The sequence below is a fragment of the Natator depressus genome, chromosome 2, assembly GCF_965152275.1.
Source record: "Natator depressus isolate rNatDep1 chromosome 2, rNatDep2.hap1, whole genome shotgun sequence".
In the NCBI taxonomy this organism is placed as follows: domain Eukaryota; kingdom Metazoa; phylum Chordata; order Testudines; family Cheloniidae; genus Natator; species Natator depressus.
This window is the reverse complement of record NC_134235.1, coordinates 176,583,206-176,655,294: the sequence shown is the minus strand read 5'-3', so window position 1 is coordinate 176,655,294 and position 72,089 is coordinate 176,583,206. Positions and strand designations below refer to the sequence as shown.

General features: G+C 41.1%; 1 protein-coding gene across 1 annotated transcript; it reads right to left on the bottom strand.

Annotated features, from left to right (window-relative positions):
• Positions 1–17,266: 17,266 nt before the first annotated feature.
• Positions 17,267–66,940, bottom strand: TBX20 (T-box transcription factor 20). Its single transcript, XM_074945356.1, has 8 exons — positions 66,402–66,940; positions 62,644–62,878; positions 59,941–60,105; positions 54,693–54,801; positions 48,616–48,774; positions 43,158–43,234; positions 29,031–29,143; positions 17,267–23,531 (listed from the first exon to the last, which is right to left on the bottom strand). Exons 1-8 carry the CDS (start codon positions 66,526–66,528, stop codon positions 23,191–23,193), a joined length of 1,326 nt encoding a protein of 441 aa, XP_074801457.1. The 5' UTR covers positions 66,529–66,940; the 3' UTR covers positions 17,267–23,190.
• Positions 66,941–72,089: the final 5,149 nt, after the last annotated feature.

Here is a 72,089-nt window from a genome sequence, read left to right as displayed (position 1 = left end):
ATTTTGACTGCATGCCGGAGGGCATATATGTGCCAAATTACATTTTTTGCTATGTCTCTAAAGCCAGAAAAATCCTGGGAATTTAAGGATGAAAAGTGTCTTTCTACCATTGTTAAGACCTTTATTGGCAAAAAGTTCCAGGACTACACATTCATAGCAATTCCACAGTTACTGAAGGAAAAGATGTGCATAGAACTGATAACTCAGTGTAGTAAACTAATGTATGTGGAAGTTAGGGCCCTGGGCATTCGTTTTATAGACTCTCAAAATTTCTTGCCTTCGAAGCTTAACAAGCTCCCACAGGCAATGGGATTTAAAGGTCATAAAGGGTATTTATTTACCACATTTTTTAACACTTTAGGAAAACAAAATTATGTGGGGCCTATGCGCGGGGTGGAGCACTATGGCGTTGACAGTATAATGCTTGGTGAGAAAGCAGAATTTCTAGACTGGTATTGGGATACCCATATAAGACGTTTGACTTGCAGAAAGAGCTCACGTATTATTGTCAGCAGGATGTCAAAATTTTGAGACAGGCCTGTATCCTGTACAGAGAAGAGATCCTGCAAATGACAGAGAATGAGAGATATTGTAGAGAATGGTCCTAATAAATTCATAGAGGTAAAATTGCATATAGCTCCTTTCCAGTACATAACACTGGCACATCTGCATGGCTATGTACAGGTTTATGTTTTTACAGTCTAACATCGTAGCTCTTCTCTCTCCAGACAATTATCACAGGCAGAAGAAGAGATGTTTGACCCTGGCTATTCAGTGACTATTGGATATGGCTCACAAAGAAAATATACAGATATGGCATGCATTACAGAAGGGTGCAGAATTACAGGTAGGACACTACTTTCTAGACTGTTCTGCTGTTGTTGACTGGGAACAAATGGCCTTTGAGTTTAACGGGTGTTTTTTCCATAGCTGTGTCACCTGTTATCATGAAAAAGCACAGAACCCTATGACAGGGACAACTTTCAGGTTTCTTTACTATAAGACACAACTCAAGACTGATTATCTGTAAAGACATGGGTATGTCTAGGAGCATGAGTGGGAGGTGATGATAGAAACAGCTAGGGAGCTTGCAGATTTCTTAAGCAAAGCCCAATTGCTCCAACCTCTGGTGCATAGGGACGCTCTTTTTGAGGGGAAGACTAATACTATCTGCCTGTATTACAAACCTAACCTTGGTGAAGAAATCCACTATTATGATTTTACCAGCCTTTTGTAAACAAAGCCAGAGAATACTCTACTGGACACCCCAATATCATTCCTGACAAATTTGGCCTCCTCACAAATTATTTTGGAATTGCAAAAGTTAAAGTGTACCCACCACGAGGCCTCTTTTCCCCATTGTTACCTGTCACAGTGGGCGGCAAACTTATGTTTCCACTATGCCAAACCTGTGCAGAAACTGAGCAGCAGAAGACATGCACTCATACTGATGAGAAGAGATCTGTCCTGGGGACTTAGTGCACAGTGGAATTGAATGTGGCATGTGGTGGTAAAAATCTATGAAATCTGGCATTTTGAAGAAAAATCTTAAATTTTTTCCTGAGTACATAAAATTACACCTCCATGAGAAACAAAAGGCTTCAGGGTATCCCAGCTGGTGCATGGATGAAGAAAAACAAACTAAAAATGTTAATGGATTTCTACCAGAAAGAAGGCGTGCGTTTATGCCAACGTGAGATCACGTTGAACTCTGCAAAGCGCCAAATTGCTAAATTCTCTGTGGGGTAACTCGGTGGTCTTACTTACCGCTAAAATTCGGCCAAAGAACAAACCTACCCAATACTAGCCTCATGCCAGCCCCTTACGAATGCTTTCAGTACCTATTTCCCCCCAATTATGCGGTTTCATCTTACAAGTTTATCGATGATGAAACAGCTTGTGTATCTTGGAAGTACTCAAAAGACCACTACATGGTAGATGACAATACCAACATCTTCATAGCCTGTTTACCCACCACTTATGCCTGCTTAGAACTACATAACATGCTAGACAGGTTGCCAGAGCAGTGCCTGTACCATAGAATCATAGGACTGAAAGGGACCTTGAGAGGTCTTCTAGTCTAGTCCCACTGCAGTCGAGGCAGGAATAAGTATTCCATCCTTGACAGATATTTGTCGAACCTACTCTTAACAATCTCCAGTGATGGAGATTCCACAACCTCCCTAGGAAATTTATTCCACTGCTTAATCCCCTTGACAGTTAAGAAGTTTTTCCAAATGTCCAACCTAAACCTCCCTTGCTGCAGTTTAAGCCAATTGCTTCTTGTCCTAGCCTCAGAGGTTAAGGAGAACCATTTACCTCTCTCCTCCTTGTAACAACTTTTTATGTACTTGAAAACTGTTATCATGTCCCCTCTCAGTCTTCTCTTTTCCAGATTAAACAAACCCAATTTTTTCAATCTTCCCTCAGAGGACATATTTTCTAGACCTTTAATCATTTTGGTTGCTCTTTTTGGACTTTCCTCAATTTGTCCACATCTTTCCTGAAATGTGGTGCCCAGAACTGGACACAATACTCCAGGCCTAATCAGTTCAGAGTAGAGCAGCAGCATTACTTCTTGTGTCTTGCTTACAACACTCCTGCTAATGCAGCCAAGAATGTTTTGCTTTTTTTGAAAGAGTGTTACACTGTTGACTCATATTTAGCTTGTGATCCAGTATGACCCACAGATCCTTTTCTGCAGTACTCCTTCCTCGGCAATCATTTCTCATTTTGTATGTATGCAACTGATTGTTCCTTCCTAAGTGGAGTGCTTTGCATTTGTTCTTATTGAATTTCATCCTATTTACTTCAGACCATTTCTCCAGTTTGTCCAGATCATTCTGAATTTTAATTCTATCCTCCAAAGCACTTGAAACCCCTCCCAGCTTGGTATCGTCCACAAACTTTATAAATCTACTCTCTATGCCATTATCTAACTCATTGATGAAGATATTGAACAGAACCGGACCCAGAACTGATCTCTGTGAGACCCCACTCAACATGCCCTTCCAACTTGACTGTGAACCACTGATAACTACTCTCTGGGAATAGTTTTCCAACCAGTTATGCACTCACCTTATAGTAGCTTCATCTAGGTTGTATTTCCTTAGTTTGTTTATGAGAAGGTCATGCAAGACAGTATCAAAAGCCTTACTAAAATCAAGCTAAACCACATCTACCACTTCCCCCTATCCACAAGGCTTGTTACCCCATCAAAGAAAGCTATTAGGTTGGTTTGACATGATTTGATCTTGAGAAATCCATGCCGACTTGTTATTTATCACCTTATTATCTCCTAGGTATCTGCAAATTGATTGTTTAATTATTTGCTCTATTATCTTTCTGGATACTGAAGTTAAACTGACTGGTCTGTAATACCCTGGGTTGTCCTTATTCCCCTTTTTATAGATTGGCACTATATTTTCCCTTTTCCAGTCCTCTGGAATCTCACTGTTTTCCAGGACTTTTCAAAGATAATCACTAATGGCTCAGCTATCTCCACAGTCAGCTCCTTGAGTATTCAAGGATGTATTTCATCAGGCCCTGGGGACTTCAAAACATCAAACTTGACTAATTTCAGAGTAACAGCCGTGTTAGTCTGTATTCGCAAAAAGAAAGGGAGTACTTGTGGCACCTTAGAGACTAACCAATTTATTTGAGCATAAGCTTTCGTGAGCTACAGCTCACTTCATTGGATGAAGCTGTAGCTCACGAAAGCTTATGCTCAAATAAATTGGTTAGTCTCTAAGGTGCCACAAGTACTCCTTTTCTTTTTGCAAACTTGACTAAGTAATTTTTAACTTGTTCTTTCCCTATTTTAGCCTCTGATCCTACCTCATTTTCACTGGCATTCATTAAGTTAGATATCCAATTGCTACTAAACTTTTTAGTGAAAACTGAAACAAAAAAGTCATTTAGCATTTCTGCCATTTCCACATTTTCTATTAGAGCTTCCCCCCCATCAGAGAGTAACAGCCCTACCCTGTCTTTGGTCTTCTTCTTGTTTCTAATGTATTTGTAGAATGTTTTCTTGTTACCTTTTACGTCTCTAGCTAGTTTAATCTCATTTTGTGCCTTGGCCTTTCTAATTCTGTTCCGCCATATTTGTGTTATTTGTTTATGTTCATCCTTTGTAATTTGACATAGTTTCCACTTTTTGTAGGATTCTTTTTTGAGTTTCAGATATTGAAGATCTCCTTGTTAAGCCAGCATGATCTCTTGCCATACTTCCTATCTTTCCTACGCAGTGGGATAGTTTGCTCTTGTGCCCTTAATAATGTCTCTTTGAAAAACTACCAACACTCTTGAACTGTTTTTCCCCTTAGACTTGCTTCCTAAGGTATCTTAGCTACTATCTCCCTGAGTTTGCTAAAACCTGCCTTCTTGAAATCCATTTTCTTTATTGTGCTGTTTTCCCTCCTACCATTCCTTCGAATCATGAACTCTATCCTGACACAGGTTAGGTGCTATATGTGAAAAGGCAGAGTGACTGGAACTCCCCCTTTGGAGGATTATTTAAGGGAACCTCACAAGCAAGATCCCACCATATCAACACATTAGAGTCTGTGTCAACCGGTTCAAAAACATACGGGTACAAGCTATCAGGAGGAAAGGCCTGCGTGAAAGTCAAAGGGATTACCCTGAACATAGCAAACTGTGAAAAAGATTAGCTGTGACACTTTGAAAGATCTAGTCCTGGATTATAATGTAGACCCCAGGAGAGAACTTAAAAAAAAAAAAAGTTAGGGGTGCAGCAGCCCTATATTGTAAGGAACAAAAATAAGTGACAAATAGCGACAAAGACCCTTAAGAAAACACAGAAAGTAGTTTACAACAAAAGGATCACCAGAGAAGGCTTTAAAATCCTACGGCTTTTGAAAATGGATATGTGGTGAAAACACCCCTTTTCCAGTAATTCTTGCAGGGCCTAGCACCTGTGGGAAAAGTTACTTTATAAAAAAAAATGTGTTGGATAATGCAGAGTGACCATTGCCTGCTAGGCCTAAGAATAGTGTGTTGTGTTGCAGTTGCTGGCAACCTTTGTATAAAGAATTGCTTTGTAAACACCCTTCTATCAGTTTTGTGGATGGGTAGCCTGATGCTTTTAACAATGATGGTTTGTTTCCTACCAATAAAGTAAATATGATTATTGCAGACGATTTGATGAACTCCGCTTGTGAAAGTGACGTAGAGGAGAATCAAGTATGTGCATCACAGGAACCTGAAAAGTATGTAAATAGTTCAGAACTTATTTTGTCTGGGGAAAAAGTCATACAGTTAACCTAAACACAAAGTACCTGGTTCTGTTCACAAACTCCAGGGATAAATTACAAATCGCTACGCTTGCTCTGCAAATGTACCCAAACAAGGCATAATTCTTCCTGGAAGCTTTTGAGGATGCCACCAAAAGATCTTATAGGTACATAGTGGTGGATTTATATGTTACTACACCAGAGGCTTATAGATTAAGAACTGGTCTTTTTCCTACAGACTGGCCGGCAGTTCTTTTCAAAGTATAAACAACAGCTGAATATAAAAAGAGATGAATTATCAGCAGCTCCTTTTTAATATCCAACCAAAAATATGTCTAGCTGTGTGAAGAGAAATCTGGTCCTTTTAAAATTACTTAGCAAATCACCCCCACAGCAAAGGAAGGCTATACTGTGTTTGGGCCTCTGACGATTTAGTAGCAGCCATCTCAGAAATAGCACTCAATACCTTAAAAGGAAACATACTTTTGACACAGAATCAAGTGTGTGTGCTGAAAAATATGAAAATTTATAAGAACTCTGTGTAATAAAAGGGTCTCACTTAAAAGAAAGAAGCATCTGATGAAGCAGACTAGGGGGTTTATTGGACCACTGTTAAAGTTTGCTATCCCTCTGATAAAAGGGCTTTTAACTAATCAATAATGAGGCATGCATTAAAAATGTACCTGGCATCCAGCAGGTTGGAGCAGTTAAGGGCTTCTCCTCCAACAGAGGAAAACAGCAGAATGACTGCAACTCACTGGACACTGAAATGAAGTCTACGCTTCAAAGGACTGATTTAGCTGAATATGAAAAGGCTAAACTTTACTCCGCCATGCTTCAGAGATAACTAATGCACGTGAGACAGGGTGATGTGAATAAAGGGAAGATAAGTCTGTTTCTACCGGAACATGAATAGAGCATGACTGCAAAACTCCCAGAAACACCAAAGAACTCTGCTTCTGTTGCTCAGGAGACGTCGGATACCATGACTAGGCGCTATGCAAAAATAAGTTAGTATTGCTAAATAAACTGGGCCAGGATAAAAATACCTCTTCATGGAAAGATAAAGGGGCTTTTGTGTACAAAGGCTTGGTGGTTAACGGTTCTAACATGCTCGACTTAGGGTTGTCAGTGTCACCCAGACACACACTGTTCCCATTAGATGTGCACCTAATGTATGGGACGTGTTTCTGAACGCCACGGTGGAGCTGAACATACCATCTTCGTTATGGGCAACACAGCCAACAGAAATATTTTGGAACCCCTAAAGGCCTTGATTGCCGACACCAGGGCTGATCAAGAAACAACACTACCATCCCACTTTTTGCCTCTGAAAATAGCAAAGATTTGCTAAAAGACCAAATGGCTCAATGCTTAATGTTATTCATGCTTTAAAAAAGTAATTCTAAAAATGGTAATGCTTTGCTTTAAATAAAACACTTTTATACTTTTCAAAAAACATTAACTATCTATGTGTACTGTCTCTGAATTGGTCATTGTAAAAATTTCAAACAAAAAACTCTCACCAAACATCTATTGTCTTTAGAGCCCTCACTTGGGGGGCTTTATTTCTCACTTGTGGGGCTTTATTGAAAAACACGGTTATGAAAGTCATTGCAAGATATATATATCTGGGCTTGTTGAAACACATTTTGAGCGTGCCTAGACACACTAGGGATTTTACATTGTTTATTTTTGTTACAAAATTCATCATCATCTGGTCAGTTTGCATTGTCATTGTGACCCGTGGCAGCCCTCACTTGAAATGCCAAGGTCAGGGCAGGCTGCAAAAGGGAGAACAGATATTCCCAAGACTGGTGGGTAACACTGAAGCTAGACTCCCCAACCAGTCACCAACTGTGCTTCTGATTCCCCACGCTGATTATCAAGAAGCAAGAAAAGAAATCACACAGCCCACTTATTGCATTCCAGTTCTTTGGCTCCCATTTAGCACCCAGTACAGTTAGAAGTTACTTTAAAACTCTGCTCATATATACAAAATGTTCATCTCACCCCAAACAGTCAGCCACATCACCAGGTCAGTTAGGGTTGGATCTTACCCAAAATACCATGCTGCCAGCCAATCCTTTACAGTCTAAAACTAAAGGTTTATTATAAAGAAAAAAGAACAAGAAGAGAGACGTTAAATGGTAAAACAGTCACATACATACAAAGACTTCAAAGTCCATATATCAGGTTCCTAGCAGTACTGGTGAGTTTGCTGGCTTGAAAGTCCCTCTGGAATACATCCACAGCTTGGATGGGTCATTCAGTCATTTGTTCAGAGCTTCAGGTTTGAAGCAAAGTTCCTCCAGAAGCAGGACTGAAGACAAAATGGAGAAGATACAGCTGCCTTTTATAGTCTTTTGCCATGCAGCCTGTGCTTCCTTTATTTCAAACAAAAAGCTGCCCAGCACATGGTTTGGAGGCCTTAAGAATTCTGTCCATAGGCATGTCCCTGCATGCCTTGCTGAGTCGTAAGGTGTATCTGCCTTCTCTCAATGGGTCAGTTGTGTAGCTGATGGTCCTTAATGGGCCATCAAGTAGGCTAGGAAGAGCTGACACCCAAACTGTCTGGGGGTGTCCCCCAGAAGCATAGCCCAAGTTTGAAATACTGACATACACACATAGCTATAACTCATAATAGTAAGGTGATACAAACACATGAATGAAATTATCATATCTGGCAAATTATAACATTTTTGCAGATACCTTACATGGCATATTTGGCATAACTCATTGCAATTTTATAATATTAATATTCATAATATCCTCAAGTATCCCCCAGATTCCAAAACAGCATCACAGTCATTACAATACAATTTTAAAATCTGGTCAAAAGATAAATCTTTGCTACAGTGATGTAAGAAAAACATGCAGTGATAGCCACAGGTGACAGAACAGGGGTCTTGTAATTGTCTAGTGCAGGGGTGGGCAAACTTTTTTCCATACATTCAGAGAATCTGAGGAGTTAACATCAGCGGGTCTGGTATGTATAGTTCTGTGAAAATTCTGTTTGTACTTCAGGTAACGTGTCGATGTAGCGACAGGTGTTGTGGGATGTAAAATATCTCCACGTCCTAGATTTTAAAGTTCTTTTAAATTGCTCCACAACTCCTGCTTTGACTTCATTAGTAGTAACAAAATGGTGACAGCATGCTGTTTTAACAATCTGCTTAAAGGTTTGTTTAAAAATTCTTTTCCCCCCAATTGGTTTGTAATTTTTGAGGCATGTGACGTTCACTGAAAAGAGCTTTAGGGGCATTAGATACTTCACTGCCTGTCTTGGTATTTTAAGCCTAAGGCCCAGTCATATTTAGAAACAATATCTATCACTGTTTAGATATAGTTAAAACCACTGTCGTGCTTGGAGAACTGGTGCATATCCACCAAATCTGCCTGCCTTTCTGCATCCATATCTGAAACAAGTCTTGTTTCTTTTAAAAAGTATCCAAACTGGTTTGTGTCAAGTGTAAGCATCCTGGTCGGAAAGCCAGGCTGTTAGCAGTCTTCTATTCAAAGTATTACTATGCTTTTTGGCTTCTTGAAAAAGAAGGTTTGCTCCTCCGAAGCTCCCAACTTCCCAGGGTGTAATATATTTTCTTTAACAGAGCCGTCTGTGTAGATGTGCTTGTAGTTGTAATGTCTTTTACTAACACAAGTATGGGGGGGCCACATTCACACTGACAAATTTAAACAACTTTTATTAATCACCTCATTTAACACACCCTTTTACAGCCGTCTGTGGAAAACTGATGCTGTGACCCAGGGGTGCTGGAACAATTTGTATAGTGGGGATGTTGAGAATCATTGAACCAAATTGTAAACCCTGTATATGATGGAAACCACTTCAAGACAGGGGATGCAGCAGCACCCCCATCACCCCTAGTTCCAGCAGCTATGCTGTAACCCCTACCATTTGGTGGTCCAAGCTGATTCATTCTGCCAGTTTGTTCTTATCTGGAATTGTCCTCTTGAGATCTGTGTCTCAGGCATGAGCAAAAACAGCTGATTCATGATAGATTTACCCCCCACAGGGCTACCAATGTGTAAGTTCTCAAAGGCCTCTAGAAAGGCATCATCAAGCTGTTGAGAGATTTTCAGAAAAGAAACAGCTCATCAGCTCAAAGTCAACTAATAGAGCTAAAAGAATCAGCATGGATACTTGATTTTCTTTCATAACTAGAAGGAGGAGATTAACTAACAAATCCAGCGCAGTCTCCATTCTACAAATGGATTTTCCAACATAAAGAAGCCTAGAGGCCTCAGGTACTGCCAGAGTTGCATTGAAATGATCTTCTCTATAACCTTCCTCTAAAAGGAATGTTAGAGACTGGGTAATAATATTATCAATGTCAAGAGAAAGCTTAGCGAGCCAGTATCTAATAACTGCTTCATTGAGAGATGAAAAGCAGCACTAGCAAACTCCTCCATCCTGTTACAGACTCATTGTACCCTCACTGCATTGACATAGACCAGCTTGCATATTATAGCCTACAGTTCTCCAAGGACCTCTAGAGCCTCATTGAGCAACACTGACTATCACTTCTTGATTCACTTCAGTAGGGGTAGATCAGGAAAATAGACAGTAAAAGCCACTGAGAAATTAATTTCCTATTTTTAGATAGAATGTTGTCATTGTTTATTATTATTAATAAAATTATTGAACTAATGCTGTAGAATCTAATATTTCAATACATATCTGATGTGGTCTTTTATTGATATTTCAGCATTCCATTTTTGTATTGCTCAGCATTCTTAACATATAGTATTAAAATGTGTTCACTGTATACACATTAGTTTAGAAACTCAGTATGCCACTATCCAGAGCATTTATCTCCTCCATAACTGTATGCTTCCAGTCGAGCTATTTATATGCTGACCTACGTACCCAATGTAAATTAGAGTGATCCTATTCTCATTGTTTCTGACTCATCTCTGTTCAGAAGTATACTCTCTCTCATTGAAGATGGTGATCAGTGATCAATATTTTATTTAATTCTTGGCTTCTCTACTGAGACTGAAAACAAAGGTACCAACTGCAATAGTGTATTGTATGGACATCTACTTACTAAGGACTTGATCCTACAAGATACTAAGCACTTAAGCATGTGCTTAATTTTAAACAGGTAAGCAGCACCACTGACTTCAGTGTGGCTACTCATGCTTAAAGTTGACCATGTTCTTCATTGGCTCAGGGACAGAGTGCTTAGTAATAGCACTGACCCTGATTTAGCAAATCACTGAAGCAGACACTTAAGTCTATCTATATTCTGGAAAGCCCTCAAGCACATGATTAAAGTTAAGTATGTGCTCACAGGCTTTACTGAAAGTGGGGCCTAAGAATCGGAGGCCACTGAATATCTGATAGCTGTTAATTAGATGTTTTATTACTAATGATCCATGTAGGATTAAAAAATGCAACAGATGTGAAAGATGCTGCATGCCGTTACCAGCTCTCTAAGATATCTTGTCTTCTGAAAAGCAACCAACAGTGTATTTGAATTACTTCATGCAACTGGTGTAGTGGATTTCATGCTGTTCTTCTCATTTAAATTTATGGACAAAAATCTTTGTTAATGTAGAGTTCAGGTTGCCTGGTAATACCTCATGTCCTTCCAGAATGCTGAGTTCAGCTACACTCAAGCCTCTGAAAACTAGAAATGGAAGAGTTTAGGTACACACCATCCCACACTGCAACCTTAACTCTGTCCTTTTATGTGATGCCCCACCATTCCAACATGACACATATCAGCATTCTGTCTTTAAAGCTGCTCCAGAACACTCTGGGAACAGAGCTGAGCTCTGTAGAACTAACACCTTCTCTTTCATAAGGTAAAACCGGTGTAAGTAGGTGTTGCAAACAGCAGCTACCTACCTACACCTGGCCTACACTCAAACACTGACTCTACACAAACCACCCCAGACTTGCTAAATGTTATCTTCACCTTTGCCCTGAGGATTCCTGCTGAGACATTGTTTTCACTGACCCCTTACTAAGCCCTGGAGACTACTGCCCTGGATGCCATGAAAGTCCTGACAATCCCCATGGTAAGAAGACCCCTGGGCACAGCTATGGACAAAACCAATATAACTCAGGGCTAAAATGAGTCAGACTGGATCCCTCATGGCACATGCGCATGCACCCACCCCTCCTCATATCACAGTAATAGTTCTGCCATCCTGCTCCAACTAATCCTGCCACCATTCAATACAGTTACACCTAACAGAGAACGCAGCTAGAGTACATGCAGATAAGTGCTGGGATCCAAATCTGTGGAGCACAACACAAACGATGCCATGTTCTCTTAGCTGCTGTTCATGTACTTATGCCACCACTCTTATTGAACCATTCCCAGGACTATTGTCAGCTCCAGGGGGCAGAGGTAAGGCTGTGTTGTGCGGGTGACCCTTAACTTTATATTGCCTGGTTTTCAAAAGTTTACATTTGTGTTACTATAACTCTTCATTTCCTGGTTTTTAGAGAGGAGCGTAGCTGAATTCAATGTTCTAGAAGGACATGAGGCATGATTAGGTAATCTGAACTCTAAGGATTTTTTGTCCATAAATATGGACTTTTGAACAGTGATACATATTGAAATGTTAAGAAAGGAACTGTGCTACTCAAGCCAAATTCAAAAAATGATACGTTATACATATGTATTAGGCAGTAATAAAGTAACTATAGACCCTTCCTAAGGATCTGTGCTACTTGAGTCAAAGTTCTCCCCCGCCAAAAAAAATTTAAAGCCCCTTTCCCACAGGCTTGTAGCACCATGCCTTGTAGTGACTCTGAGCTATTTGCTCATGGAAGGAATTCAATTCACAGACAATGAAGAGGGCTGAGATTCAGTGACTACAGCATGTTACCCTTACCTACTCTATGACTGACATTAAATATGCTTCTACATGATTTTCCCCATCCCAACCAACCATAATGGACTCTCTGGTGCATCAGTTTAGCTCATTTTTAATCTAATGCCTGGGGGAAAGCCAACAGATGCAGTGGAGCACATGGTTCAGATGGAGATGCTCCTTAGGCATGAATTTATTAAAGGGGGAATGCTACACCTGAATAAAGAGGATGGGGGAAAAGTTGGTAAAATGCAGGTAGGAGCTAATGAGAAACAGTTAAACCAAACAGAGTCCTATTTAAATATAACCCATGAAGGCAAGCAACTGAATATTGACAAAATGGACAAGTAACAAGTGCTTACGTTACAAATGCCAAAAGCTTAACTACTAGATGGGTGAACTAGAATGCCTGCCATTAAATGAGGATATTGGTATAATATGCATCATGGAAACTTGGTACAATGAGGATAATCAATGGGACATGGTAATACTAGGGTTTAAAATATATAGGAATGACAAAGTAGGTTGTGCTGGTGGAGAAGTGGCATTATATGTTGAAGAAAGCACAGAGTCAAATAAGGTAAAAATCTTACATGAAACACACTACCATTGAATCTTTATGAAATTCCATGCTTGACTAAAAAGAGTATAGCATCAGGAATATACTATCAACCTCCTGACCAGGATGGTGACGGTGATGGGTAAATGTCACATTGACTGGGTAAATGTCATCTCAGAGTGAAATTTCTAGACACCATAAATGACTGCTTCTTGGAGCACCTTGTCCTGGAACCCAAAAGGGGAAAGGCAATTCTTAGTCTATCTCTAAGTGGCGCACAGGACCTGGTCCAAGAGGTGAATATAGCTGAACTGCTCGGTAATAACAGCCATAATATATCTAAATTTAACATCCTTGTAGAGGGGATGATGCCCAAACCCCACCATGGTAACATTTAACTTTAAAAAGGGGAACTACATGAGAATGAACATGCTTGTTATGAGCATGGGGTCTATTTCAAAACACCGTGATAGAGGCTCAGACTAAACGTATACCCCAAATCAGAAGAGACAGTGAGAGGACCAAAAGAATGCCACCATGGCTAAACAGTAGAGTATCAGAGACCATTAGAGGCAAAAAAAGATATGCTTTAAAATTTGGAAGTTAAATCCTAGTGAGGCTAATAGAAAGGTGCACAAACTCAGGAAGGTTAAGTATAAGGCAGGCCAAAAAATAATTTTAGAAGCAACTTGTTAAAGATAAAAGAAATCTTACTGTTAGCGTTTGTAAGTATACCAAAAGCAGGAAACCTGCCAAGCAGGAAACTGGGCCAATAGATAAAGGAGCACTCAAGACAGAGAAGGCCATTGCAAAGAAGCTAAATGAATTCTTTGCATTGGTCTTCAATGCAGAAGATGTGGGGGAGATACCCGCGTCAGAGCTAGTCTTTTTGGGTGACAGATCTGAAGTACTGTCCCACATTGATGTGTCAACAGAAGAGGTTTTAGAACAAAGTGAGAATTAAACAGTAATAAGTCACCAGAACCAGATGGTATTCATCCAAGAGTTCTGAAGGAACTTCAATATGAACTTGCAGAACTACTAACAGTAATATGTAACCTATTTCTGAAACAAGCCTCTGCACCAACCTGTAATGCTGATTTTTAAAAACAGCCCCAGAGACAATCTTGGCAATTGCAGGCAGGTGAGCCTAACTTCAGTACTGAGAGCATTAGCTGAAACTATAGTAAAGAATAGAATTATCTGACACATAGATTAACATGATTTGTTGTGGAAGAGGCAACACAGCTTTTGCCAGGGGAAGTCGTGCCTCACCAGTCTATTAGAATTCTTTGAGGAAGTGAACAAGCATGTGGATAAGGGTGATCCAGTTGAGCTAGTATACTTGGATTTTCAGAAATCCGTTGACAAGATCCCTCAAAGGCTCTGAAATTTTGCGATAAAAGTGAAGGTTCTTTTGTGGATTAAGAACGGGTTAAAAAATAGGAAACAAAGGGTAGGAATAAGTGGTCTGGTTTTCACAGTGGAGAGCAGTAAACCTCAAGCTCCCCCAAGGATCTGTACTGGGACCTGTGCTGTTCAACACATTCATAAATAATCTGGATAAGGGGAGTGAACAGTGAAGTGGCAAAGTTTGCAGATATCTTCCTTTTTGTACAGCATCGCAGTTAACTAGTTACACTGATACAGTCACCACTGTCACAAAGTTGCAAAAAATCTTTTATGAAGTATGTCATGTCAGGTATCAATGGAAAAGTTAGATTGTTAAGTATGATAATCCTGTTTATATGCATATACCATTTTTGTATCTCAAGTTATGAATATTTGCTATGTATTTGTATCTAAACCATGTGTTGTATTCCTGCGTGACACCCCCCCACCCCCAGACAGATCTGCATCAACCCTAGCCAGCCTGCTTGATGGCCCATTAAGGACAATCAACTATTCTAGGGAGCCTCCTGAAAACTGCTCAAGAAGCATGTACTCAATGAATGTCTCATAACTCAACAAGACATGTGATAAGACTTTCCATGCTCATGTGACCCTGGATCCCATATTGGCCAGTAACTTTCCATTGCACTTGGGCTGAGCTATAAATTGCAACTGTGACAACACTGTTTTGTCTTCATTCTTGCTTTTTTCATCTCTGGACTCTGATTTTCTAAGGAAGCTTTGAACAAAGGACTGAATGACCCCCAATCTGCTTGGGTGATTTATTACAAGCTAGCAGATTTAACATCACTGCTATTATCCTGACTGCAAACTCTGAAATCAATTGTAATGTGTAGGACTCTTAACCATTTAATAACTCTTTTCTTTTTAAATTAATAAACCTTTTGTTTTTAGTTACTAAAGGAATTGGCAACAGCGTGATATTTGGTAAGATCTAAAGTGTACATATTGACTGGGGGAGTGGCTGATCCTCTGGGATTAGAAGAACCTTATGCATGATGAATCTGGTTTTCAGTAACTTCTCATCATAAAGACCAGATGTCTGGGTGGTGATAGGGGATGGATTGCTTAAGGAGATTGTATTTTTAGCTTCTTGTTAATCAGTGTAATGATACAGGAGCTCACTTTTGTTACTGGCTTGGTGAACTCACCAATTCTGGGGTGTACCTGCCCTGATTTTTATCAGCTTGTCCTGAATTTGGCACTCTCAACTGTGACCCACACCAGGCATGATCCACAATAACTATCTTGAATGTTTTTGTAACTCTAAAGCCGACTGAAACGAGTTACAGGGGCATCTCACCAAATTGGGAGACTGGGCAACAAAATGGCAGGTGAAAAATCAACTTTGATAGTGCAAAGTGATGCAAATTGGAAAAAATAATCCCAGCTACACCTAGCTGTTACCACTCAAAGATTTGGAGTCACTGTGGATAGTTCTCCGAAAACTTCAGTTCAATGCACAGCAGCAGTCAAAAAGGCAAACGGAAGGTTAGGAACTATTAGGAAAGGGATAGAAAATATCACATTATATAAATCCATGGTGTGTCCACACCTTGAATGCTGCATGCAGTTCTTGTTGCCCCATCTCAAAAAGGATATAGTAGAACTGGAAAAGTTTTAGAGAAGGGCAACAAAGATGATCAAGGATATGGAACGGCTTCCATATGAGGAGAGACTAAAAAGATTAGGATTGTTCTGTTTAAAACAGATGACTAAGGGGGATATGATAAAGGTCTATAAAATCATGAATGGTGTGAAGAAAAAAGTGTTACTTACCCTTTCCCACAATACAAAAACAAGGGGTCACCCAATTAAATTAATAGGCAGCAGTTTTAATACAAGAGAAATATTTTTTCATATAACACACAATTAAACTGTAGAACTCATTTTTGTTTTTGCCTTCCTCTGCAGCGTGTGGCACGGGTCACTTGCTGGAGGATTCTCTGCAACTTGAAGTCTTTAAACCACGATTTGAGGACTTCAATAGCTCTGACATAATTTAGGAGTTTGTTACAGGAGTTGGTGGGTGAGATTCCGTGGCCTGCATTGTGCAGGAGGTCAGACTAGACAATCATAATAGGCCCTTCTGACCTTAAAGTCTATGATGTGATGTTATGATGGCCAAAAGTGAAACCAAGTTCAAAAATGCACTTGGTAAGTTCATGGAAGATAGCCATTGATGTACCTATTAGCAAAGATGATCAGGGTTGCAACCCTATGCTTGGGGCAACCTTAAACCTCTGATTGACAGATGGTGAAGACCTCTAACTGCCCTGTTCTGTACATGCTTCCTGAAGCTCTGGTATTAGCCACTGTTAGAGACAGGATACTAGGCTAGATAGACTACTGGTCTGACCCAACAAGGGAGTTCTTTGCAAACCTGGAATAGTCAGCTTGATCCTCAATAACTTTTCCAGTACTGCTTTCCCCAGGGGCCAGCGGGTGCTGTGCACTAGCTGAGAAATCCCACGTGGCTGATATCAGTTTGGGGAGGATCAGAACCGTAGCCTGAGCCACACGTGTGTGCACAAAGACATTAGAAGGATTAGAGGATTGTTACAAGGCTTTCAAAGGGGTTTTTAATCGAGGGAACCCCTTGCTCAAACAACCCCAAATATCAGCTACTAACCCTATCCTGGGCCCTTATGAGGCACAGCAATTTTTCAGACAGTCTAAGCAAGCGGGTGGATTTCAGACACCATAGCAACATTTCTGTTGAACAGTAGTCAAGTCTCAACTACATTTAACTATAGCAGAGAGTTACCACTCTCCTATGATGACTGTGGCTTCAATCAGAAGTTAGGCATGGCGGCTGATGTGTGAATTTCGCATGCCATCACAGAAGTGCATCAGTGATTAACTGGAGACCACCAGAAGGAGGAAACTTTGTATAAATAAGGATTATAACAAAACACCCAATATTTTAATGAAAGAAAAATGGATATCCACACATTTGCACTTATGTACAATTTTGTGATATATATAATTTTAAGCTGTTTACAAACAACATTTAATGCTTCAAATATTACATAATATTGATATTATATTTCTAGCAGAAATAAATATATTGCACTTTAAAAGAAACTTTTCATTAGATGTTGCTTCATAGTTATGTTCATAACTTTTTTCCATAAAAAGATTTCCCCTCTATCACCCCCTCCCTGCCCCCCCTCCCCAGACACACACTTTCATTACATGGTGAATGTGCTCACTCAAGGCATTATAAACAAATTAAACACAGCAAACAGCAGGACTGTGGTACATTCTGTTAAAGGGGCTACACATCCAGTTTTTACCTTCCCTGTTTTTAAAAAGAAATCTTTCCTCATTTCTGAAGGTACAAGAAGAAAATAAGAGACTATTTAAAATGTGCCAGAGGTAAAATACAGCAAACTGTATTTCTTGTCCATATACTATGATAAGAAGTTACTTCAAAGAGTGTTCATTTAGATCACTACTCAATTTCCAAAGGGAAAATAATGTAATAAAAACTTGTATGTAGTGTTGTTGTAGCCATGTCTCTAATATCCTGGGACTGACAAGGTAGGTGAGAATATCTTTTATTGGACCAACTTCTGTTGGTGAGAAAGACAAGCTTTCGAGCTTACACAGAACTCTTCTTCAGATCTGGGAAACATATTCAGAAAGTCACAGCTAAATACAAGGTGGAGCAGATTGTTTAGCAAAAATAGTTAATAGGCCACTTCACCTTGAATGGTCCCATGAAATGTGTTAACTATTTTTGCTAAACCATCTGTTTCATCTTGTATTTAGCTGTGACACTCGGAATACGTTTCCCAGACTTGAAGAAGAGCTCTGTGTAAGCTCAAAAGATTGTCTCTCATTTTACAGACCAGAAACCATATTCAATGACAGCTTACCAGAGTCCAAAATGCCACCTCACTGCAGGAAAGAAGTTGTAAGTGGCAAAACCACATTTTCTGCTGCAGAAAGGGACAGTAAGGAGTGGTAGGAATCAGGCCTCACCAAACGAGCATACTTTCAATGAGTAAAATTCACCCTGTGCAGAGAACCAAGAGAATGGCTCTTGCCACAGAGCCTCTTCAAATAATGAGACATAAGTGATGCTTAGGCCTGAATGCTGGCTCTCTACACAGGGGTGAATTTCACCCAATTGGTGTAAGCTTTCAGTTTAGGACACTTCCCAAAAGATTTTAAAAACAAACAAACATTAGTACTTCTGATTTCCCACAATACACACGAAGATCTCATGGGATCTAAACAAGTCATCAAATCACCTTTTTGTTTTTTAAAAACAAGTTGATTTTTAAATGTCTAATATTTGCTGACTCTTGGGAGGTTGTTCCCACCCCACACCATGCTCCATTGCAGTACATGAAAAGTTAGTGCCCAAATTAATGGCCAGACTTTTAAAAGCGCTTGGCATCTATTGTTACTCACACCCTTAAGGCCTTGAGAGTTTTCTAGGAAATGTTGTAGACTTTTCAGCACTGGTGCAGTTTCACTGGTGCCACCAAAGATGTAAGAGCTAGTGCAGACTATGCACAGGTCATGATGCCAATGACAACCTGCAGTCTGTCTCCACTAGACCTCACCCATAGGTGGGACTGCACCTGTGCTGAGAAATGGCTACAACATTTCCCAGTGTAGAGAAGACATGTTTTCCTTGGACCTAGCAAGGGCCATTTTTATCTGAAATGAAAGCAATCTCTCCTTAGTTTTGTAACTTAACCCATTTGGTCTATACTGCTTAAGTCAATTCATATGTTCTGTATGTCCACTACAATCAATGGCTCTGAATTTGTACCCATGACTGTCCTGCAGAATAGGCAACAGACCAACTAGGGCACTTCTGAAAACTGAACAGCTAAATTGAAGATGTGTTTTATGTCTTACTTCTTTCAGCGTTCCAGAAATAAAAAGGAAATTGGATAAAGGCATCTAAGTCATTTGCCTTAGTCTGCGATTCCTTTGATTGGTACAAGATGTGAATATCTCTGCGTAACAGAGTAATTAAAAAAAACATCCAAATCTGTTCATAACACTGAGCCAGGCAATACAACAATGGACTGAAGATGATCTTCTCTTTTAAGAAAGGCTGGACATGCCCAAATTTGCTTTTCAAACAGAATGGTAAGATTACTCATTTTCTGCTTAGCCAAGAAAGCTCGGAAAAATGAGGAGTGTTTCATATCAGGCATAAAATGTGAAATACATAGAAATATAACAGTTTAAATTATATTTGGCATTGCTAAGCCATCTACCAGTGGCAGACATTTTTCCTCAAAGTGAAGTGATTGGGATTTTAGCAATTCAGGAGCCCCGGAAGAGATTACTGAGCCAGAAAAGCAGTACAGGGATTCTTTTTTTCAGCAATCATAAAAATTCAGTGTTTAAGCAGTTAAAATCTGAATTACATTTCTAAATTTATCTACTTATTAAAATCAGTATAAAGCAGCCTGAAAATTGGTTACTAGTCTCCTCTGACGAGTTTCTACACCGGCATTGTCACTAATGTCACTGTCCAGCTAGCTGGATGCCATTAGTGAGATTGGAAAAGCTTGGTGAAATCTTGTTCCCATTAAAGTCGTTACAGTTTTGCTATGATTTTAGTGGGGCAAGGATTTACAGAACAGTCAGAATTTACACTCGGATGCTGCCTTCTGCTGGAAGGCAAGGAGGGGAGCAAAGCACAATAATATAGGTCAGAAATTCCCCACAGCTATGCCAATACTGGGGTGGGTGCTCCGATTCAGTAACATTGCTCTCCTCTGCCACGAACTGAAACCCTTCCACAAGATCCATGAGATTGGAAACCCCTGGATTAATGCTGCTGGGAGCTCCATGGCCACACTACATTAGAACGGTTTGTTTTCTCAGCCTGCATTGGTGGGCAATCCAATAGGTGATCTGGTTCAAAAGGGATTATGCTGCTGTGGGGAGGAACTAGTCAGACAGCACAACAGAGGGGTTGACTACTCAGAGACCCTAAGGAGCGTGGAATCAGCCTATGGATCCTCAGTCACTAAGGTTCCCTTCCCGACTGATAGTATGGCAACCCCCGCCCACTGTGGGGAATAGTCCATGAGTTTGAGAGAACGTCCCACTCCCATGCATGTTCTCTACATGAGGAGAGGGCTAGTGCCATATTTTTCATATACATTTCACATTTTATTCCTAGTGAAGAAGCATTTGCCTTTCATTGGATATTTTAGCTTTCTTTTGATACTATACTTGTACCCTAGGAAGAAAGAGCTTTCTTTGAAATATTTTCATACTCTGTTAGCAGAAATTTTATATGGAGAATATTGACGCTAATAGGATGGACTCATGAAAATGGCTAAAGAGGTCAACGAATTTATTGCTTAAACTTTGCTTTATAGAGGAACAGCAGTCAACATGAGAAGATCGGTCTCAGATTATAAAGGTTCCATCAGCCTACCTGTTTCAAATTTACTTTGAGTCAGCTGAAACAGAGCCACTGTACTTGCTTGAGCATTTTCTATTATGCACACACACAAAAGAGCTTTAAAGCAACTGGGCTGAATTCTTCACACAGTAACACTGCATGCAACCCCAGATAAGTTATTGAAGTTGCACAGGATGTATACAAGTGTAAAAGCTGTGGGACAAATTGTGAAGTTAACTATGATAGGATAAGCACCTTGTTAAAAAAAAATGAATGACACATTTATGCTATGTAAGCCAAACAATTGAAAGGGGAGGGAAAACTGTCAATTGTCCCACCAAATCTGCACTGAAAATATTTTTTTTTAAATGTGGCATTATCTATATATTTGAGGGGTTAACTGTAACTTTTGCAGCATAAGTATCTGTTCACCAATATTCTCAGATTTCCCCAAAAGTAGGGTTCTACTTATCAAAACAGGGCAGGATTAGCCAAAATTGGGTCTTCAGTACGAATACCTTGCAGCTAAATCTGACAGCCAAGTGCAAACCCCAGGATGTAGGTACATCAGGCCAAATTCAACATCAATTTAGAGCCCATGCAAGCAGACAGAAGGCTTGGTCCAGTATATTGATTTGTGACATTCCGCAGAGTGCTTCAGAGTCCAGAAATCATGAATGGATCACCATGTTCACCCATTCAAAAACAAAACAAAACCTCGGTTGCCTCGAATAATTTTACAGCAGTCTTTGCAGCATTCCCTATGCAAACCTGGGTGAAGGCAAAATACTGCAATTACTGAGGTAATGGTACCTATTTGTTCAAGGGGAAAATTGGCAAGATTTTAAAGGCAACCAACTGTTTGATTTATCAGTACAGTTCTCATCTGTGAGACAAATATCCTCTTTTGTTTTACTCAGCTGCCACGGAACATAACATAAGAATTAGGCAAAGTGCGAGATGGTATTACAGCGTTTTGTGGCAGGACAGCAAAAGGCAAGTCAGTGGGCTACAGCCAAAAGACTCTCATATAATATGCCTTTCACTTCACCCAGATGTATGGCACATGGCATAAAAGGTTGCGGTCTCTATTACATATAGTGTTGTAACACACGTTGGTCAGGTATAGAACAGAATAATGCAATGAAGACTGGCCTTCCACTCTAAGCCTCACTTCTGATCAGCCCCTACAGCCCCTTGTAAGTTCTCTTTATAGAACTCATGACTAGGGTGTAAGAACTGGGGTCAATAAGCATATGGTATTTCTTACCTATATACAGAAACTATACATTAGCTGAGCTGATTGGACCCTGCTCTTTCATCTGAACGTTGTTTATTCTTCACAGATGTTGAAATTCACCCTGTACAGAGAGCCAGCACAAGGCATCTACACCTCTTAAGACTTCAGTGGTGCACAGGCTTCAAGTTGGCTCTCTGCACCGGACCAAATCTGACCCATTATGCTAATTACATTATTATATTACAGACAAAAAACAACTAGAAAGTCTCGATTGCAGCCAGAATGAGACCCATTGTTTACACAACCATGTTTAATTAGAAACCCAACTCAAGATAAATATGAGTAAAATATTGTGGGCCAAGTTACATGCTGATTTATACCCCAGGCCATTCCACTGATCAAACTGGGACATACATAAGCATAGAATTTGGCTCTGGTCTGCCTGGCAGGACAACATAGCTGGCAACATTACCCATCACCATGAAAATCAAAGGAGAAGCTAGTAAATTTTTATGTGCTGGTCAGGCACCAGGATCTACTGACGTTTGCAAGTTGGATGGGCAGACCTTTATAGTCGAAGAATTTGGCTCTGTTCCTTTACCTCATACGAGCGCACATCTGGAGAGAGGGGTCCTTTAGTATCAGTGGCAGATAAGTGATTCAGGGGGAAGATTTGAGATCTTTCATTTTCAGATTAAAAGTAACAGATCCTACAGAATAAATATTTCCTTCCATCACTCCTGACAGATGCTTAAATTGCCCCCTTCTGGGATATGTGAGCAGCTCATTTTTAGACAAAGCAAAGATTATAACATCTTTATATTAAAACAGTCTTTTTTCTGAACTGATAACTTTGTGAACTCAAAGAAAATAAAGAATTCAAGACTTGGGTTGTGATCATATTTTCTTGCTATTTCCCCATTGGAACTAATAAACTGTTATCAAAGATAAGCCAGTCTTTAAAAGAAGGATAATCTTCCCCCCCCCCTCTTCTCCCAGCAAACTAATGCTGAGATAGCCTAAACATGCTCAAAGCTATAGCAATAAATCTTTCCATATTGGCTCTCATTATTCAGAGGGAAGGATAGAGTCAAGTAAGAGTATTGCCTCTTTCAGGATTCTTTTAGCATGTGGGGAAAAAAAACTACTGTATACACAATTAATTTGTACATTGCTGCGTAAACGCACCTTCTTACTCCGCTAGGCATAATGCGCCTTTGGATCAACCTGCACTTGGCTAAAAGTCCTGTGAACTTTGTGATCCATTTGGCTGTAGCACACAGATCCTTTTGCAACTCCAAGCTTCACTCTCTCTTGCTGTGACTCCTCGATGGAGGAATCTGTATCCATAATGCATTATGTTAGCTGGTCTTATGAGTTCAGCTCTTTCTCCATAGGTCTTTTGGGAAGGTCCCCTGTATTTTCATACCAAATTTGCACATTTAAAAAATTGATTTCTCTTGTCTTATGTCAGTCATACAAATGGTGTCATCACTGCAGAGGAATGACGCAGTCCTTGAATAGCTGCATAAGGCCCCTGTTGAAAGTAATGGTGGTATCTGGGCATGTGGAATGATGGGAATGTTGGGCCACTACCTTGCATTGAGCTGGCTATGGCAGAAGGTGTAAGAGGCATTCCCAGGCGGCTGTATGGAGGCAGAGATCCTTGGATTGGATGAGGGATGGGTGTAGCTATGGATGCAGTGCTGGTACCAAGGGCAGTCAAGGACTGTGGGTGCTGAAATCCAGGAAAACTGGTTGAAGAAGAAACCCAGGAGCTGAGAGATAAGTTATCGGATGTTGTAAAAGCTGATCCTGCAAAGAAAATAAATGGCTGAAGCCTAAGGTAGCTAAAATAGCAAAATGATATAAAAGGAAAGGGAATCTTTTACAGCAAAGTTGATATGGAAGACATTTCACAGATTGACTGTGCACTTCATTGCCAGGGGATGTTGTGAAGGCCAAGACTATAATTGGGTTAAAAAAGAATTAGATAAGTTCATGGAGGATAGCAGGGGTGCTGGAACAATTTTTATAGTGGGAATGCTGAGAACCATTGAACCAAACTGTAAACCCTGCATATGATTGAAACCACTTCCAGCCAGAGGGTGTGGCAGCACCCCCAGCATCTGTAGCTCAGGATGGGTCCATCAATGGCTATTAGCTAAAATGGGTAGGGATGCAACCCTACGATCTGGGTGTCCCTCAGGCTCTGACTGCCAGATGTTCAGACTGGACAACAGGGGATGGATCACTTGATAATTGCCCTGTTCTGTTCATTCACTCTGAAGCACCTGGCATTGGCCACTGTCGGAAGACAAGATATTAGACTGGATGGACCAATGATCTGACTCAGTATGGCCATTCTTATGTTAAGAGGGGATGCCACGGGAAATTAAATCCTCTAGAAGAATTCCCTAATGCTTTAGGTTATTATTCCAGGGTTGCTTCTTTTTATACCTAGACCTTGGATGAAGTTTCATTTTAAGAAACGGGTTGAAGTTGTTTGGAGAGCAAAATCAGCATTGCTCATTTATTTTAGATAGCACCTCAAGGAATACACCGAGAATTTTATTCTGCAGTTTGTCAGTCTATAGATGGATATAAAAATGCTATCCACTGTTAATACTGGTGCCAAAAACTGAAACATCTGGCTCACAGAGGTAAAGTCTCATTTCAGTGCAACACGGTAAGATTTCAGCTGGTCACCAGGGCTGGTAAAATTTTCCAAAATTTGAGTTTGATAAAAATTTCATCAAAAATTGATTTTTAAAAGGATTTTTCCAGTGAAAGTTTGGCAAAATTGGCATTGGGGGTGGGGGTGGGGGGTCAGGGAAGAAAATAAAACATTTGCAAAAAGATCCTATTTTTTAATCAGTTTTCAGCGAGCTCTAGTGGTCAGATAGTAACCGTAAGTGGTAGGATTGACAGACTTGCCTGGTTACTGAAATCTCTCAAAATATATTGAAATATTGGATGCAGTTCTATTAAACATGTGCTCTAAGGAGGAATTTTCTAAGCTAATAAGGGTTTATTATTTGTTAACTTCCAAAAATTGCTGTTTTCTGAAACCTCAGACCCTAGAGCAATTCTTTGCTATGTCTTTCCTTTGAGGATTTCAGAATTAGAAAAAAAAGTAAGACTTGTTTAAATTACAAATTAAAAAATGTTTTAATTAGCCCACTTGATAGCAATCTTTTTGGCATGCCTGTGGATAATTTGCTTTGATAACTACACTAGAGCCACGTCTACACTACAGCAGCTGGGCTACAATGCCCTAGGTATGCCTCTAACAATGTCATGTAGATGAGGACAACAACTACAGAAGAGGTTTTTCACTTCTGAAAGTCAATCACTCTCAAAGTCTGATGCAAATGCTGCACTCAGTCACTGTTATTCAGACACATCCGATTGTCACCTTCTGGGTTTTTGAGCTGTGTAAATACTGCAAAAAATATTAATTGTTATTATTTCTTCATTCATGTCCTTTGTGTTTTCAATGGGATGGGGTTTGGACAGAAAAGCAATCAATGGTGAGATTCACATTGGCCAGAACTTCACCCTAACTCGATATTTTAGGAAATAAGCTCACTGGCAAGGTTTGGCAATGCACAATCTTAAGCCAATATTGCAGAATATTCATGGGGAAAGAATTTTAAATTTATAATAGGTAGCATTTGCGTCAAATCTGACTGGAAAAGATATTCTTAGCCAGTCACGAAAAAGAAATATGAAAACACCTATATGACAAAGAAAAACACTTTGAATGTCAAATACTGACCATTCATAACAAACAGCTCATGAGCAACATGTAGGCAAACAATTTTTTGCAGAAGAATTTCAAACAAATACATTTGGTGACACTCTGCACCCCATATTCACCACTGCCATATAATTATAATATATTTTGCACAAAGTATGCCTTGTGAGGCATCATTCTAAAAGTCTTGTTCTGTTAAACATTTAATACCTTGTTGGATGGTATGTGCTATCATTGTACATGAAGTTTGGCTGTGTATATGCTACTGAAACATGTTGAGAGTTAAGAATATCCACAAGCAGCCTTTCAGGTACAATAAAAGGGTCAAATAAGGTTGATGGCTTATTGAGGAAATGCACACAAGCATTACCCCAGGAACTGTGTACAACAGAAACCTCTCCAAGATAGCACTGCACAATGGGAACCGTTTGACCCAGGTAACAGTAAGAGAGCTTTCCAGCAAGTTGGAAGAAGATATAAGGGGGAAGTGACATGACTGAACCTCACTCCACACACAAGAGAACACCTGAGGAAAAAAAGACTGAACAGGGCGGGGGCAGGGAGTGCTGGTCCCAGGCTAAAGAGATTTCTAGCTTGTATATGGAAACTTGGTGGACTGCGTGTATCATCAGTCAGGGTGAGACATTGCTAATTCAAATCCTATCTAGTATATTAGGCTCAATGTATATTTGTTTATTTGCTAGGTAACCTGCTTTGATCTGTTTACTGTTACTTCTAATCCCTTAATATCTATTTTTCTGTAGTTAATAAACTTGTTTTACGTTTTATCTTAACCAGTGAGCTATTGGGTGAAGTGTTTGGGAATCCTAGCTCTGTAAACAAAGGCTGTTGCAGTTCTTCCCCACATCGAGGAGGGAGTGAATTAATGAATGAGTTTGCATCACACAGATCCCTGTTCAGTGCAAGACGGCATAATTCTGGGTTTATACTCCAGTAGGGGTGCAAGGCTGGAGAGCTGGGAAGTTGGCTGGGGGGTCTCCTGTTTCTCCATGAGTGGCTTAGGTAAAACACTCAGGTAAGTCAGTTAGGTGTGTGGCGCCCCCTGCACCGTTTTGGGTGATAACAGGGCCTGGAGAGACTGGCTGAATCACCAGTGTGAGAGAGGCCAGCCCAGCTGAATTGTTAGGGGGCACAGCAGTTCCAACAGCTCCCAGACTGCACACTGTGGGGGGTCACACCCTGTCACACATTTAAAAAAAAAAAAATCAGTCTGATCATGGACAAATCCTCAAAGCAGAAAAAACAGCAAAATTCATTGGATAAGTTATTCATGATAAATGCTTCCCCTGCATAACTAGACAGGAAAAGTGATTCAGTAAGAGTGAATTGCTCTCGAATAAAAGTTATGTCAAATCCATACCAGAGACGGACTTGAACCAAATCTGAACATCCCTGAACATGGGGGAAGTTTGGATCTAGACCCAAACTGCAAAGATGCTTCTCTCTACAATAGACCAAAACAAAAATCTTCTATAAACCCTGAATCTGAATATCTGAGTTGTGGGGAAGTGTGTGTCCAAATCTGGATTAGAATCTGAATTTTACACTTGGCCCTATCTCTAGTATCAACCCTGAGCTGTGTCATGTATGCGTTTGTGTGTACACATACAGTATATTTTTAATTGTAGAGGGTTATGTTTTGTGTAAGGATATAAATACCTCTTATTTGTTAATAACTTTAGTAACCAGACTTCATGTTATAGTGAACATTCAATAACACTCAGGTTATCTTGAACTTGGTATTTTGTGTTCCAGAAACAGTGCCAGGTTCTCTGGGATTCTCAGAAACACCAGCATAAGCTGCTGACCTTTGTGATCACATTTTAGATTTGATTATTGTACTTTGAGACTCCCTAAACAGAATGCTCAAACCAATAAGGGGTAGGGGGAGGACCCTTGCAAACCTTTGCCTGTTGCAAGAATTAAACCCCAAACAAACTTTTGGAGATCCTGAAATAGTTTGTCATTTCTCCTTTCTTCTCCCCCAATTTTTTCTTCATTTTTACATGCCTCTGTACTTCTAGGGGCTAGTGGGACCAGAACAAAGTGCCAAAATACTTTGAAAACGAATGCACTGAATGGGTTTTGAAGTAAATTATGAGTATTGCAAACTCTTCCCTTTCTATACATCATGGAAAAAATCGTGCCCCTTACAATGAGAGCACTTGATGGGGAAGCGGGTGCCTCTTCCCATCTGTACAGAAGCAGAGAAGGATTACAACCAGTGCTCCAGTGAGTCCCAAATATAATACCTGCTGGGGACATGGTCTGCTGATTCCAGGTATGGTCAGGACCCACAGACCTCTTGCCATACGCTGAAGCCAGCAGCACTTGTTCACCTGCCAAGTCTCATTCAACTCCCTTATTATGCATCCATTTTAAGACAGTTTTTAAAGAGGTTATCAAAAGATTTTGCTGAGAATTTCAGAGAGATATTTACATTTCCCCTCATACTTTTTGGGAGTCTCCCTCAGTAAGACTGTCACAGATTGCTAGTCCTATGCTTTTGGAGGGCGGCAGGGATGTATATTACTCATTTGGAGAAGCAGTAAGTTGTACACCACCATGTATTGTGATGGGGTGGGGGGGGGGAAATAACAGTGGCACCAAGGATATACTCAACTGGTGTAAACTGGCTGACTCCACTGAAGGACTTCAAACATACCAGCTGAGGATCTGGCCCAGCAACTCCAGAAATTAAGGCATTGTTCTTAGGGACAGATATGCATGAGCAAGTGCAAATGAACACCTTTGCTGAAGAGAAACTCATGGTTCAAAGCGAGCACAGTTTTCCCCTATGTCCAAAGAGCTTATGAACAGCAACACTGCATGAAGTCAGAGGATAAGACAAGGGCCCTGCCAGCCTACAGGCAGACAGAACTGTTTTACCTCAAGTGGCTATTGCAGATGAAGCAGGTCATGAGGTCGCCAGGCAGGGAACACCACATTAAGTTCAGGAAGCTATAGCCATAGCAGTAAAGGTCTATTTTGACTAGCATAGCGACTGGCAATGTAACTTGTGCAGCAAGCATCCATTTGGAAGGCAATTCAGAGTAGCAATTGGTAAAAACAAACAAAACTAAGTCATTTGGGGGTGAAATGACAGGAAGGACGGGGGCTTTAGTCACCCAGGTTGTTACAAGTTTAAGGCCAATTCTCCAGCCTGCCATATCCCTTGGCACTGCTCAGGCAATGCAGCATAGCCATATTCCGGCTGGAGATGGCCAGCAGAGAGTTCTTCTTGCGTAAAGGAATGTTCTGTGGCATCAAGCTGATGAAGGCAGCATAACTCTCTCCTGCACCAACCACCTCTCAACACACCACCAGCGTATAAAGCATGCCAAAGACGGGGTGGGGGCTAAACTCCATTGGTGTAGGATCAGTTAGGGGTCTTACCTCGGTGGCATAAGTTAAAGCAACTCTGCAGAGCTGGGCAGCACTGGACGTGTCCCCCTTCTCCCCGGCACTGCGGAGAGTTGAGATGCAGTGGAGAATTTAGTCCTTAATGTGTTCTCGTCAATGTATTTTCCTACCTCTGCTTTGTGTTGCCTGGCTCTCATCTCCCAGAACATCATCTTCTCCTCCATAGGTTCTGATGGGGGAGCGTGCATAGGAATGCTTTTGAATAAGGCTCTCCACACTCTCTCTATGGAAGAAAGCAATATTGTACGTCAGTAGCATTCTAAGCATTACCACCTCTGTTTAGCGTATAAACCCCGTAACCCATTCTATGCTGTAACTAAACCAGACGTATGGCTGACATCAGCTCAGACACTATAGCTGAATGAATAATTAAATTAGGGGGGAAAATGATGAACAGATTGTCTCTGTTCATGAAGTACACACCAACAGATCATATTTTTCTCAAATTCTCAAAATCATTAAAACAAGATGTTTCATGCATTTCAGTTACTCTGTGGCTTGTGTTAAAAATCCCAAATTCAATAAATATTGTTTACTCATTGTTGGCCACGTCTTACATTGTGTTGTGTCTGGTTCTGGAATGAATGAGAGCAAATTTACCACCAAGTTCCTCATGTGGGTTTTCACAGTCAATATAAAACCAGCCTCATCAAGTATTTGAAGATGCAAGCTTAAAATTCATGTTCTGTGAACATTTGTGCTGGTAAAACTAGGTCTGGGTCAGGAGTGATGGTCACAATCCAATTCCCAATGAACAAGTGTCCACTTCACAGATACTACCATCACAGCTGGCACTCCCCCATTCTTGCAGAGACTGTCCGCAAGATCAGGGCATGGCCATGGACACAGCTCACCTGCAAGGACAGTCCCTCACAGTCAGGGTGTAGGCATATTAACACTACAGTATGGGAAATCTGCTGTGCTCCCTCTCACGAGGTACCTATTCTATGGACTAGCAGAGGTCTGGTAGGCCTAGATCTCTCAGCCTGGCACCTTGAACAGGCACTGAATTCACACAAACAGTTTTTAAATAGAAGAAAGTCATAACTACATGATGAGTAAGCCAATTTATGGAGAGGACCAAATATACCAAATCCCTGGTATATTTCCATTTAAATCAGTGGCATTATACCAAGAATGAATCTAATACATTTCCAGTGTGGCTTTATATTCCTGTTCTCATCCAGGAAATCCAGTCTATAAAGGATTGGGGCCTATCTTACAGCACTTTCCTCCTACCAAGCCAGGTTTTGATTTTGCTGAGCCAGCTCACTTCCTGGGGTAATTCTCGCTGAGCTCTCTCACAGAATCCAGGCAAGCGCTTTCCAGCAGAGGTAGATGTTTTTCATTTAAGGCTTCTTAACAAAAACAAATCCAAACCTCACAAACTCCTTCCTCAAAGCCAGCACAGGCCAAGTAGTCCCTTCCCCAACTCTGCCCCTCACACCAGTAACTTCAGCAACCCAAAATTTCCTGGCTCTTGCCTCAGAAATAAAGGACTTCACACAATCTCCTTTCTGCCCATTTTGATTTCTGGAGCAATTCCTCTCTGCAGTAGCTCCGGTAGCAGTTCATTGGGAGCACAGCCCCTGACCCCTCAACTTTCTGGTGGGTGTTGCAGCCTCCCCTCTCCATTTCCTGTTGCCCTCTTTTATACGGATCAGCCATTAAGGTCCAGCTCTTTTCTCAGGTGCAGAGGGCAGGGCTAATTAGCTAGCCAGCCAGCTGCAGGTCTCTGACCCCAGAGACATGGTATCCCTTATACCTTCACATAGGTAATACATCTGTTGGGCACAGGTTTCTTTCGGCCTTACCATCTGATAATGTTGCTACATGTATTTTATTATGGCAATTCAGCTGTTGCAAAAATTCCAAGGAAAAACATTTTCCAAATAGCACAATAAATCACTGTGGCACATGTTTTCCTTTCCTACAAAAAGGCTATTATAGTCATTTTGTCCTTGGTCTATCGCTGGTATCATTACTTATGCTAGTCTCCTGGAAAAAAAAAATAAAAAGGGGATCTTATCTAAGTGATTTACTTGTGTCAGGATTGGAAGTGGACTGAAAGCAATGGCAGTTCCTACGTAGAGGATGATATAATTGAATTATTGCCTTTTAAGTGATTGAAAACAGTGGGCATATCAGGGCTATCTCCAAGAAGATTTTACAAAGAAAAAGACAGACGGCATTGTTTATGTTATGTATTTAATGCCTCTTAGGTCTTTTCTTTTTCAAACAGACTGGGAAACGTTGCTTACCAAGAAAGAAAGAAAGAAACATGGAGAATAGGAGACCAGCATAGAATAATGAATTGGGATTGCCTTGGCAAAGTGGGGTAGATGCCAGGCGGTAAGCACTTTCACATTTGAAGGCCAGATATACAGCAACTAACCTCAAAAGCTCTGAAAAAAATAAATCACGTTCAGGTGATATGTCTGTATTGACTTTATTAGTAGTAAATGTCTGCTTGTAATGATATACTCTGATGTACGGTATGTAATAATGTTGTGAAACGGCAGAAACAATGCAGGCTCCAGTTCTAGTTCAATGGGCCAAATTCATCTGTAACCTTATGAGGTTCAATGGAGGTACATTACAGATAAATTTGGCCCAATAAATTTACCTCTGAATTGCCCTTTGGGAATTTAAAACTAAATCAAATACCCACAATTATTGCAGACTAAATTCTTTCCAGATGGGTCACTTTGCTAGACAGAAAACTGTATTATCTTATGTGGTTGTCTTTTTTAAAGGGAAAAGAGGTATGACTTTTACGTGAACCCTGAATGTGAAAAGTTTGGAAGTGGGGCACAGTGCGTTTGGATTTTTTATGAATTATTATTACTATTATTTCGCAGACATTGTGCCAAAAATCATCAGATTCATTGTGAAAAGAAAAAGTATTTTAAAAAACAGGAAAACATTAAGAATGAGGAAATTAAGATTAGGAAAAGCAGCTCGTGACACAAAAGTGTTCGTTCTGAGCTGTAACCATGGGCCAGGTCTACACAAATTTTTTTGCCGGGACTGAAATGTCGCGTAGGGCTGTGATTTTTTTACACCATTTTTATACCAGCAAAAACCATAGTGTAGATACTGTTATACTAGCAAAAAAGTTATTTTGCTGGTATCGCTTATTTCATTGGGGAAATGGGATGAGTTGTACGGACAAAAGAACTCTTTTGCTGGCGTAAGCTGCATCTGCACTAGGACGATTTGCTGTTAGAGCTGTAACGGCAAACCCTTTCGAGTACAGACCAGCCGGGCCAGCTCTAGGATTTTTGCCACCCCAAGCAAAAAATTTGCTGTCCCAAGCTCCGAGGGCGCAACTGCCCAAGCCAAAAAAAAAAAAAGGGGGATGGCCGGAATGCCACCCCTGGAATTGCACCGCCCCAAGCACGTGCTTGCTTTGCTGGTGTCTAGAGCCAGTCCTGCAGACAAGGCCCTGTTCTCAGCACCTGACGTTTAACATTCAAAATTTTACATAAAATAATCTCGTCTGACTGCATTGCTGGTTTATGGTTTTATTACAAAACAACTCATGATTTTTCATTTTAAAGGTCTAGATTTTGATTCACACGACGTGTCTGTGTGGTGGAGTAAAAGAGTAAGCCCTCCCACCGGCGAACCCCGACACAGATTACCTGAAATTTTGGATTATACAAAAGTGCACTATCTAGGATACCTGTAGCATGACAATCTGTATACGGAGATTGGGGGTGGGGGAGAGAAATACTCAAATAACCCACCTCAAACATAGAAATGAACTTAATGGGAACAATACTCATTTATTTAAAATGTATAGTTTTATATTTGTGTGTGCAAAAGGTCTTAAGCAAATGAAAGGAATTAATAACTAGGCTGATCATCTCACAACATTGCTTAAAAGATGTATGCAGATAATTTTATAAATCACTGAACGATAAATCAATATTTGCCATATTATGATTCGGTTCAATAAAAATACTTAATAAATGAAAACTGGAGACTGAGAATCAGATTGTTGGTGTTTTTAGAAGCATTCCTTGAAAATGTTCAGACTTGATCTATAATCAGCTGAGCATCTTGTGAAAAATGAAGTAATTTCAGTTTAATCCAAGAAAAGCTTTTGGTCTTCAGTTTGCAGATCGTTATTGCCTAATGCTTAACTCAACTGATTTTTACTTTACGCAGTTACTTAGATTTCCAGGGCGCCTTCTATTTAGCAGTAAAGTTAGGGTAACTGAATATTGGGGGGGTTGGAGCTGTCAGAGAAGTGGAGGTGAAGATGTTATTTTACGGCCAATTTATTTTGCATGCTCTCCCAACATTTTGTCACCCTTCAAGCTCCCCTTTTAAACTTAGTTAATATGAATGAAATCCGCACATTAGTACTATAAAATATCATGATCAAATTCTGCTAAGTATACAAGTGTAAAATAACAGCATGGAATGGGCTGGAGACGAGGAAGAGGTCAGAGAAGATAGGAGCTGGAGCTGTCTGAACAGGGGAGTAACTGTGTACCAGATGGCAAGCAGGAAACTGAGTTGCTGTTGGCCAGCATGGAATAGGAGGACACATGATGGCAGTGGTGGAAGAGGCAGGATGAACAGGATAAATGGTAATGTGGGAAGGGAACTTACGAGGATCTCAAAGAACTGTAGAGTGACAGAAGCACATGGTGAGACAAGACTGGTCAGTCAACCTTCATTTATATTGAATAAAGTCCCTCTCTTCTCCACATCAGAAAGAAGCCATAGTGGTTTTGAACCATGAATCCAATAATGTGGACAGGACGTAGCATTTCAATGATGCATGGGTGATTGCTGCACTCATTGTGTGCTGCGTATCAAGGGTAGTGACACCTAGTGATGGATCATGGAAAATATTTTTTCTCTCAGAGGATCATCAGAGCTTCCACACCTTGGTTGCAACATCAAGCCACCAATTCCAGTGATGTATTTACCTGTGGGTTGGATGGCTCAGTCTTACCTCCTGTGGTAACTCATTCCAAAGCTAAGGTATCTTGACTGACAATGCTTTACCTCCAGTTTTCACTAGGACAATCTTAGGCCTTGTTAGCGGCACTGTCCTGGAACAGCAGAGCTGTCTCAGAGGACCATGAATTGACAGGCAGTCTCTGATGTAGCTGGGACCTGATCCACTAACAGATTCAGACCAAGGCCTGAAATGCCACTGGCAGTGACCTGAGAGTCAGTAAAAAATACAAGGTTTCAGAGTAGCAGCCATGTCAGTCTGTATTCGCAAAAAGAAAAGGAGGACTTGTGGCACCTTAGAGACTAACCAATTTATTTGAGCATAAGCTTAAGTGCCACAAGTCCTCCTTTTTTTAAAAAAAAAAATACAAAGCACTCTTAAGTGTTCTTTGCAACTGAGGAGCGGGGCAATATCTTGCATAAGCTGGAACATCTGTTTCCTTCCATCATCAAACCCAAGTGAATTATAGAAATTCACTCTGGAGATGATAAAGGCAAGGATCACTATGGCCAGATCCTCAATCAAGATGAAAGGGGCTATGCTTCCTTGTAGGCAAAAGAAGGCATTCCTTTGAAGACTTTTCATCAAATCTCTCATTTGCTGTTTGTGGTGCTCTCACTACAGCCTACAGTATAGCGTGTTCTGATCACCTGGGCTTTGATGCTGCAATGTATTATGCATGGGCACATACAATTCCCACGGAGTCACCATCAAGTCAATGGGGCCTATCTGTGCACAATACAGTGTATGGTCAGGACCATGGACATCAAGTCCACTCTATTCTTGCGCATATTTGAAATTGTGTCTTTTTCTGCAGTTGGTATCAGTGCTAGAGAGCGAGTCTACGTGGGATGGGGACAAGATTTCTACCTTCTTCCTTTGGATGGAGCAGGCTTTAGACAACATTTTTAGTCTTAGCCCAAGGCAACAGACAAAGCTAATACATAACTGGACCACCCTGGCAGTGGCAGGTGCAGGTTAGCACCCATCTTAGACACATACAAAAATCAGAGATTCCTACATACTGCTCATCCAACCAGTCCACTCTGGGCCTGGTCTGATGTCTATTGAAGACAAAGTGCAGAGAGAAATTCCACTATTCACCATCTTTTGCTTCAGAGAAAAACCCTCTGCACCTGTAGTTCCTTGAGGAGATGCTGTCAGGAATACCTAAAATAGCTACAGACATTATGAGCCACGCTGACCAACCTGTCCATGTTTTCTCCATTTTTCAGGAGCTCCCTCACTATCAATCTGGGGGATAAGCAAAACAATAAGGATCCATCCTAATCCACTCCCCACGTCTTTTACTGCTTTCCTTTTTTAAGAAAATGTAATGTACAATGGATTAATAGAAGGAAAATAATAAAGCTGACAACTGTGTTTTGCTTGGCCATTCAGTGCAACACAAAGAAAAATACCGAACAGGATACAGAGTGTATGAATTATCAGTTTACAGCTTGAATAACTTCTTTAGTTCTGGATTTCAAAGGTTTCCCTTTTTTGTAGCTGCCGGTTAGTACATTTGGAAGAGAGCCCAGATAACAGAAGACATCAGAAGTGAGGTGATGTGAAGACAGACAGAATAAATGGGTTCAGAAAGCAAAAAAAAAAAAACTTGCTGGAAGTCTCACTCTAGTAGAACTTTTTTTTTTAAAGGAAAAGACGACTAATTTGTCCACGACTCAAGTGGTGAAAAGGAGTCCTTTTAAAAAAAAAAGCAGGGGAGGAACAAGTGCCCTTTTACTGAAGGGGGAACAGAGTGAAGTGAATAACAAACATTTATCTGCAACCCTGTTCAGGAATCGTCCAGCCACAATGCTTACTGCATACACACAACACACGATTAACAACATATATAGCACTTCCAACAAATTATGCTGATATGCTGATATTGCATGCTGGCTTTCTGAACATAATCCAGCTCTTAGTTACACTCATCAGGCCAAATCCTCATCTGGTTAAAATTGACATAGTTTGGCAGAGCTAGGCCAGTCGACACCAGCTGAGGTTTTGGGCCCATCAAATTAAATGGCGTTGAATGGGTTAAAGTGAAAATAGAATCTGGCCCAAAGTGTGCTAGGGAGCCAAAATTAGCCACAGAAAATCAAAACTAACATGCTAGACCTGGATAAATACAATACACAAAAAGCAAAGAGTCACAGCTTTTAAAAGAAGACAAATCAAAATAAAATATTTGCTGGTATTTGGAAAAACCTGGGTTTGGAAAACAGTAGGGTACAGACAGAGTTTATCTCAGAAATGACACTTCCTGAGATGATGGCATATCACAACACACATACCAGCCACTAATTTTAACTTTGGAAGAGCTGTAATAAGCCTTATACTTTGCATTAAGGTAAAGTAGCAAGATTTAGACCACTGTATGGAAAAAAATAGTAGAACGTATGGAATTAAAGCATGAGGATATTAAATAGCCCTTCCCCCTTCCACCTCGTATACATCCCCACCCCAAAAAAGGGAAAAGGGCGATATGCAGCAAATAAGAAAAGTAAAATGTTTACTTTATATTCCTCTCCCCTGATTTGTCAAATCGCAAACTCATGTGAAAGTTCACGAGAGGTATTTATGTGATTTGTTTCATAAACTAATGACATATGGGATTACGCTCATCCCTAGCTTTACTCCACTGGGTCAGATTTAACCCCGGGGGAGCAGAGAGCTTTTTTTTTTTTTTTTTTTTTTTTTGAAGGTCAGGGAAGTGGGATGAGAGCAGTGTCCTGGAGGTGACTGATGCTCACTCTCATGCAGGATAAGAGAAATCCACATGGAGAATCTCCTTAGCAGTGGAAATGATGTGCTTGATTCTAAATTACTCTGCCCCTTCTGTAGTCATTCACACCAGTGCACAGTGAGTGGAAAAGTGAGCAAGAGGCTACCAAATCAGCATGTTAGTGTTTTGTACCCACTTTGCACTAGTGCAATTGACTACACATGGGGCAGGGCAACAGCAAACCAGGCCCATTAGGAGACTAATCTGGGTTCCAGGTGTTTAAAATATTGGGAAGTGGACAGATTCCAAGGTTTCAGCTGGGCTATTGCTGGGCTGGAAAGGAGGAAAGGTTGGCTCCTGGCCACCAGGAGGCAGGGTTGGGTAGGAAAGCTTGTAAGAAACCGGACTGGGGGCTCCCCTATGCCCAGCACCCTTGTCCAGCCCCCAACCTGTGCTTCTGATAGGACTTATCTCTTCCCAATGCCGGTTTCTGACAACTCCTCCAGAGGAGAAACAAGCAGGGGAGGTGGGTCTTTGATCCATATTGGAGAAGAATTAGCACAGAGTTGTAAATTGCTTTGGAAATGGGGGTGGGGCCAGCACAGGTGCCGACTTTCCAAAGTGCCAGAGGGTGCTCGACCCCCAGCTCTGCCCCAGGCTCCGTCCCCACTTCACCCCTTCCCCCAAGGCCCCACCCCTACCCGCCTCTTCCCACCCCTGCTCCACCCCCACACTGCCTGTTCCTGCCCAGTTTCGCCCTCTCCTCCCAGCGACCGTGTCCTTGCTCCTCCCCCCTTCCCCCCAGAGCCTCCTGCATGCCGCAAAACAGCTGATCACAGCAGGCAGGAGGCGTGGGGAGGGAGGGGGAGGCTCTGATCCGTGAGGTCTGCGGGCAGGTGGGAGGCGCTGGGTGGGACCTGATAATGGGGCTGCAGTGGCTGCTCAGCACCCACCATTTTCCCCCCATGGGTGCTCCAGCCCCAGAGCACCGATGGAGTTGGTGCCTATGGGGGCCATTGGCACTATCAAGCAGCATATGCCTCTCTGCCAGTTTAGAGGGCATGCATGCTTTGTGGCCCCTGGAGGGGGCTAAAAGGGGATAGGAAGAGGTCTTTTTTGATAGATGTTAGGTAAAAGGAAGGGGTCCTGCATTGGGTTGGAAAGCAAAAGAGGTACCGACCCCAGTCAAGTTTACCACCGATATCACCTAACTAAGCACACAGTGTGACTGCAATGTAGATGGGGCTATGCCCATATTTAGAGTTCAAGCACATTTCACATTCTGTTTATGCCTTTATACAATATACTTCTGTATTTTAGGCAGAGACTGCCTAATGTAGGAAAATGTTGACCCTGATTACCAAGAAAACCAATATGAAATGCTGAGTTGGGGCTTCCCCGCACATCTCCTTTTCACTCTCTCTCTCTCTCTCTCTGATGCTAAGTATTGTTTTGGTGGTCAGGCCACACTTCTGCATTAAGAGCTATCTCCTCTTGATGCATCTCTCTGACTTCAGTGAGTGTTTATTAGAGGTATGCAAGAGAGGACACCCGCTCAATTACCTTTAATACAGTCACCAGTCCATTCCTGAGCTTTCCTCACATGCACTAAAACAAAAAAAAGTCCAGAATAAAAGTATGATCCATCGATCGCACTCTAAACATTAGTTTATGGTTCAGTAGTTCTGTTGACTCCCATACTTTAAAGGGATTGAATTTCTTGCTGGCTGGTGTGCATGATATTATTCCCAAGGCTAATTCTTCACCACAAGCCCCAAGGAGGCCTTCAGACACACAGCAAAAAGTGAACCTACTGGCCTTGTGATCTGACAGTTCTTATAGCCTTTGGGCTCTTGTTCGGCAGAAGTATAAAGAGGCTCACGTCGTACATGTCGCCAGTGACGTTTGCTTATTCTCAAGCTATTTTATAGCCTTTTTAACAATAGTTATTTTTAAAAAAATCAGCATTCATCAGAGATGAAAGTAAGCCGGTTTGGTCCGGTCCGGCGTTCCGGTAAGAAAGCTGGTATACAGCCGACCGTACCGGGAGGGCTGCTGATGCGGGGGGGCAGGGCAAAAGGGTCTGGCAATTTAAAAGGCCCCGGGGATCCCGGCAGCGGCCAGAGCCCCTGGCCCTTTAAATCACTGCCGGAGCCCCAGGGCTCCCGGCCGCCGCCTCTACCAGGGGGCTCCAGGGGCGATTTAAAGGGCCGGGGATCTGACGGTGATTTAAAGGGCCTGAAGTTCCCAGCCACTGCTACCGCTACCGTGCCAGCGGCTGGCGCCCTGGGCCCTTTAAATCGCCACCAGAGCCCCAGGCGGCATGAGACAGGCAGCGCTGCAGGGCTGGCTGGGTGAGTCTGGCCCCAGCCCCACCCCTTCCACACCTTCCGGGGGCCCAGAGCCTCCCCCGCCCCCCCCCCACCTTGCCCAGGACCCCAGCCACCAGTGTACCAGTAAGTCCGTTAAGTTACTTTGACCCCTGGCATTCACCAACCGTGACCACACCACAGTGTCTGATATACTATGGGTGACACCATGGTACGTCATATACCACAGTGTGATACTTTTTGTGAAATTTAACTTTTTAAAGGCACCAGCTGAAGGAACCAACCTACAACAGAGCAAGTATCGAAGACAAAAAAATAAATAAAAAGGGCCAGTGTCAGTGGGTGAGTCAGTGATTTTTCTAAGACACAGTGCCTGGATAAATTCTGCCCAGAGTAAGCGTAGATAGATTGCCACAAAAAGTAATTTGTGGAAAGAGAATAGAGTCTCTTCGTTCACTTCTAATGATTACAAAGGAATCTCACATCCTAAATGTGTAAATTTGAAATATACCCCAGCCACCGAACATTTTTACTCGATAAAAGTTATGAATGGAAAGCTACCAGGAAAAGAAGACTATGCTCAATTATTTGAATAGAAATGAGAGCAAGTATACTAATATCAATAGTTACAGGTGCCCAAAGTCTATACCATTTTGCACACTCCATTGTCCTTATTTATATTGTTGTAACTTCAATATGTACAATGCAAACAGATTCAATCCTAAAGGCATTTTCAGTTTGGATTTCCTACATAGTGATCGTAAATCTGGAACAGGAAACTTCAAATCGTTAAAGTCACATATTTATAAAATCATATTCAATTAGGTTAGAAAAGTGCAATTTCTGTCATCATGTCATAAAAAGATGTGTTTTTCTCTCAGATCTACTATAAAGAAAAGCTCCCTATATTGTTACAGATAGGGGCTGTTTTCAATCAGTAACAAGGAGCAATCCAATTACTAGATGGTTTAGTGCAGTAACTGACTCCAGACTAATTTAATTTCTTTAGGTCTCTAAAGATCAATTGATCTGATTTGTTTCCCTCCCCACAGGCTGTTTAGGAAAAAGCAGACTTAAATACCTGGAAATGAAATCCAAAGCTTTGTCCACTTTCACACTACTTAAGTCATCCTGAAAACTTGCAGCTGATGATGAATGAGTGCTCTTTTGGCCCTTACATCATGGGATGCTTCACAGATTGGAGATCATTAAGATCACTGTGCAACATTTCAATTTATTCATGCATGCACTGTATGCATATCTGCTTTGGGAATCCCATGCATTGACTGGAAAATCTACTTGCAACATCTAGTCACATTTTCAACTATAAAGAGATGTGTGAATGTGTATTTACCTTGCATATTCTTCTCCAGGACATAGAAATACAACAACAATATTGTTTATTTCAAGTGGTGGCCATGTTGAAGCTATTTATTATTATAGCAAGACAAAACTCAAATTGCATCATTCAATCTATTGCCTAAAATATTGTAATGCATGACTTTTAATGGGTGTCAAATATGAAAAAATTTATACTGCTTTATTCTCCATTGCATGGGATCACTAGATCTTATTTTTCCTATTTCTTTTTCTTTCTGTCTGTCTTATTTAGCTGTCATTTTAGGCCAGGGGTAGTCAATAGGTGGACCAGAGGCCAAATCCGGACCACTAGGTGCTTTTGAACAGACCCCAAAATGTTTTTATTTACTTAGTATTTTATCATTATTATTTTCCCTGGAGTCTGGACATTGACTATACCTTGACCAAGAAAGTTGGACCTTGACAAAAAATAGACTACCCCTGCTTTTGATGGTGCTATCATTGGCTCTTATAAAAACATACTATACTATGATTGCAGATGTGCAGCTTACAGAAGTAACACTTATAGACATTACATTTCCTATTGTAACATGCTTGGGTATTTTAATGTCTATGAACAGAAAAAACCTTTTACAGTTCTGATCCATTAGAATAAGGATAGGAAATAAATAAAAAACCTCAACCTGTCTCTTATCAGCACTCTTGTGTGTCACGCTTTTACTACTTTGCTACTTGATGTGTTGTGCACCAGTGTAATTTTTAAAATGCCATAGGCCACTAATAAGATGGACTCTTTCCCATTTAATTGAAAAATAGATGTGAGCCTGCCATGGACTAAAGGAAAATCAGGAATCTCCTGTGGCTTCAAGGTTTCCACTTGTATTACACGTGGTATTACACTTGGATACCTTATCTTTGATGGCAGCATTCATGCCTGACCAGGATAGGCTGTCTCAGGCTCTGTTCTCACACTTCTCAATAATCAAAATGGCACCGTGGATTATGCTCGACTTCCCTGACTACATGCCATGTGCTGTTATTTTTGGATGTCCTTTGTAAAAACTCCCTTCACAGCCAGCAATTTCCTCTCTATAGTCCCAATCCGTTTATATGCCTGGAGGCGCCGAAGCATTCTCTGTTGGCTGCCTATTCAGAATTACTCTCTCATGCTCTTGTTGGGCCTTTTGGATTCCCTGTTTGAGATGATCACATTTCGTGTTGGAAAGGGATCATGTGGTAGTCCTCTGCTCTTCCTACTATCACTTGTCAAACAAATCCGGTCACTGCAATTTGTTTACCCTAGTCTGCTGTCATTATGCCACGGTATGCTTTTTTAATTAGATGCACTTCAGTTTGTTCACTGCTTACTAAGACTTTCATTTGGAAAGCAGTTTTCACTAGCCCTGCACATATTTCCTGTGTTATGCAAACACCATTTATCACAGTAACTGTTCTTTGCCCTAATTATCCATTATACCACACATAATTCAACCTCTAATTCACCCGTCTGTTTAAAGTAACATGACTTACATTACATACCTATGTAATAAAGCTAATAGTCAATGATCTTGCCTGACAGCCAGTTTCTTAGACAATACATGTGCCTTTCCCCAAGTAATATTCTTGCTGGGATCAAAGAATTCCTGACATTTTGTAATGATTTCAGACAGCACTTTGCAATCCCCTTCAGGCTCACACAGGGATGAACTATAGATCAATGTTTCTCAATCTTTTTGATACCAGGTTGCTGCCTTCCTAAACTGTAACAGGGAGATCTTAGGGACCGACGCCGATCCATGGACCAGTCGTTGGAAAACACTGCTGTAGATCATCAGTGCTTCTGGGCCAGCCGCACATAGGAGTGTAGACTCTAGAGGATTTCATTCTCTCAGTCTTTTCCCAGTATCACTTGCTTCTAGGAAATTTTGAAAGTGCTGTAACCACCTCCTTCAGTTCTCGGTAAGATCCTCTTCCAGACTGAAGGAGTCTGGTGGCTTAATTTGATCCATTTTTGCCAAAATTTTAGTTTACATATGGCTCTGTCTAGTAAAGGCATGACCTAAAGGAGCACTCATAAGGAACTGATCTTTATTTCCTAGTCCTTCGCACCCAACATGGGTCTGTGTTAATGCCCTCATCATTAGCATCAAGGCTAAGTATCCACTGACTACAGAGGCAACTCATAGACACAAACTTCATAGCAGTCTCCAGACACATTCTCCCCCAGAATGAAGCTTGCACTACAATCTCAAATTAAACAAAAGTGGTATCTCTGCCATCAAAATGAGGGTTATGGATTTGTCCTGACAGCAGCACTTGCTGACTTCCGTATCTGGGACTTCTAAAACGGGTCACATGAAAGCTACACCAAGTGCTAGGAGCCAAGGGGGCAGAAATGTTAATGCAGTTTTAACAGTATATTTTGGAAAGCACTCATTTTCTTTTTCCTTTTGGGGAACAGTGGACAATACAAGGGCTTTTTTTTTTTTTTTTTTTTTTTTACAGTACCATAGATCACATTTCCCGAAGGCCCAGCTCAACACCTTCAATAGGACTGAATGGCACGATAAGAAGGATGCTTTGCATTCTGCAGTTTAAGAAAAATGGAAGCCATAAAAGTGACCCCTTTAAGAAGCAGCATCAGAGAGAGGAATAGATCAGACTCAGCTGGAGCAGCTGTCAAGGCTCAAAACAGCTCTGTCTTCATAAGTTTTATAAGCATTTTTAAGGGAGGTGGAGGAGACTTACTATATGCAACAAGATAAAGTTAAAAATGCACAGCTTCTCAGGAGTTGAAAGGATGCTTTTTCCTACAAACTCTCTCTTCTCTTTATCTTATCTGCATGGAAAGTAAACAGAAAGTCCCCATTACCTCTCGATATCAGTGAGTCTGGAAGAGTCCCGGAATCCTTTAGCAAAAGGGTTGCTGTCAATTTTCAGCTTGGTTATCTGGAAACACAGAAAAGAGCAACACAACATGATTGTGGCACCAAGGTATTGCAGTGTACAAAGTTTCTACCAATCCATCCCCATGACCTCACAGCTACGTGTATCCACATTCCCATTTCTTTTATGACTACTCTCTGGACTGGATTGAGCAAATATGGGGGCTTCTGTGAAGCCACTGAATTGGCACCACCAGCGTCAAAGCTCAAGATTCAAAGTTTGAGTCTCCTCTCATACCAGGATAAATCAGGAGTCGCTCCACTGAAGTCAATGGCATTACACTGGTGTAAAACTGATGTAAGTGAGAGGATAAATCAGGCTTCCTTTCTGGCATCTGTCCCAAAGTCCAGTGTCATGATAACTGACAAGGCAGGGCTAGGTCATGGGTCCAAAAGGGTTGTGTGTATTGATGGAGGAAGTTAGGGGAACAGTAGATTTAAACAGAAGCAGGGGGAGCCTGTGAGGTGCCCCATATGTGGCTATGGTAAAGAGGGAAATATTTTGATTCTACAGGAGTCTCAAGCTATTGTCTCCAAAACAATCTCCATCAGCCCAAAACAGGTCATACATGCAGCACTGAAACAAGAGCAGTAAACACTACATTGGCATTGCAACCTACTTTGGAGGGGGAGGGGCCCACAACCTGCTGGCCCTGCTGATTTTAAAGCATTGTCTCAAGCAGCCCCGACAATTTTGACTTTAATATAACTGGTCCAAGCCGAGCCTAATAAACCACACACAGAGACACTGGCACTGTTTTGTACAGAGGCGGGGGAAAATGTCACAGTTAAAACCAGATTTGGTAAGGCTGAGTTAAAAGAGTGACCCTATTAAAACAATTACAGTCTTACGAGATTGGATATCTTACAACCAAAAACTTTCTCCCCTTCTTCAAATTCAGCTATTGGCTTAAACAGCAACAGCCTCTCATTTTCAAAAGAGATGTGCAAGAAAGCTTCCTTTGAGAACTCCAAGCCTTCCTGGCCTGATCCTCAGAGCTGCTGAATGTGTTCCACACCTCTCAGGATCGGGCCCTGTATATGTATAGAACATAAACACCCCTATGGACCTTATAGGCATTATTAGAGAAGACAAAGAAACCAGAAAATGCAACGAACAGAACATAATAGGCAGGAGCTTTGTTCCAGAAGCAACTGTGGGGAAAAAAGATAGAATTTGTGTTTGTTGCCATTTAATGTGATTAAAACTTGTCTAGGAGCTCTTTAAATATGTATTGATCTTATAGCAAAATTATGTTATGCAAGCAGATGCAGGTGCCATTTTCTGCCAATAATGCTCCATCCAAATCCATTTATATAGTCGTGTAACATGTGGGTGTAAGAGTGTGGTAAGGGGGAGGAACAGGATAAGGAGAGACGCTCTTTTGGCCAAGATATCCCCGGCTCTTCAAGACTTTAAAGGAAAAACCGCAGTCATCCTGAGAAACCAATAGAGTTGCTTTGGCTTACACCGGGGATGGATTTGCCTTCCTGTGATTTATTTGAGTTATACTGTCCAGTAAATTTTGTCCCCTGCTGTCATACTGCCTGCTGAGCCATTGTAAAGAATTCTTTGTGTACCCATCTGCCCAAAATTGTCATTGGTGGTTTCAATTGGTTTTGTGACAAAATTGATCAAATCTGTACTTCTGCTTTCAATAGGCAGATTCTGTGCTTGAAATTTGGAAGGATGCAACAAAAATTAGATTTGCCAAATATATTTTGCCCTGATGGAATTAAAAGGCGACTGGAAGCAAGGGTCTGAAGCCTGATCATCTCTCACAAAGCTGTGAGTGCCATCAGCTCCAGTTGAAGCCAATGAGAGTCCAGGGAACTCAGAATCTCCTGTGTTAACAGAGATTAGCACCACTGAAGAATCATCACCAATTTCATCCTGGCCTCCCCGTAAAAGGCCTGTGGTATATTGGTCACCACGTTGCTTAAAAAATGGGCCTTGAAGGTTCAGAAATTAAAACAAGCAATTCCAACTCCCTGAATGTTCACATGCTTTCATAGAGCAAGGATATATTAGTGCTGGGTGACTCATCTGAAACCAGAGAAGATTACAGCCAAATCTGACTCTTGATTCTGAGAGACCACTCTTCCGGGCAGGAAGTCAGAGGAGTGGGAGGGAAGGTTTATGAAAACTAGGGGAAGCAAAGGAGGACTGATGGGGTTTTTTCAAGTTGCTATCTACATTATTCAAATGCAAGGTGTGGTCTAGTGATCTGACTACAACAAGTCTGGGAACTAAGAACTACAAATATATAGGCAGCCTCGTCTAGTAGATAGTGCACTGGACTGCAGTCAGGAGACTTGGGGTGAAATCCTGGCTCCATTGATGGCCATGGCAAAACTCCCATTGACTTCAGTGTGGTCTGGATTTCACCCTCTGTCACTGACCTGCTGTGTGACCTTGAGCAAGTCACTTCAACTCTCTGTGCTGTTGTTTCCTCTCTTACTCCTTGCCTTGTCTGTTTAGAATTCAAGCATTTGGGGGCAGGGACTGACTCTTACTATGTGGGTTTATGAGGACCAGGAGTTATAGTGTGTTAGTATGGGTTATTCAAGCACAATGGGGCCCCAATCTCAGCTGGGGCTATTAGGCATTCCCATAATGCAAATAAATGATCATCACTAGCGCTGGTTGGGAATGTTCTGATGTTTTTTCCCTTTGGAAAATGCTGATTTTCAAAACCGAAACGGTGCATAGAAAAGGGTTGATCTCGACAAATCTCCCAATTCAAAAACAGGTTTACAATAAAGTTCAAATTTGTCAAAATGTCCCGTTTTGACATTTCTGGTATGAAAAGTTTAATAATTTGGTCCAAAGCTACTTTTTGTTTTGAAATTTTAGGGGGGAGGTTATATTTTTTTTAAAAAGGTCAAAATCGGAACAACATGTTTCAATTAATCCAAGCCAGGCTCATGAAAAATTTTGAGATTTAGATTTTTCAGCCCGATTTGGGACAGGACTCCTCCCGAAACCACTAGTTCTGACACTGACACATTGTGTAGGTTTGGGCAAATCATGTCAACCATAGGAACAACTTCCTCAGGATCGAGGTGGATTCTCCATCACTGACAATTTTTAAATCAAGATTGGATGTTTTTCTAAAAGATCTGCTCCAGGAATTCTTTGGGGGAAGTTCTATGGCCTGTGTTCTACAGAAGGGCAGCTTGATGATCACAGTGGTCCCTTCTGGCTTTGGAATCTATGAATCCAGGAATCTTGAGGGAAACCGACTTAAATCTATTTTTGTGCTAATCAGATTGCCATTTCTCTAATACTAATGACTTGGTATGACATCCCCCGAGTGAAACTTGTCCTATCCAATGAAGTGAGCTGTAGCTCACAAAAGCTTATGCTCAAATAAATTTGTTAGTCTCTAAGGTGCCACAAGTACTCCTTTTCTTTTTGCGGATACAGACTAACACGGCTGCTACTTTGAAACCATTCCACATGAGACTCACAACCATTTCTGATCTCACATAGAAATAACATTTATCCTCAGAGACTGTCTCACAAACAATCAGAAGAACATCTGCTAGAAAGCATTTAAAAATGAAATTTGACCTACAATTCAACTCTGTAGCAGTGGTTTGACTGTTAAACAAATGTATGCCCTTTAAATCTTAAAATATGAGATAGTTTGTTGAAAGTGTAATGTATTTAGCTTTTATCTAATAACCTGCAGAAATGTAATCAACCCCCCTTAAAACAGCAAGGAAAGAAATGGCAGAAATGAAAAAATGTTCCATTTTCATTAGTCATAAATAGAATGACAGCATCAATATCTAGGGGTTCCAGAGATGTTCCATTGAGAAATTTTGCAGTATTCATTGTATGTACTTAGGGAAGTTTTGTTTAGAAATGGCCATGATCTAAATGTCAGTGATAAGCACCAATCTATTGTACAGAAGTAAATTCCAGTTTTAAATTGGATTTTTAAAATTTGGCTGATTTCTACAGAAAGTCAACTGAACGCCCTTTTCTAAACAAATTTCTTGCTGGTGTACTATCAAGATTACTGCATGACGAATTTTCTTTTGCATTCAGTTATAAATGTGAGTTTAAATGGAAACATTTTGAGCTCTGGGGCAGATATTAAGCTAGGTTTGGTGTATGTCATAACTGTAAGAACTCCAAGTCATATCCTTAGAGAAAGAATTTTTAAAATAGTAGGTCAGACTACATGAGCCAGTGATCCCTTCTGGCCTTACACTCTATGAATATGATCTAAAGAGGTGCCTAAGGTACAGTACAATATTTATTTACATTGCTTATTCTCTACAACACACAGTAGCTTCATTCCATTTCCCGCAACTGGAAGTTTTGTTTTCTGTTAGGAAATGTTGTACATTTTAGACAGAGTACTCTGAGTCTGTGATCATACAGTCCAAACATCTGGGAAGGTATCTGGCACATTACTAATCTAAACGTTTTTAACGTAGGAAAGAAAGTTAGCTAGTGTGTTAGCTATTCTCTTTTAGGATGTGATCCAACGCCCAGAGAAGTCAATAGGAGTCTTTCTATTGACTTCAATATTAAAGGCCTTATCCAATTCCCACTGAAGTGTTTTCATCCAATTGTTTACAAACTTCCTAAGTTTACTTATTACATCCAATGTTAAAAGCAGGCTCCATTGTTATGATCCTAGTCCATTTTGTGGATGTTACTCATTGGCGTACCAGTTTGATATTCAAATGTATAACTGGTATTATCTAGCCAGTGTGAGAAAGGCCTATTTCTGGGTTGTTTCCCTTACATTTTACCCTTGTAGCTTAATTAGTTAATTTTTAAAGTCCCATCAGTCAATACATCCAAGCCAGGATATAGCTCAGCCAAAAGCTCTCTGACATAGGATCACTGGAAGTTGGAACAGCCCCAAGGTGAACTGAAAGGGTTAATTTGAAAAGTACTAAACAATAATGGGCCACAGCTTTATACACGTAGAAATAAAGATTCAAACTAAAAGGCTTGTTTCTGTAACCTTTACTTGTGAATAATTCTTATTGTTCTATGAGTAGCTGTTGTTCTATTAATCCATTGACGTTATTAACCGGGGCGCTGGAACAGTTTGTATGGCGGGGGTGCTGAGAGCCATTGAACCAAACTGTAAACCCTGGATTTAATGGAAACCACGTCAAGCTGGGCCGCACCCCTACTTCCAGCACCTGTGGTTATTAGAAGTACACATGTATATACGAATTACTCTTGAATGGCAAGCGAGCAGGATCAGGCCCAAAGAGAGGAAAAAAGTCCTTGCGAGCTCTCTAACATCACAGAGACGTCTATGCTGAATTAAAAGGGGGAATTTATTAACACACAGAACTTTAGACAAGTTAATGAGAGTTCTAAAAATGATCTAGCATCACACTCACCAACTGATTCTGGTAGGCAGTGACTGCTGTGAAAACCGTCTCTGGAAAGATAAACGTCCTGAACTCTTCAGATTTCAGATTTAGCAAGGAGGCAGTGTGATCTTTCTTCTTAATGATGTGCACCCTGGGCTGGTACTTGTGCATGGAGTTCAAAATGATCTGAAGCAAAGAGTTACAAAAGGTTGTCCTGAGTTTAAGATTAAGACAACTTGAACAGAACATGACTGTAAAAAGCCAGTGCACATTAAAGTTACAGGGCTACACCATGGCAGCAGAAATGTAGATACGTAGGAGCTGACTGTCAGAGGTGCTGAGCGCCTCCGCTTCCTTTGACTTCAGTGGGTGCTCACTTCTGATAACCAGGCCATTAAGGCATAAATTTCAGAAAATGGCCTCCTTTTATGCGTGCGCAAAATTCCTGAGCACACTCTCTCCAAGAATTAACACTTGTTCATCCAGGAGCTAGGTTTGACATGTGCACATTCTATCACTTATGTGCAAGGGTGTTTGAAGTTATTAACTGCCTAGGCAAGTTTGAGTGCTTGAAAAGTGTACACACAGGAGTGGGCAACTACAAAGTTGTGAACACACACAAAATGATGCCCGCTTGTGGCCCCTTTGGAAAAATAAATCAGGTCCTTATGGTGCAAACCTGGCTTTTAAAGCAGCTTGTCCTATATACTCAAATCTGACTGCTAAACTAACAGAAATCAAAAAGCAGAGGAGGACCATGAGTAACGCATCAAAGGGAATATTTGTTGCAAATTTTGCCGTTTTTCTTCATTAATATTTGCTTGTGGAAAAAAATCCATTCTTGTCTAATCCTCCAATTAACTGACTTCAGTGCCCACTGAAACCATAGGAAAGACACCCATTCACTTCCGTTGGCATCGGGCTGAGTTCTATTTGCCCAGTTTCTAATCACAATACTAGAATATAAAAATGAAACGTAGAGTTAGGTTTGCACCATTTTTCATTCTAGATATAATCACAGTTTTGAGACTAAACTGGCAGTGGGATTGGGTAGGTAGTTCCGTTTTACAGGGCTGCAAGGAGCTCACAGGAAATTCAGTACATCATCTGGAATAGCCGATCTACATTCAAAGAAAAGTGTTAAACTGAAAGTCAACAGGAGAAACACAGTCTTTCTTGATAACTCAGTAAATAATGCAGGTTACCTATTGCATTACAGCTGTGCTCTTGCATCAGCTGTGTTACATCAGTCGATTCCTACTGTACCTTTTTCTCCTCCCATTGGGCCAAGTACTGCTCTGACTTGTACTCTGATTTCAGTGGGGATGCACATGTGCAATGGAGAGCAGAATTTAGTGCATTACAATCATCATGAGAATGAGACATCGTTTTAGTGCTTTGTGTAGTAAGCAAACGTTTATCATTTCAGTATTCTTCCTGACTCTGGCTTGCACTCTATTTCTGCATTGATTTCAAGCTCCTTGCTCTCACCTTCAAGACACTGCACAATACATCACCTCATCTACTTCTCTGCCCTTCTCCCACTTCCCCTTCCATCCCCTAGGCTGCTCCAGAGTTTCTCACCTCACTGCTCTTTTGTCTTCTTTATCCACTCCCAACTGTGTGTCACTCTTAGCCCTCCAGTTAGTGCATTTCAGTGCCCCTCTCTCTTCTTGCATACAAAACTTTCATAATCAACCTGGTTCATGAAGCGCATCAGCCATAAAGAAACACTGTACTCTGCACCCAATTCAAAAGTGATATGAATGATAGTTTAAGTCAGTAGTTCTCAAATTTATTTGATCGCACCCCCCTTCTTTGTGTCTGTAGTTGTTTACACCTCTTCCCCTCCCCCCCGTACTGCCACACACAAGTGCATATACCTTAGGTGCACATGTATACTACTCTGTGTATGCCAGACAGAGACAAGTCTACTCATGTATGTATTAGATGAACAGTGAATGTGGCAAGGCTCGTAAATATTAGAGCTGGGTGAATACTGCAAATAAGTGTCCACTAATATTTATTCACATTTATAGGTTGAGATTTTCAAAGTAGCTTAAGTGATTTAGGCACCCATTGTCCATTGAAGAAAGTTAGTGTCTAACTCCCATAGGCTACTTTGAAAATCCCAGCTGAAATGATTACTCATAAGCCACGTTGATACCCTGTGTGTGCATTTTCTGGGAACGCGCATGCAATCAAGTTTCTCTAGCACAAATGCCATGCAAGAGTTATACTCAGAGCTGATCTAATCAGGGAATGGAAATAATACCATGTGATATATGTAACCAATCACAGCAAGGCATAAGTAGCAAGCCATAAAGTATATGAAATTTGTGAAAAATTTTACCAGCTTTTTAAAATAAATTTGAGAAAAATCATTCACAAACGTTCCAGAAATAGAAAGAAAGACAAAAGTGTTCAACACATTATCTCTATAATTACTCTTAGTTCTAAGATGTAAACCAGAGACACATACAAATGCAGAGTTTTACTGTGTGTTTCCTTGCAACAAACTTTATGTCATGCACACAATGAAAAGACTACTGCCCAGTGCATAGACTGAATACAAATAGTGCCATCACTGTTGTTGTGTATATTAAGGATACAAGTCCAGAAGTCTCAGAATAAGAGAAGAAAAACAAATGCTAAGCTTAAAATTAAAAACGAACATTTCTTCACTTCAGGTGGATTTTGTTTCAGAAAAAGAACCCTTCTATAAATAGAACACCTCACCACTTTACATCCTGTAACAACAACCAGAAGTGTCTTTCAGGGGATGGAAAGAACAAGTGACCATAAAAAACAGGGGTTAGCATAGTTTCAACTTTTGTATCTGAAAACTGAAAATATTAAGGCATTTTAAGGCCATTAAGACTCCCTCATGAGCCAACATGGCTTGTCAAATGCAATGAACATTTTAATAGGCCAAATAAGAGAACCAGTCAGAGAAAAGGAGCTTTTTAAATTCAAAGGTGCCATTTCAGAAGGCCTAAAAATCAAAGCTGCTTAACTCAAAAATATCATTGCCATAATTCAAAGAACCATCTGTTTCAAAGGCTTCATAGAATTAATTTGTTTCGTAGGTCTATACAGTATCTGGTGATGGTATTTACATATTGACAACTACTCCAACATAAAAGGACACAAAAATTAAATGGAGAGTGTTCTAAAATAAATACATAGACCAATATGTTCTTCCCACAGCGTTTGGACCTGGTACTACAGTCCTTGTGTGGCATTGGATGTAAACAGGAGTGTTGCGTGCAACAGGGGTACATTGTCAGGTCCTTTGTCTTTGGTGAGATCTTCCTTTATGGGAATGTCATCATCTTGTGGTACACTGGTGCCCAGCAGATTTAGGATCAGACTCTAGTGGCTCCCTGCACACGTGAGCAAGAAAAGAGGAAAGTTCTCTGCCTTGTTTCTCTGATTCTCCACCTGTGCAGGGGGTAGTCATGATCCAAGTGGTTGTATTCCTTGATGCAAGATTTGAGGGAGTCATAGTACTAGCCATGTTACTACATACTGTAAAAAGGGTAGGCGTGGGTGAGGGTATGGACAGGCCCTTCCATCCTGCTACATGCTTTAGTTAACCAAATGAGGGGGAGAACATAGACGGTACCTCCAAAAAGGCGGTGGAGGTGCTGTCTCCAGCACCACCAGAGGCATTCTCGCTGCCTGACTGTCGTCAGGTAGAGTGGCTGCAGCCACTTCCACTAAGGCTCTGTCTACACTACGGACCTTACAGCAGCACAGCTCTGCCACTGTAAGATGTCCCGTGTAGCTGCTCTATGCCAACGGGAGAGAGTCTCCTGGTGGCATAATTAAACCACGCTCAACAAGCAGCAGTAGTGAAACTTATGTCAGTCAGTGGTGTGGGGTTTTTCTCCCACACACCTGACCGACAAAAGTGCTAGTGGAGACAAAGCCAAATTCAGGGCACGTCCACGCCCCTCCCAAACATGTTGCTCTTGCTTTGGAAGTCACAATCTGGCCCTTAATAATTTCACAAGGAGATGACATCAGCAGCACTCGTAGCCATTCTATCGGACTATTTGCTACGCCAGTGCGTGTTCTTTGTGCAGGATTGTCCCCTTGTGTGGTATTCACAGAAGTGGGTTTCACTATAAAGTGATCGTTTGCAGCATTAGCTCAGGAAAGTGATTTTTTTTAAAATGAACTGCCTTGCATTTACAAAAAATATATTTGTTACAGCATGTAGATTGTCAGATTTTATATACATATATAAAAATGTCTTAGATCATTTAAGAAAATAAATGCTTCACTCCTACAATGAATTCCACACAAGGGCATCCCTTTACCCACCTGGAGCCTCACTGATGTCAGTGGTCTTTGCATGCACAACATTCAGCCACACAGATCTCATTGCAGGATCAAGACCTTAGGGCATGATCCTACGCTCGTTGAAACAAAACAAAAACAAAAAACCGGCTTTGCTTCTAGAGATCTCTTATGGAACAAGAGCAAAAAACAAAAACAAAAACATGTTAGCCAGAAAAGTGTGTGGGAGAAGGATTTAAGAAAAATATACCTACAGCTCTTTAGAAAAGAATAGTGTGTTGGCATCTGTTCTTTTCTTTTTTTGCTTTCAGGAGGTATTTCCCATGAAAATGCTTTGGCTCAACCCTGCTGTCCTTAAAACTCTCATTCATATTGGAAATATTCCTACTGGACAATTCAGACAGCAACCTGCTTTATCAAACACTCTGAAAAAGCAATAAATAACCCACTGTAGGAGGAGGGGGTCTCCAGTGTCTGATATCCCCATGCCTCAGTTTCCTTAGTCCGTATCTTACATGCCTCCTCCCTCCATAATTTATCTTTCAAAACCAGCTCTCCCTTCCTGGGGTCTCACTTATTAACACTAATTTACATAGTCTAAATCTTGTACAGGAAACCCTCCCATCCTGATCCTACTCTTCAGGCTTGGGTTCCCTCAGGACTTCTTCCCACCAAGTTAGACAATTCACAAGGTCTTAAACCTTCCCATGAAAAGGCTTCCCAGCAGAGAGCCACTGCTGATCCTCCCCCACCAGGTCGGGCTCCCAGCCACCTGCTCTCAGTCACATGCTTTCTCTTTTCCAAGCCCGTTAACTTAGGAGGAAAACCTGGCACAGATCAGAGTGGGGACTTAAACCCCTTAAAGGCCCGAGTTCACCCCATGACGCCCTGTGTTTAATTTATGTAAAGGTTGAGTGTTTCTATAGCCAACACAATTGACTTTGGAGCAATTTTGTCTTTTTAATTTTACATCCTTTGTTTCAGTGTTGGATTAACCCTTCCTGGTGTGTCAGGACTACATTACTGACACCAAGCCCAGTCCACTTTGGGTCAGCAAGTAAAAGACATGCCCCTGTTGAACCCCTCCCATGTAGATTGCTTAGGGCACTGACACCAAATTCAACAGAGCAGGATTTGCAAGTATACATGACAAGGCACTTGGTAGCGTCTAAGATCAGAGCACTATCCAGTGGGGCAAGTCAAAGCAAAAGAGAGATGGAAACATATTAGACAAAACCATGTGTGTCTCTTTTCTCTTCTCTTTGACACTGGATGGTGCCCCTGATTTAGGTCTGGATTCTGCCCCTTTGATAGCAGTGGAAATGGGATCAGAACACTATGATGATCTGGGCTTTACCCCATCCATCCCGTTAATAAATTAATATACAGATGATAAATCATGGAAGCTAAAGATAGTTCTTTTTTTACAAGCTGTCTATGGCCTTTGACTGCAATGGGTAATGCCACACATCTCCCACAAAAGGTCAATGTGACACTGATGAAAGGTGTTGAATTGACAAGCCAGGAAGTCTGAAGTCATCTGATCATCTCCAGCAGAGGGCAAACCAATGAGTACAAACTTTCCCACAAGCCTCTGCCATTGCACTGCCACTGACATGAAGGGACCACTTGTAAAGGTGGAAGGGTAGGTCAGTCTCAAAGCCCATTTGAACTTTTGCCATCGGGATCAGAGTGCCAAGAAGTGTGCCAATTAATGTCATACCGTAACAGACTCATAGCTAATTTATGCTGTTTTTTTTTTTTTTTTACTCCTTACCACAGAGTAGGTTACTCACATGCCCATGTTGATCCAGTTCATTGTTCGTCAGTTTCACTTTTTCAAAGGACACCATCTGCTTTAGTAATTGTTCCCCTGTAAATGGAGAATCAGGGTGCACATACAACCTAAAAAACCAAACAAACACAGAAGTCTTACAGTCAGATTTGTGTAAATGGTACTGACTTTATAAACATGTATCCACACAAAATTAAAATAAGTCTTATGCCTTCACGATATCCAATGGCCTCACCAAGAGGTATTTTCTCAAATCTTAGAACCACACTGATCTACCAGCAAAGCAAGAAATATAGGATTCCCTTAAGCTGCATCCATGAAATACCATAACTACTCATGAAAAATTATAGAAGACATGACTGAGTTCTTCACCCACTGGAATATAACGAAGAATCCATCTTTTTAAAGACTTTCTCATTCACTAAGCATATTATTCTTTTATAAGCATAACTAATTCTATCTAAGCAGCGGATAAAAATAATCTAAAATAGAGACATTATTTCACTGTTATGTCTTTTTTCCAAAAGAAAAATTGATCATGTCTTCCAGCAGCTGTACTAATAAGCGCTTAAAATAACAATGACTCCAGCTCAAAGAAAAAGGCATACTGCAGTTAAAGAACTAGTCAGGGAACCCAGATAAGTTGTATTTTTTCTTATTATTTACATGAAGCTTGGTAATTATTTTCACCTGCACTGGGTCACTTTAGTTGTGATAACATTAATAAGAAGATAAAGGTTGCAGTCAGATACAGTGGTTTGACATGAAAAAAAAAATCATTGCCTCTATGTAGTTAACAAGCTGCTACTTGGGAAAGCTGGCAGGATGAAAGGAAGCGCAGAAGATGCGTGAGAGGCTTATGTTGTGACCAGAACAATTACAAGTGCTGGGCTCTTTAGCATATATAACTTGTATGTAACTGAAAATGATTTAATACTATTATTTGTTTGTGACTTTTAATGAAAGGAAGTTGTCCCAGATCCTCAGCTGGTGTAAACTGGAGTTATTCCATTTAAGTCAATGTCGATTAACACCATCTGAGGATCTGGCCCATTCTCTTCAACTGACTTATTTGGCCCAATCTTGGACTCCTCCCATTAAGTCTGTGGGCCAGGTCTGAGACCCATGATAGAAATTACAAGTTATCTCTTTCAATGCACGATTGCTTCTCCAGATGCTTCTTTGCCCCAAAAAGAGTGCTAGTTGTACACCATTGAGCGGTAGATCCCTGGTATCTGAAAGAGGGTGTGGGATGGGAAAAACAGTGCACCATACTCAGTGTTGTTGACTCTCATGGTTTTATCATGAGACTTGTGATAAATGGTGTTTATCTTAAAGCCCCAGCTCTTGGAGTCATGTTATTTCATGAGCACCTCAGCTTTCATTTTAAAAAAAAGGTCTTTAGCCCTGATGGTTGTGGAGAAGAGATAAAAAATGTTAACCCTACTGGCTCAAAAGCCAGAAGGTAAATAAAAAAGAACCCAAAATGTATTGTTTTTAAACCTCATGATTTGTAAGCCAGTCTTGTGATTTTTGGGAGCCTGACTCATGATTCTGAATGGTTGGGTTTGGCAATACTGCACACCATTTTCACAGAGAATCAATCTTATGATTGAATCAATCTTATCAATCAAGATATGACTAACTAGGATCAAACTGTTTCAGATGTATGTTTGGAGAGTGAGTAGAGACCATTCTGTGTTTATCTGCTGGGCACAGTTACCTTAAACCAAACACATGCCGTTAACTCTTGCCACAGCTATGGGGGCCTATACATTGGTTGAATACTAACAGTCACCTTGATGGGAAAATCACAGAGGGAGGTCATCCCCCGCGCCCTACCCATGGTTGCTTGCACATATTAATGTGCACTGTTGGCCATGAGGAATTTTCTTCAGAGATTTTGCCTGTGGCACCATAGATCTCAACCACCTTTTTGGATTTTAACTCACTGGTTAGTCCCAAGTAATTTTCTCTTTACACATTTGCGTGTGCCTTGCATCGTACAGAAATATATGGCCCCACATGTTTGAATTGTACCGATCTACTGATTTCTCCCACAACCAGATCTGGTAAACCAAACACAGGATGATTCAAAATTAGATATAGTGGGCGGCTGGTGCACAGAGAACTGATGAACAAATAGATTAGAGAAACAAACACAGGCGTTCCATTGGAATACACAGTACCCCCAGTGAAGTTAGTGAGCACTTTGTTATGAGAGGTTCAGTTCCATTTACAAAGATTTTAGGAGCCACATTTTGATATAAATGTATGGTTTACTGTAAGTTATTTTACATTACCTGCAACAGTAGTCAAGGTTTAAGCTGATTACTTTAGGTTCCTTCTAGTGTATTCATTACATTTACCTTTTGTTCAGTTTGTTAATATTGGGCCTGATCCTGGAAGCCCTCCAGGCATGTGACTTTTAACTGACTTAATTTGTACTTTGTACAGACAGAAAGTTGGCAGAATCGGGCTCAAATTGCAAGTTTTGAAAATGTAATAAAAAAAGTTTCTTTGCTACTGTCTGTTACAAATGCATAAATAATACACATTCAATCCCCAGATCATTATGGGTCTGTTAGGCTAGCCAAGTCAATGAAGCAAAAACATTTCTCAATGCAAAAAGGGAGAGGAAAGAGGGAGGGTACAGTATAAAGGTACATGCAGGAATTTTTAAGACTGGTATTTCTTTCCAACATTCTCTGTAGCTTGTAAGACAGACAGAAAGAAAAAAATCTATCCCTGGAAGCACTTTAAAAGCTTTACAAGGATTTTCTGAAAAGTGTTTTTATTCAAGTCACATAAACTTGATTTAAATGTTGACAGCAGGAAGAAAAGGATATAATTGTTATTTATAGTGAAGATCCATGAAGGGATAATCTTCCCAGTGGCATCATATAGTACTTATTAATTTCAAGTACCATTGTTGTCCTAGTGTTGAAAGTTACTTTTATAGTAAAATAAAGAAAAGCCTTAAGGCCCTAATCCTGAAGCAATTTACACATCTGCATAACTGTACTCCCATGAATAATCTCATTGACATCACTGAGACTATTCATATTGGTAGAGTTATGCATATACGTATATCTTTGAGGGATCAGCATCTTAATGCCATAGGTTCTGTCTGATCCTGCAAACACTTAAGCACATGGAGTAGCCCCAATTATATGTCTCATGTTACTAAAGTTAAAGCCCAGGTGTGTTTGCAGGCTTAGGATCTTAGAAATCATTTAGGTGAAAATGTAACCACTGACCTGATACTGGGAGCAGAACTGAACTCAAATTTAAGTCAATGGGAGTTTTACCTTTAATTTCAATTTGAGTAGGATCAGGCCCTGAAACTTTATTAAAATAAATAAATAAAATAAATAAATAAATAAAACAGTATTAAAATATTGGTTTTGAAAATAATTTTATATCACGTGCACCCAGCACAAAAATATAAAAAAGAAAGGGTCATTTGTTTATCTGTGTTGTCAGCAGCCGAGATTTATGACAAACCTACCCAAGTTGTGGGAATTCCCACTACACATCTACAAAGTGTTGTGTACAGTTGATATACAGTTATCATAAAATCCTGCAAGACCCCACAGCATCTCAGAAAGTACCCAAGGGATTCAGCAGTTTTTAGCTCACAACACTGCAGTCAGATTATTCAGATTTAAGAGAGCAAAGAGAAGGGTGCAAGAAATCAAAAAAGACACAGATAGGTAAACACCACTTTAAAAAAATAACAGTTATCAATTACTTACTTGCAGCAATACATTTAAACAGATCTTATTTGATAAAATGTTAGCATTGACACTCCAAAACCAGCAACAGATCAGTGTAACACAAATACACCAGAGCTCCCCAAATCCTGCCATCCTTTACAGATATTACCTTCCTTCTTCCACAAGGAAATATTATATTTTTCAATAAGAAATAAAACTGTGAGTAAGCAGCAAATTATTATGTTAACAGAAGGGATAAAAGAACAACCTATAGCCTGGTTTATGATCCATATTGTTTTGGTTAAACATGGTGAAAATGAAGCAGGGACTGTCATTTGCCATGTGTTTGTACAGATACTGTACCTGATTGGGACCTCTAAGTACTGCCACAATACAAACTTTAAACAATACTACTAATAAAATCATATAGAGCTTGACCGTGGTCCAGTCAAAGTCAGTACGAGTTCAGTCGGCGTGAGATCAGCCTCTTCATGTCCACATAATATATTACTCTGAATTTTTTTATTGAGATGATCTATATTAGCTAGCTACAAAACCAACATATGGATTATTAGCATATCTAAAGGGATCCAAAATGCACTGGATGCAAGAAACCAAGAATCCCGCCCTAAGGCCATTTGTGTACTTTCCTGAATTATTATTATTATTGATGTTATTTTGACTGTAAACTCTTTGGGGCAGGAACCATCTTTTTTGGTCTGTGTTTGTACAGCACCTAGCAAAATGGGATCCTGATCCAACTGAAGCCCTTATGTGCTACCACATACAAATTAATGAATAAAGAAGAAAAGAAAAAGAAAAAGAAAAGGGAAAAGTAAATTATTGTTTTCCCTGAAAGCAAACACAACTGCTAACTTGCTGAATCTGATGTACCTTTGTCATCCGAGCATAGACATTTTTTCACTGATACAAAACCTGAACTGCCTACCAGAGATCAGCAGTCTGTGAGATGTCACCCGTGTGTGTGTGTTTTTATATTTGATACATGCACACTCTTACTCACACATAAGAGATGAGTATAGTATAGTAGTAAACTCATTAATTGGAAAACATTGGTCAGTGGTTAGCAAATAATCTGGAAATTCTACTTTAAATGGTATCAAAGCTGTAATTTAATATTTCTACTGGCATTGAGCTGAAGGCAACTGGATTGCTTTAAAAAGGAGGCCCAAAGGAAAAAAGTCATAACAAGAGGAAAATAAATGTCTTTTTTAAAGTATCCTTCTCTTTTGATTGTCAGAACCATTTTCTGTAACTGATCCTCAGCCAAATCCTGCTTGCCTTTGGAACCTCTAGCATAAGTCAAATATTTGGCTCATGTATGGATACAGGACTTGACAGTGTACCACTGAAATTAATGGGAGCGTTGCCATCAGCTCCAGTGGACGAAGACTAAGGCTCTTAGAGCACTGCTTGCAAACAGCTTTGAACGATCATTCAAAGGTACTTTTTCAGCATTTTCTTAAAAAAAAAAGAGAGAGAGAGAGATCAACTGTGAAATGAACAAACCTTGCAGGAAGCGGAGGGTCAGCTTTTCCAGCTACCAACCAGGAAGATCTGTGGTAAGCGTATCTATATCTCTTATTGTCCACTGGAACTATATCCATTAGCACTATGTACCTGGCCTCAGGATCCACTCCCGAAAAGGAAACCCTAATAGTAGGAAACATCCTCCTGAAATAGAAGGAAATTAGAAAATAAACATATGAAAAGGCAGCAGAAAAACGAGCTTTTGAAATGTTGCTCCAAATTAAAAAAAAAAATTACATTCAAGTCACCAGGAAGAAAAAAATTTCAAAATATTTATATTTCAATTTGATGGGCATTTAAACCATCTGTACCCCTATAAAATACACATAGTACGGATACCCTGATATTAGAGTAATTTTTTGAAATAGGAGGAAATATAAATTTTTATATGGTATATATTTTCTGCCTAGGAGTTAAAGTATAATTATTCTAATTTCAGAGTATCATTCGTATAGACACAGTGTGATTTTTTTCACAAATATACATATATATATTGGAGCTGAGAAAATATTGCAAAAACTATTTTCATTAGTATTTCTGCAAATGTTGAACTTATTTTCTTTTACTCTGTTGACGTTTTCCAGAAGTATTCCAGCAAATGCGCTTTATTTACAAGAACTTCGGTGAAAAATTAATGTTAAGACTAAACGCTCCAATATTTACCAAAAATGGCATTTTAAATTGCTTAAGTAATAAAAACGAGCACTTCCAATTGCAAATGTTACACCTGATGTTACAACACAAAACATGCATTGCTATTTGATACTTACAAAAATCATACAATCAGGGAATTAAACTACTACCAAGTGACTTACACAGCTACCAAACATAACACAAATTGTGAATTTTCAAAACTGTTTTTGACTGACCTAAAAACCAACAGATTTTTACTGGAGAAATTTATGAGTAACTTAAAATAAGTATGGGGGAGTTGCACATGAGTTGTGACCCTAAAAAGGAGACATTTGTCAAATTTATATTATGATTTATTTCTCCAGGACTTTCTCTGTGTGTGCACAAATACACAGCTACAGAGTTATAACACAAAGTAAAAATTTTAAAAAACTATATAACATAACATCACAAAACTATATAAAAACTATATAAATTCACAAAGATCACCTGTCTAATGTTGCTCTGGTTTACAACTAATAAAGGGCCCAATTCTGCTTCCACTGAAGTCTATGGTCATTATGGCTTATCTCTTGTTATTTCAGAAGCTTTTGCCTAGATCCTGCCCAATTGTTAACAAAGGGTTTGAACCTAGCCACTGAATCATTGGGAAGTCATGCAATTAATTTCAGTGGGATCAGGATCAGCACAACCATAGAACAGACTCTGTGATGTGCATAGTCTACACTCTACAGGCACTTTCCCAAGCTGAGAGATGTCCCCTAAATCAGTAGGGCCCAGAATCCAAAACCCAATAAAATCTCTAGAAGCCTTTGATGGGGCTGGAGGGGGTTACTTCTTAAATTATAAAGGAAAGGAGACAAAGCAAATGAAAAGTATCTTCCTTAAATCTGCAAAAGGGACATTGGAAGCTCAGGCTTTTAAGGTCTCCACAAGAATCCAAATGCATCTGAAGTTCTTTCCTGCATTTACAAATTGCCTATTACGATCTAATTCATTGTACCTCTCTCAGTGCTTTTGAGCCTGTCTACCTGGGCCAATGTTTGGGAGCAACCTCTACTCAAAGGATCAGACCCAACAAGCGCTCAATGCTAATGGCATGGGAAGCGTGCCTCTCCAAAGTGAAAGGCCGGACTCCCCTGTACAAGAGCTAAGAGGATCAGTGGGCGGGAGGAAACTGAATGATGCACCCTTCCCAACAGCTACCCCGCTTCCCAGGAGCTCTGGGTAGGATACTTGCAGCACCTCCAGCACAATCTGGTAACACCAGCAGATGTTGATCGGTCAGCGGATTGCACCAGGAGCTTTCCTCTCCGGGAAGCTCCATAGTGTCTGTGTGACAAAGAACCAGCTGGACCTCTCTCTCTGAGCATGACAGGCATAGTGTTGGCATAGGGCCTGCAGGGGGCGCTAAGGGACTCTATAGTAAACCCAGGGCAAACAATTTTAAAATAAATGGGATTTGAAAAAAAAATACTTGTTTCTTTTGGGAGTTCGGGGTCAAACTTGTCATTCTAAAAACGAATGTAGAATAGTATTTTAAACCATGTAGCGGGTTGGGAGCGGGAAATGCATGCAATAGTTTAGCACGGGGTGCAGACGGTACAACTTGGGAGGACGACCCTGGGGGTGAGCATTGCTCAGAGGCCCGGGGGAGCGACCCATCCCGCGGGCTGGGCACCTCTCTTCCCAGCTCAGACGCACACCGGGATAAGAATAAGCTTGTGCTTTGCAAGCAGAGCACCCCCACCCCTTAGCACCGGGCGCTGCCTGGTGGCCGCAGCGAGTCCCAGGGCCCTTCGGCGCGTGCGGGCTGCTCCCCTCCATCACCGATGAGCCAGCGCTCGCAGCTGTTCTGCCTCCCCTCCACCTTGCCGGGTGTAGGGCGAGTCCCGCCCAGCCCTACAGCAGCTGGCCGCATTTTTTTTGTAATTCCCTGGGGTTTTCTTTACAAGTCCCTTGTAACAGGCCGGCAGCACAGAAAACGGGGCGAGTACACCGCCCCCCTCCATTCATTCCCCCCCTCCCCATGCTGCTCTCCAGCCTTACCTGCCAGACTTGGTGATGATCATCTCGGTGCCCAGCTCGTGGAACTTGTCCCACAGCTCTTTGGTCTCCAGGCTGCAGGAGATCTTAGCCATTTCCTCACTGGGGATGATGGGGGTGGTGGGGATGAGGGGCTCGGTGCAGAGGGCGGCAGGGCTGGCGCTGAACTCCCCGTGGGGATCCAGGCTGGACAAGTCACTCAGGGGCTGAGCGCAGGAGGATTTCTCAACAAATTGTTCTGAAAGAGGAGAGAGAGAGAGCGGGAGATGACAATGAGGAGAGACGATCATTGCTCTGAAATATAAGGCATTTAGGTTCTGAGCCGTGTAGACAAGGACTCCATCAGGAGCCAGTAGTGCAATGGGCTCCTGTCTAAATCTAAACCACTGTACAGGGCCAAGTCTTTCCAAAGCCACTAAAGATTTTTGGGAGTGTAACTTGAGACGCCTTAAAATGGGCCTGATTCTCAGAGTCCCTCTTAAAGGGACTGCTATCCAGGTGTCACACGGACACTGAATCCCTTAAACTAGCTTGGGGGGGGGGAATCTTGGTCCCTGGGAATATTATCTACTGGAGAGACTGGACATGAACTGCTTTCTGCTGTAGTATTTCCAATGGAGGAAACAAATGCAGCCCTTTCAGAATCATGGACATTCTCGCATCTCAAATGACAGGAGGTCGCAAAAATAGGAAGCTGGGAAATATCTCCCTCAAAGGGACTCAGGACCGGAGGAGAGAAACCCCCGGCTTTCCCTACATCTGAATCTCAAGAATGTCGATCATTTATATACAGTGACGTTTCCCTCACTTCCCCGAGCCCAGAAAGCATTTCCAGAACTGAGTGTTCAGAGAAGAACATAAGAACGGCCACATAGGGTCAGACCAATGGTCCATCTAGCCCAGTATCCTGTCTTGGTGCCTGGTGCTTCCGAAGGAATCAACAGAACCGGATTAAGTTAAAAGTTTCAGAAGAAAATAATCAACAGGGGAAGTGACTTGACTGTATATTTGCACTGGTTTTCTACCCTTGTGTGACCAGAGACCCTTGCGCGGAGGGCACTTCAAACACACAGGAAAGCTGATTGTCCAATATCTCCTGCTAATAGGCGATTTCAGTGGAAAGGTCACTTTGCCACTGACCACAAGATGACTAATTCTCATTAAAACAGGAGCATTCGGCTCCAGTTTTGATAAGGGCAGACTGCGCAAGTCAGTGTGATTGAATGCAGGAGGGTTTTCTAATTGTTTCCATTATTATAACCCTTAAAAAAGAAACTACTTGAATGTGATGCAGGAGATATTTTGTGGGTAGAAAGTGTTTTGTGGGCGGCGTGGATATAACTATAAAACAGAAGCCAACTCAGTAAGAGGGGATTTTGAAGTCTTTGCAGAGACTCATTCTTGTTCTTTCCCCGCTCCCCTTTGTTATAATTACAGTTTTGCAGGTATCCTAACAAGGTTGACCAAACACTTCGCCTTAAATCATTTAAACGACTGCGCTTACAGTAAAGGAAAGAGAAGAAAAATACAGCTAACACACTCTGAAAGCAGTCAGAATACATGATTATTAAACAAAGGATGCACATGGGTTGTTTGGAAACTGGCGTCCTCAAAAGAGGTTTTAAAAATAATCTATATCTGGCGTTGGGATATTTTGCCCATCAGTAAATTATGGATAATACAGAGACAATGCTATTAATATTTTGTCTAGGATAAATGTATGTGCAAACACTTCAAACTATTATTTTCTTACTTCAAAAAAACTTACAAGTTTTGTAAAGTACATTTAATAGTTTAACTTAATTTTCATCTGAAACGAAACCAATTCAAAGAGAGATTATTATTAGAATAATCTCTTCCGTTTTATGTTAGAACTTTAACGAATTCCACTGTCCTGGTTTCATTTTATACGATTTGGATCAAAAATACAGCAATATGCTTGTCATATTATCTGAATCTCCAGACTCAAGCGAACTTTACTTGAACAAATACGCTGTTAAAATCACAAAGCAGCGATTTCTCCCCCACATCCTCAAAATACAAATATCGAATTAGGATATTTGGTGTACTAGATGATTTTTAATGTGTTTTGAAACATGAGAAGAAATCGAATATGACTTGAAGAAGTGTTTCCAGTAGACATAGACAAAAGCAGTGAATAATCCAAAAGGGAAGTTAAATACTGCATTCTGTGTCAAGCACACATTTTATAACGTATCCGGCCTACATCCCATCATAAACCAAAAATTAGAAAACAAAAAGAATATTTAAAACACACGAAAGATTTTGTAGATCAGCCAGTGTATAACTTTATTAGATGTAGGAGATATCAAGCGATCTGGCAATACTTAATCCCTCCAATTTTTGGTTTAATACTATTAATCTAGACCCTACCATTCTGGAGAAAGTCTTTTTTTTTTTTTTTTTTTTTTTTTGTAATTTTCTGCGAGTTTCTGGATATAGGCATAAAAAAAATCTGGACGTTCAACTCGGTCGTCTTGAATCACATTCACTAAAGGGTTTAAATAATTGTAAGCGAACGCATTTGTTGAAACTCACAATGACTTACTATTCAGAATGATTATGTATTAAACATAAATAATTTAATTTTTGCTTCTCACAGGGTGCATAGGCTAAGTAATCAAAGGATAAGAAACAAAAACTTTCAGAACGGTTTACATAATTTCATTAGCGCTTGTTAACCTGCAAACAATAGCGTAATAATTGTTTTCGGGTTTTGTTTGTTGTACTTCTTAAAGTACAGGTAATTTACATAACAATTTAAAGTAATGTCTCTTGCATCATTCACATGAGTGGAGAGAAACGTATCTGCCTTCTGCCTCACAGACTGAAATTTTCTATAAATGGTAAAGGTTGTTAAATAAACAGTGTCACTAAAAGTGAAGTAATTTAGAAAACGGTTACTGGTTAATGTTCTAAACTACCGCGACTGAAAATGACGGCAGGAATAAAAAAAAGATGGCTTTGTGATAAGGTTTTAGCTTCCGTAAGGAAAATGAATATAAGAACTTAAAACAGACGATACAAAAGTTATTCTGTGACTTGTGCCGCAGTCTAGCGAATTTCGCAATTAAACAGCAATTTAAAATTCTCTTGCTGGTGCTAGTTATTTATTAAAATTACTCATGTTCTCCCATTAAATGCAAGTACGCGAATGAAAATATGAACGTGTATATCATGCAATCTAGCTTTATAATTTGCTAAAATTGGATCCCAGCTTGGTTAACTTGCCCTTTTATGTATACGCTTTGCAACTATTACTCCCTCCAAACCTCAGGTTTCAGCGACATCTGGACTGGTTGCGCTGGGTTTTGGTGTTATTCTGAGGGAAAGCCTCTCCTTAAAACAGCAATCAATGCCACAAGGAACCAATTTAAAATATAGGAAAATGGACAGACAATAGTCAAATGCGTTAGTATTTCTTTGACCAGACTAAAAAGAACACACAGAGAAAGCCAGAACATGGACCAAACTCAGCCTGGATTCCTCACACATCTGCCGCGTAGCATTTAAACAATTTCCTTTACTTTCTTTGCTTCGTATCTGTTGGCTTCGCGACACCGTGTTCTGACTTTCAAAGCATTAAGTGACACGCAACGCCCCTCCCTCCCAACAGATATTTGACTTCATTCCTCTCTAGCTACCTGCTTCCTGGAACGGACCAGAGATCCGTTTGGGCAGGACCGACACAGGATCCAGTCCCGCGGCTGAGACAGGCACGGCCCAGGAATACAACTTACCCAGCGGTTTGATGGTGCTCTCTGCACTTTCCTTTTCTTTCGAGCTTCCACTTGACATGAGAGCAGCAATGGAGAACGCGTTGGCTCTGGAGGAGAGCTGAGGTTTGGGGGATGCTGTGTACTCCATGATCACAGAGTAAATCCTACACACACCAAGCAAGAAGGTCTTAAATTGATCCCCAGCTTCCAGCCAATAACAAATAAAAATCCTACAAAACTAAGCAGCGGAGCCAACCGAGAGAACACAGAGCCGGCTACTCGGCCCAAGAACCAAACTTAGGAGAGCTTGCGGGGCCGGGGGAGGCAAGGAGACACTGCGGGGCCCACCACTTTGTGTGTATGGAGAATAACTAGGATTTCACAACGCCCGCGGGGTCGGATCTAAGGCCCCGGACAGGATGAGGTTAGACTGTCACCATCCTCTCCCGGGCGCTGCGCTAGATGGCTCGCTGCGTGTGAGAGAAGCGAGTTGGCTCCGGCGGCGACTCTCTGCGGGTGGGAGCCGGAGCCCGGAGTGGCTCAGAGGGCAGAAGGGTGGAAACTGCGATCAGTCGCACACTTTCCTCCGCCTTAATTTGCTGGCCGCAGAGATCCTATCGGCTGCTGGCCAATCGGCTCCGGGCCACGTCAAGGGCTTTCTGATCCTCTTGATAGGACCTGGGAGGAGGGAGCGCTGAGCTCTTTAAACTCCCCTCCCTGCCTTCCTTATGTCTCTAGCCAAGAGGAAAGGAAGGAGCGGCGCAGGGCGAGCCGATAGACTGCAGCGGGTCACACACACGAGCTATTCCGAGCAACCGCAGCTTGGAAGGACAACCAGGGAGGGTGATTTCAGGGGACCGCCGCGCGTTCCAGCCCAGGCTTTGCCCATGGGCAGAGATGCATTTTCCACAGCTGGGATGGTCGCTCACCAGTCTGTGGAAGACTGTATGTTACAGATACCCCTGCCCCTGCATATACTGTAGTGGCCTCCTGGCCCGGTTTTACTTTCGCTACATTGCACTCTCCAGCCGAAAACGTAAGAAAGGCGTTCTTATACCCGGATGGGATTCATTAATTACCTGGGAACAGATTCCAGCCTGAAACTTGTCATGCCCAATTGCAATGCACTACACACTTTTCTGTACCAGATACAAATAGACAAGGAGCTTGGTTCTTTCAAAATGATAGATACAATACACAACCATTTCCAACAGCTGACAAATGCACCTACGTGACAATTCATTCATTTGGAGAGGACCTAATCCATACCAAACTTTGTTTTCATTTTGGAAATAAAGGTGATAAAAATAAAGGTGGCTTTTCCAACTCAACATTTACTTTTCATAAGATTCTTATTTATAAGATTTTTTTTCATGTGGTGTTGTGATACGAAGGTTAAACATATGGTTTACATGGCAGATCATAAGAAAACAAAAACGAGTGCTAGGCTAGTGTACACAGTAGTGTGTGTGTGTTTACTCTACTGAAAAGTTTCAAAAGAGCCTTTTTGATTTAGTGTGCATATACAATATTTTTTAAAAAATTCCTAAATACCATGAAAAATGGTTCCCTGGGTGTCTTGGTTTGTAATGTGTTTTAAATGGATACTTAAACAATGGAATAGTGTCTTCTATAAATAAGACACGTTTCACAAATTAGTAAATTCTTTTGCTTTATTTTATCCTAAAAACTAGAAGTCCTGGTAAGAAATTAAAAACTCGAAGAATTGATCAGATAATGTTACATTTATTGAAGAAATTTACAAAAGCAGAGAAAATCCGTGTTAAGCCTGACATCCATCCTGAGCTCTGTGGTATCTTTTCTCCAGCCACTGATGGAGAGTGAATGACAATCTTCACACTGGATTTCCTGAACTGCCACCACCCTTTAGCTCTTTGATTTTATATCAAAGATAGCTCTATGCAAACACACACACACGGCGTGAGTTTGATATGCCATTTAGATATGTATTTCATGAGTGTGCAGCTGCGAGTTATCACACATAAACCCTCGTGTACGTTACACTATATAGAATATTTTCTCATTTATTTATGTATTTTTATTACCCACGCCCCAATAAAAACCCCAGTGAACAGAATATTTGTGGGAATAAAGCGAGCAGGATTTGGTCCACTGTCATTCTAACTTCATGGAGCAGCTGCTTTGTCATTTTGTCCTCTTTGTTGATTGTTTATATGTATGGATGGGATTGGTTAGTTCAGTTTAGACGTGCTATTGGTCCCGGTCTTTCTACACTAGTCCCAAAATATTATTTGATTGGAGGATATCAGAATCAGGTGTACTCACTCCCATGAGTTCTAGTAAGTTGGGACCATAGTCCCATCCTGCTGTATTTCTGACTCAGACAAACTCCGATTGAAGTCATCGCCCCAATAAGAATGACATAATATGCCTACATTCATTTCAACTAACCTGGATTAATTAACTCCACTAAAACAAGTTGATGTTGATCAGGTGAATCAAGCAGAGAACATCTGCTGTGTTTTATTATCATCTTGATGACCTAATCACAGACTTTTGTAAGAGACATTGTTTAAATATAGGCAAATAAAGCTGTTAAATACTATTCTTAAATATTATTCTTTTAACTATGATCTATCCACATACGTAAATGTACACTGAAACACAGAGAAGGAGTTATAGCTAAAGAGGCAACTATGGCTAATTTCTACATAAAAAGTGAACAGAATCACAGGGGCTCTGCAATAGTGTAATTAGAGAGATGTTGCTGGTGGTATTATCCATGAATATTTCTTGGGTCCCACCACAATTATGCACATCTCGACACTGTTGAAACAATCGCAGTATCATTTTTAATGCAATAAAACTATAAAAACTAGTGCCTTAGGGCTTTGCAATGAGCGACAGCTATTCGTGTCGTCATTTATTTCTTGGTGTCATCATTTCAATTTACATTCACCTAAAACAATCGTCGAAGATTAAATGCCCTTTTAGTTAATTAATTTGAATATAACAGATATTTCAGGCCGCCCGTAAAGTTTAGTAATCTTTACTGAGGATTTTAGTGTGGTTCATCAACAATTTGGGACCCAGTCTTGTCCAACGGGAGTTTAGCCTGAGCCAGGAGTGCAAGATCGGTTCCTTAATTAGTATTTTTCTTTCAGGACGTACAAAATGAGCTAAGCAAATCTTACAACATAAATTGTAGACAACTCCTGTCCGAGCTCCCTGCTTTGCAACTCTTTGGTTTCCCTTTAGCATATCCCTCTTTGCTACATTTTGGCTTTACATGTCTTCCTTCGGTGACAGAAGGAAAGCAGTAAATTGTGTTTAAATGCCTCTTACCTATACTAGACCACACTATAACTAAAGTATTAAAGGGAGACTAGCCTTTTCCCACTGAAATCAGTGGCTGAATTCACCCTGACTTCAGTGGAAACAGGACCGGGCCTTTGTGGAGCAGCGAGGACGTTTTCAGGGTGGACCACTACATGAGTTGCAGTGCTTGTAAAATTTTGCTTATAAGCAGCTATATTCTGACCTGTAAAAGACCTTGGCGGATAAAGACAACCTGAACAATAATTAGCCTCATACCCTAAATGCCTTGCTCTTTGTTGTTTTTATTATTAATTATTATTATTATTATTTCTGAACAGAAACCACTGGCAGAAGTAAGGTCGAAGCGCTTTTCAAAATCAGCATGTTTCGATTCACTACCACGCAGCCAGCAGGGCGGTAACATACCTGCCCCGGGAAACAACCGCGCCCAGGTGGCCGGACAGTCCCTCGGGCGGTGGTGGGGTGGCGGGCCGGCCTCAGCAGTGGTGTCGCTGGATTCGCGCTGAGTCCAGCCAGTCGCGGGAACTGGGAGGAAGTGGTCGGACTTTGGGGTGGGCTCAGACACTCCCTGCTTTGGACAGGACTTGGTGGCTCTTACAGTTTGTAACTGATGCTGGTTCGGGGCGTCCGGTCCAGTAGCACTCTTGCACTCGATTTTGGGGACGCTCATCGGGTGGGTGGACGGGGGCGACTGACAGCGGGTATTACTTTGACCGATGTGTCTTTTCGAAGAATACGGATCCCCTCCGCCCACTGAAACAGCGGATTTCAACGCACGCTGCTGCGTCCCTCAAACCTTTCCTCGCTTTCCGCTGTAACTGTCTGTTGTTAAGGTTTTGCTTCGATTTAGTGCGACTCCGGTAAAGCAGGGGTTCCCAAAGTGAAACTCTATAGCGGTGGGTTTCGGAGTAGCAGCCGTGTTAGTCTGGATCCGCAAAAAGAAAAGGAGGACTTGTGGCACCTTAGAGACTAACCCATTTATTTGAGCATAAGCTTTCGTGAGCTACAGCTCACTTCATCGGATGAAATGAGCTGTAGCTCACGAAAGCTTATGCTCAAATAAATCTAAAGCGGTGGGATTTTTTACTTCAGTCGTCTTCCTTACAGGGGAAAAATACCAACCAGGACTCACTGGCAATGGTGTGACCTATCTCTAGACTGGGGGAGGCTGGCGGGGTTGCTCTGTATGCGCCTTCTGACTTGCCTGGAGAAAGATCGTTCGGATCACAACCGAGCACGTTTTCGGCGGTGAGGAAGAGATGTTAATTACATTTCCCTTCCTCAACAGTTAGCTTCTAAGCTTTTCTTTAAAAAAAAAAAAAAAAGTGACTTGATTCCACCGGGAACGTAGCTCGTGTGCCTAATAGTGACTGTCTTTCAAGTGGCCCCCCCTCACACTATAAATTGTTGCAGGGATACTTTGGAGGCTATTAACACTATGGGCAAGCCACCAGCCAGCCTGGTAAAGATCTGGAAATAAAAATGGGACCCAACATCTAAATCTGGCTGGAAACGAGGCAGGGGAAAGCCAGGGGCCCAGTTAAAGAAAGAGCTGCACACATGCGAGATAAACCGACGCTTGTTTGCTATATTTAATCAGCTGCGCTTTCGTTATATCCCACCAGAATCTTTATTTTTCTTAGTTTTTCGGCTCGCTCCGCCTCCGATAAGGAAATGAGTCTTGTCTAGACACCTCGAGCACTCTCCCCTCCTCACCCCGAGCCTTGGGCCTTGTGTAATTAATGAGTTTCGGCTCGAGCGGCCAATTTCTCACTTTGGCTTCCTTCGGCGAGCTCCCAGACAAAGGCAGGGTCCAGGAGACACACGATTCGGGGAACCCGACTGCCAAGGCGGGCAGCAAACGAAGAGAGCGGAGCTGAGTTTGATGAGGCTTCGGTCCAGTCTCAGCCCAGCCTGCAGCAGTGCACACGGGGCCCGCTGGCCGTCTGAACGGGCGGGGTAAACTCGGCGGTGTACTCTGAGGGCTGAAGAAAGGCGTTTAAACTGTTGCCCTATCCTTGTCTCGATCCGATCCGTTTATCTCCTATCCCTTGGGGGAATTCCCCTCTCAAAGCCAACCCCGGTTTCCTCGATTTCGGTCTCCCCTGAAAGGAAGAGAGCCAGAGTCAGGAAACTACCGTAAGGCCAATTCCTGCAGTCCTCACTCAGGCACAAGGCCCACTGAAGCCCAGCGCCGGGCTTTTGCCCGAGTAAGGACTCCAGGACTTGACCCGTAGTATTCATACATTACGGGTTTGCACCCCCGTAGTGGAATTTGCAAGGAAGTTTATCCGTGACCTCAGTGCCTGCGTTTCATTGAATTGCTAGCGTGAATCAGAGAGGATCTGCCACCCATTATGGAAGCTTCTCCCAGGGTGGATCATGAGA

What these genes read in the sequence shown, in the direction of transcription:
- TBX20 (XM_074945356.1), bottom strand. Translation starts at nt 66,528, where the DNA reads ATGGAGTACACAGCATCCCCCAAACCTCAGCTCTCCTCCAGAGCCAAC. An exon ending in GAGCACCATCAAACCGCTGG is followed by an intron (nt 62,879 to 66,401) that starts GTAAGTTGTATT and finishes CTCCTCTTTCAG; the next exon opens with AACAATTTGTTGAGAAATCC. An exon ending in CCAGGCAACACAAAGCAGAG is followed by an intron (nt 23,532 to 29,030) that starts GTAGGAAAATAC and finishes TTTTCTTTGCAG; the next exon opens with GATCAGCTTTTACAACATCC.